General features: G+C 36.8%; 3 protein-coding genes and 1 non-coding gene across 5 annotated transcripts in view; 1 reads left to right on the top strand and 3 right to left on the bottom strand.

Annotated features, from left to right (window-relative positions):
• Positions 1-7,093: 7,093 nt before the first annotated feature.
• On the bottom strand, positions 7,094-7,165 carry TRNAQ-CUG (transfer RNA glutamine (anticodon CUG)). Its single transcript has one exon. It is a non-coding gene; the product is annotated as a tRNA-Gln (tRNA).
• Positions 7,166-19,491: 12,326 nt separating this feature from the next.
• Positions 19,492-31,742, top strand: LOC149830445 (uncharacterized). Of its 2 annotated transcripts, XM_090016522.1 has the most exons (6): positions 19,492-19,702; positions 19,790-19,864; positions 20,767-20,998; positions 21,296-21,393; positions 30,298-30,405; positions 31,471-31,742. In XM_090016522.1, exons 1-6 carry the CDS (start codon positions 19,640-19,642, stop codon positions 31,630-31,632), a joined length of 738 nt encoding a protein of 245 aa, XP_089872648.1. In that variant the 5' UTR covers positions 19,492-19,639; the 3' UTR covers positions 31,633-31,742. The 2 variants fall into 2 exon arrangements, with proteins under 2 accessions (XP_089872648.1, XP_089872649.1); XM_090016523.1 differs by lacking the exon at positions 30,298-30,405 and having other exon boundaries at positions 19,542-19,702.
• A 1,873-nt stretch (positions 31,743-33,615) lies between these two features.
• Positions 33,616-52,190, bottom strand: LOC149830444 (uncharacterized). The gene is made up of 9 exons (XM_090016521.1): positions 52,089-52,190; positions 51,855-51,966; positions 42,687-42,766; positions 36,693-36,795; positions 36,440-36,596; positions 35,835-35,963; positions 34,774-34,860; positions 34,154-34,198; positions 33,616-34,021 (listed from the first exon to the last, which is right to left on the bottom strand). The coding sequence occupies exons 1-9, from the start codon at positions 52,174-52,176 to the stop codon at positions 33,884-33,886; spliced, it is 939 nt and encodes a 312-aa protein (XP_089872647.1). The 5' UTR covers positions 52,177-52,190; the 3' UTR covers positions 33,616-33,883.
• A 10,573-nt stretch (positions 52,191-62,763) lies between these two features.
• The window catches only part of LOC149830443 (uncharacterized), a 12,850-nt gene continuing 3,524 nt past the window's right edge, over positions 62,764-72,089 (bottom strand). The window contains exons 3-6 of the mRNA XM_090016520.1: positions 65,539-65,727; positions 64,833-64,883; positions 63,296-63,360; positions 62,764-63,212 (exon numbers count right to left, since the gene is read on the bottom strand). Of these exons, the coding sequence (XP_089872646.1) occupies positions 63,105-63,212; positions 63,296-63,360; positions 64,833-64,883; positions 65,539-65,727 (413 nt within the window). The 3' untranslated portion in view covers positions 62,764-63,104. The remainder of the gene's footprint in view (positions 63,213-63,295; positions 63,361-64,832; positions 64,884-65,538; positions 65,728-72,089) is intronic.

Genomic DNA, 72,089 nt, shown 5'->3' with positions numbered 1-72,089 from the left:
CAATCTGGTCAGCCTAATGGCCAAAGATCGTGTACCAACACCTTTTCATGTTCTGAATCATTTTCATTAGCCCTACGCACCACCCCGTGCGCAGCTGCCTAGCGAAAACTGATCAAACGTATTTCCAAATAAGCTTGACATGTAGTCCATGCCGCTTAGTGCATAGTCGTCTCATACCAGCTATCACTTCCAAAAAGAACACAAACTTGCCTTAGCCTTACGTGCCATGAAACGTATTGTGACTCCATATGTGCACGACACATCAAAACCTTGCCACTAAAGGAACAAGACCTTGTGGTCCTCAGTCCGAAGACCAGTTGATGATTGAATACCATAGCGAAAGAGCACCACCAAGACTCATTCGTCGGTACCTAAGCATTCACTCGCCTAGCCTCGAGTCACCATACTCGGTTGGAACTACTTAAGGTGATCCTTTGGAGAATTAACTCTAACTTACACGCATCCTCGTGCATCCAACCGCTACGTGTGGAAAACCCTTGCAAGCTGAGAGGTCTTTAACCAAATCTCCAAAGGAAACATCCTCTGATCCATTGGCACTGCTTAACTAAACAATGTTCCACGTTTGTGCCACCATACAGTGATGCACTAACGATGATACTATTGTTTATCGTGTGTCATGCTACCACTGCACGCCATCAATCAAGCCAACGCACACCCCATGTTCCTACACTCAATGCATTTTTCACTCAATAGAGCTCTACACTGCAACTGTCACATTCTAAAAGATCGGTCTGGGACATTCTCCCTCATTCAAAACCATTATCGTCCTCGACAATGCCGATGAAGGTAAGAACACAGTCTTCACTGAAATACCAGTTTCCTTTTATACTCATCTTTGGTTTACTCTTTTTCTTCAACCTACTCAACTTGTTCTGGTTTCTTTTCACCACCGTCGCAACCTTTAACACGCCAAAGTCTCATTCCTTAACACGTCTTTGATTACTTAGACAGCAGTCTTTCGCTCCATCAATATCAAGCATCATTTGCTCATGAGACCCCAGTGTAGTCACATACACAAGTAGGTCATCCTCACCCGCATGACAAACTTATTGTCTTCATGCTCATGGTTGGGGTGCCTTCCAACCCCAGTAAGAACAATTCCAAGTCATTTGTTGTTCTCGCAGAGAAAGACAATCACTAATGCGTGTCTCAGAAATATCAACTCCCTTAAACACCACTTGCAGTTTTTCAATGGTCCAAACTAGTCCTCAAGTTGGGGGTACATCATCTTGCGTATCACCCTAAAATGGTCATTTAAAGTGTCTTCTTGAGCACTCGTCCTCACAAGGGCACCTTAGGCCTAATGTTGTAACTCTCTTCCTGGAGCCAGCACGTTGTAACTCTCTCTCAGAGTCAGCAAAACGTTTCTATAGAAACTGATGAGTCACGAACGATAACTTTTTTTCCACACACAATTTATAGAGGATCTGCCAACTCAAGAGACCAAAACAATAAGTATATTTGTTCAACATGGGTACTCTGTTAACCCACAATCTTGGAGAGAGAATCTAGAAGTTTAGTTGAGTTTTCCATACCCAAATGTGCAAATCCTCTCAGCTGAATCCAACGTACATCATCTACATGCCCAAGGCAAACATCATGCTCAATCTGCGAGCCTAACGCACAACTGGTAGAAATCTTTGGTTTATCTACGTTTTCTTAGCCAACTGAACAACAATTTTACACTTCTGCTTATCATCGAAAAGATGACCCATACCAATCTGCCAATATTTTGCTTTTGTGCTCGATCAACTACACTTCAATTATGCAAAATTATGTAGTCAAGATAAACTATCATTGTCATCTTCAGTGTCGCACACAATGAACAAAAAGGTCTCTCTGAATCTTTCTACTCTGATGTCAATTTATCACGAACTTACTTTTTTCAATAAATCAGCGCAGCGCGATGATCCTTCCTTACTGTTGCAAGTCTTTTCAATGATCTGTCATTAGCATAAAATGCTTTGCAAACCCGCAATGTGCCAAGCTGCCCAATCTAGCCAGCCTAACGACCAAAGGCCGCGTACCAATACCTTCCTATGTGTTGAATCATTTTCATTGGCCCTCTGCACCACCTCATGCACAGCTGCCTAGCAGAAGATGATCAAATGCACATTTCATGTAGTCCATGCCTCTTAATTATTGCATAGTTGTCTCATAACAGCTATCACTTTCAAAAGGGGCACAAACTTGCCTTAGCCTTACGTGCCGTGAAGCATATTGCAGTTCTATGCGCACGACATAGCAAAACCTCACCACAAAAGAAACAAAACCTTTCAGCCCCCAGTTCAAAGACCAGTTGATGATTGAACATCATAGCGAAGAGCACCACCCAGACTCATTCGTTGGTGCTTAGGCATTCACTCACCTAGCTCCGAGTCACCATATTTGGTTGGAACCACCTAAGGTAATTCCTACGAGAATTAGCTTTAACTCACACGTACTCTTGTGCATTCAACCGCTACACGTAAAAAACTCTTACAAACTGAGAGGTTATCAACCAAATCTCCAAAGGCAACATCCTCTGATTCGCTGGCACTGCTTAACCAATCAGCGTTCTACATCTGTGCCATCATATAGCAATGAACTAATAATGATATTGTTGCCTATCAGGTGTCATCCTACCACCATACGTCACCGATCAAGCCAACGCACATTGCATGTTCCTACACTCGATGCATTTTTCACTCAATAGAGCTCCGCACTGCAACTGCCTCATTCTGAAATATCGGTTCAGGACACTCACAATACAAGTTTTAAATGCATTGTGTGCGGTTGATTTTTTATGTTTCAAAAAATATGTCTATATGTCATAAAGTTTTCGTGTAAAGCATATTTCTTACTAAATAAATTATAAAGAATAAACATATGAAGTTGGATCGATGACATTCTCAAGCACTGAAGGAGAGCCATCTTATCATAGTTGGATGTGGATTTTATACTTTCATTCTATTGGACAGTTATATACGTGTGTGTTCTAGTCCGGTCCCCAAGTTAAGAGCCAATTTTAATACTGGCATTACATTCTAAGTGTTAATCAATCATATGTTGGTGGAGTTTTAGGGAAATTAGCCCTTAGCTGCTACCCATATAAGAGCAACCATTAATCTTATCTTGTTAATTAAGTTGGTTTTCTCATTAAAATTAAATGGGAAACTTTCTTTTTTTTTCTTTATGGTGTATTGGTTTAATGTAACCCACAAGCATTTAATTTCGTCATTAACAAAATTAATCTAAAACTTTAATTCTAAATATTTAGGTAATTTTACAAAATAGTAATGATAAGGGTGCTCCTGACGCACCTACTCCCACCTAGTAGAATCTTTGATTTTTTTTTAAATTCTTGAGCTTTGATCTTCAAACCTTATAGATATGATCTGCATGCATTTTTAAAAGTAGAAAAACAAATTTTGAATCGTGTGATTGTGATGTTTATGCAGCTTTTTTAAGACCTTCAAAAATCAACGAACCACAGTCTACCAAAATTTTATTATTTAAAAAAGATATTTTATGTTCAAAAAATATTATTGTTTTTTTTAAAGCATAATTCTTATTAAATAAACTATATAAACTATGTTGAACACATCTATGAAGCCTGATTGAGAAGATGCAATGAATTCTACTACGTGGGAGTTGGTACTCCCTGATAATCGTAGCATTACTCTTTTATAAATTGATTTGAATAATTGTACTTTAATTTGCCTATGAGATAAACGAGGAAGGGGTGCATTTTGGTGCTCACCAATGTCATTGCGGTGATTCAGAATTAGGGGTGTCAACGTGTCGGGTTTGGTTCGGACCCACCTAAAACCAGACTTGGACCCAGTTTTTAGGTATGGTATTGGATCTGGACCTAGGTCTTATCTGGTCTACTATACGAAAAATCATACTCAAACCTGATAAAAACTACATGAACCAAACCCGAACCATACCTGATAAAACCATATTTTTATAATTTTTACATTGAAAATTTGTGAGTCTTAATCGGAACTCGGGTTGGGTCTGGTGTAAAATTTTGCAAACTATACCTGGGTCCATATATTAATCGAACCTTTGGGTCGGGACTCGGGTTTTAATCAGGTCTTATTATTTATCACCGTACCTAGATCCTATAAAATTTGGTCAGGATCGGGTCTGGGTAAATTCGACCCGTTGACACCCTTAATCAGAAGTCTTAAGATTTTTTTCCAAAGGAAGAAGATAAGGTTTGGTTGGGGGACCTCTCAAACAATCAACAAGTTGACCAACTTTGCGTGTAACATTAGTCGTTGATGTTTTAATTATTGCACGTTTGGCATTTCTGGGGTTTTGTCATTTACATGTAATATGCTCTATCTACGTTCATATGAGAAAGAGAATAAGTCAATTTGATCAATATCATACTGACTGAGTCCCAACCTATTTGCCATTAATGATAGGGATGGCAGTGGACCGGGGTGGGACTTGGGGACAAGGTCTCCACCCCTGCTCCGTCTCAAAATCCTGATCTTCATTCCTGCCTTCATTCCTGCATGGGTTTTGATTTTGACTTTCATCCCCGCATCGGTCCAAACGGAACGAGGTTGGGCGGGGCCCTGTTTTCCCTCTGTCTACTGCCATCCTTAAAGAAAGATTGGGGACGAGGCAGAGTGGGGCAAGGCGGGGATCGGGATGAGGGCGGGATGGGGGGAAGAGTCCATCCCCGTGTAAGTTTTGATTTAAACCTCCATCTCTGCCTCCATCCCCGTTTCATGTCCTCAATCCTCGGTTCAAACGAGACGAGACAGGACAAGACCGTTTTTTCCTGTCCACTAATTGTAGTATGAAATTTGTGTGCAAACCAATGTCATCAGTTTTGTATGCAGAAAATCAATATGATTCACCCCCTTGAATAGGCTATTTTTTAATAAATATAAAGTATTAAAATTTAATTTTTTTAATTATTATTTTAATGTTTTTAACATGTGTTACCTTATGATTGACATGGAATATTTTTTGTTTTTTTACCGATTCAGCTGGCCGATACAACTGAATCGATGGCCAAACGAATCAGCACCGATACTGATACTGATATCGGAAGCTCCTGGACAATGTAAGAACAGTGATGAAAGTCCTAAAAGAACACTTTAGAGGGAGACTGAAAAACCAATTATCATGTGTCAGCAAATGATTAAGGAATGTCCAATAAAAATAAATAAATCCAACTGACATCTTGGTATTCCTTTCAGCATTGTTCTTGATGTGCTTGCTGATGATCATCTAATTGTCTCATTCACCAAAATCATAGACACACACGATTGGATGACCATCAACCAAGCATATTTTAGAACAATGATTGCCTTTGTCCGCATCTTGAGTTCAAAATATCTGCCTTGTTGCTTGCAAAAGGAATTTGAACACCCTCACTTATCTAAAATGCTTTACCCAGGTGAAACTAGACCTGGCCCCAATTTTCGGGTATAGTATCGAATCCAAACCCGAGTCTAATCGGACCCATCATAATAAAAACCATACCCAGATCTAATAAGAACTACATGAACCAGACCTGGATCATACTCGGTAAAACAATATTTTGTATCATTTTTACATTGAAAATTTGCAGGTCTTAATTGGAACTCGAGTCAGGCCCGGGTCTGGTATAAAATTTCACAAACTATACCCAAGTCTATGTATTAATCGAACCTTCAGATCCAGACCCGGGTATTAATTGGGTCTTCCTATTTATCACCATACCTGGACCCTATAGGGTTTGGTTCAGGTTGGGTCTGGGTAAACCCAACCCGTTGACACCCCTATTTATATGTAAGAGCCAGGAGACACTATCCCATGAAATATATCAAGGTATATTCCTAATAAAAAGGCATATAATGAAGAATCAACCATACAACAAGGTGAGATTAAAGTGAGGAGTTTTAGTATGCCCATGAACCGAATGATGTATTAGTGTGTGTGTGTGTGTGTGAGAGAGAGAGAGAGAGAAACCCTTATCTTACACACAAAGTGTTTGAAGATGGGTTGGAAGAACTTCGCCATTGATTGCGTGGGATCAAACGGCGATGGCTCAGCTTTTTTTTTTTGTTGTTAGCTTTGGGCGAAAAATGACCTTTACCGACGGTACAAAACCGCTGCTAAAAGTTGTTTTTTAAGCATGACACCCACACAATGACTTTTATATAGGTTCAATTTTTATAAACCTTCATGCTATGAAAGTTAGGATTCATCCATCCACTACAAGGATCGCTTACTGACATTCCAAAGCTTGAAATTATGGAACCCTAATGAAGATTAGAAGAACCAAGGATATTCAACAATTCATCATGTCTCATTTAGAATTTTAATAAAAGCGAAAGGAAATTCATCAATGTGTAAGGCTTTTTTTGGTTAAAAATTAGTGTTCACATTATATGTAGTGGCGCTGCATGATGCAGCACCTCTGACAGCCACCCATCTTAGCATTTCTCGAGATGGATGTGACCTCTGTTTCGAGAAATGTTGAGATGGGTGGCTGTGCATAAAAAAATGCCATCAGAATTATTTTGGTGTTACATGAAACTTGACCTTCACTCAACACCATTTGGACTACCAACGGGGCTCCGCGTGGTTGGTAGGAGCTGTCAGTGCAGGTCTCCATGTGGTGGGATGTTGCAGGTTCAAAACCTAGTGGTAGGTTGAATAACTGGTGAAGTCTGCCTAACCCCAACTTGCCTTTCTAAAAAAAAAAGATAAAACACCAGTAGACAGTCATTTGCAAATATTTTCACAAGGGGGGCTCAGCGTGGTTGGTAGGAGCTGTCAGTGCAGGTTTCCATGTGGTGGGTCGTTGCAGGTTCAAAACCCCAATGGTACGAATGAATAATAACTGATGGGGTCTGCCTAACCTCAGCTTGCCTTTCAAAAAAATACTATTTGAATATTTCCCCTAAAAGAACCCCAATTTGCTAATAAGCACCAACATCGTTTTTTTATTTTTTTAACTAAAATAATTCCATTTTAGTTTTATACAATTGGCAGGCTAAAGTGACGAAGACTTGCTGTTTCGGGCCACCATGTTTACTGCTCTTTTATTCAAAATATAAAAAAAATATGTTTAAAGAGGTCCCACCGAGATTTGAACTCGGGTTACTGGATTCAGAGTCCAATGTCCTAACCACTAGACCATGGGACCAATTACGAAGCTTATCTTCAACCCCATTAATGCTATACTAATAGTCATAGATGATATAATCAACGGATTTGAAACCTACTTTTGATAAAGCCGGGTGAGCAAAATCCAAATTAGGGTGGGCATAGGTGTGTAGTAGGGCGCAATGGACCGGCTGCCAGAGATAAAGAGAGAGAAAGGTGGGTTTTGGGGGGGCACATCATTTGGGTTAGGGTAGACTGGATTGTTTGGTGAGGGGGTGGGGGGCACATTGTTTGGGGATTTTCGAGCCAGGGCCACCCTTGGATAAAGCTAGGAGTGTCAACGGGTCGGGTTTGGTTTGGACCCAGGTGAAACCAGACTCATATCAGATTTGAGAAGATGGTACCGGGTCCGGACCAGTTCTAATCAGACCCACTATAAGAGAAACAATACCCGGATCCTATAAGGACTACATGAACCAGACCCAGACCATACCCGATAAGATAATATTTTTTATCATTTTTACATTGAAAAATCACAGATCTTAATAAGAACTCAGGTCGGGCCCGGGTCTGGTATAAAATTTCACAAACCATACCTGTCTCCATTAATCGGTCCTTTCGGGTCTGACCCAGATTCTAATTGAGTCTTCTTATTTATCACCAAACCCTAACCCTATAGGGTTTGGTACCGGTTGGGTCCGGGTCAAACCTGACCCGTTGACACCCCTAGATAAAACACTCTTGTCGGTCAGGTCTGGTTGGACATCTAATATAAGTCATAGTTCAAAACTGACCCACATGTTAAATTAGAAACAGGTCGACCCTAAATACTATTTCTATTGGCACTTTTTATGCTCTCGGATTATTGAGGTTTTGGCCAAATTGGATAATCAACCCAAACCCAAACCCAAACCCAAACCCAAACCGTTGACAGCTTTAAGGAAAGTATTGACTACCCCAAGAGATACTCAAAATAAGCAAAGTATTGGTCACCCTTCTTATGGGTTCTAAACCCCTTAGTTGAAACTCACGTTCATAAGACAAGACTGTCTTGACCAATGTTGTCAGTATAGGTGTGTGTATCGCCCTCTATCGGCATAAAATCGATTGGCTTCACTCCTGAATCAGCTATTTTTTAATAAATACAAAAAAATACTTAAAATTATATTTTAATATTATTTTGATTGCTTTAACACATGTCACGTAATATTTTTTAATTATTTTTTGGCCGATTCACCTGAATCGCTCACCAAAGGATATAGGGCTCATACCAATACTGACAACATTGGTCTTGACCAAACCTAACTCTATGGATGTGTTTAGCATGATTAAAATAGTATGAATCTATCTTTGGATCATATTTTTCCCAAGTAAAATTACAATCTTTTGTAAGTTGAAAATTAGGTATACCGTAAGCGGACAGTTTTTCATCCCGCGAAAAGGCTTGACGTACGCATCAGAAAACATAATCCAAAGGTCAATTTCTACTTAACCAACATGTAGATCATGTACCAACGGGGGGCTCCGCTTGTCTGGCAGGAGAGTAGTAGTTAGTGCAGATCACCTTGTGTTGGGATGTTGCAAGTTCGAACCCAAATAGTTGTTGTATAACTGGTAGGGGTCAGAATAACTCCAGGTGTATGTGTCAAAGAAAAAACATGTAGATCATGCATAAAGAGTCAGATGTGCAAAAAGGTGAATGTTTTCACTAAGGAGTTACCAACTCATGAGGATAGTGAATATTATCCCTTCAATATATGTATTCCTGATCTTCACATATGCCAGTAAGATCACTTGGGCGCCAAAGATACAATCTCTCTCTTTGTACCAAAACATATGAGGATTTTCCAAAACTTTATTCAGATGAACCGGTTGTACCACGTTCCCCATGTAGGCGAAGCTTTCTCGTGGACCAATCGGCGATCTAGACCATGCTTTCGTCTGCTAGACAGGGTGCTTGTTTCGTCAGATCTGCTGAGTTCTATTAATGACATTTCATGTTACCTACTTCCACCATTTGTCTCGGACCATAGTCAGATTGTTATCCGATGAGGACAAGGCTTCACCGGCGACAGATCCTTTAGATTTGAGCAATGGTGGCTTAAGGAGGCGGGTTTCGAGTCATTAGTCCAACAATCTTGGAGTAGACCTTGCTATGCGGTCCGAGCAGCTACTAGATGCATGGTTAAGCTTTTTCGCCTATCCCGCGATATCAAATCTTGGTTTATCTTCAATAAAATAAGAAAATTCTAAAATATGGAGGATTGAGAGCGTGAGTTGTCTTCTATCAATCAGTCTCTCTTAGATACGACCTATATGAATGCATCAGATATTGAAAGTCTCAATGTTAGATCGGCCGAGCTGACTCTTCTAGTGCAATCTTGGCGTCTAAATGCTGAGATTCGTTAGAAGCAGCGGCCAAGGGTGACTTGGCTTAAAGCGGGTGACGGGAATACAAGGTTCTTTCATTCTTTAGCGTCGCACAGGCATCGAAGACATGCAATTCATTCTATCTATATCAACGGTGTCTCCTTTTCGGGCGATCAGGTTATCAATGTTGTCACCAACTATTTCTCTAACCTGTATTCCTGCAACCAAGCTGCAGGTGGCAATATGGATACGACTTTATTTTTGTCCTTGGATCGAGCGCTCTCTAACTCGATTCAGGGGTTATTCACCGAACAAAAAATCGTCTCGACGGTGCAGGATTCGTCTGGGTGGAAAGCTCCAGGTTTTGATGGGTATCCAGTGGATTTCTTTCGCATATTCTGGCAATGTGTTAAGAGTGACATTCTTAGTGTCTTCGTTGAGTTTCATCGCAATGACAGATTGTCGGTTCATGCTCACCTAGCAATTGTGTCACTTATTCCTAAGGAGGAAGCCGCATCAGATATCTCGCGGTTTGGACCTATATCAGTGTTAGGGAGCTTATATCGCATTTTTACCAAGGTCTTGGCTAATAGGATGCGGTCAGTCACTCCTAGGATTTTTTTGGAGGCTCAGTTTGCCTTCATTCCTAATAGAAGGCTTCAACATTCCTTCATTTTGGCCACAGAAGTGTTGCACACTCTGAAGATCAGCGATGAGGCCTTCTTCACTCTTAAGCTTGACTTTCATAAAGCCTACGACTCGGTTCATTGGTCGTTCATCTTCAACATGTTGGCGAACCTGGGCTTCGGTAGGCGTTTCTCTAACTGGGTGCATGAGCTGGTAACCAATGCCCAGTCATAGTTTTAGATCAATGGGGTCAAGGGAAATCAGTTCAAACTTGGTCGTGGTCTTCGGCAAGGATGTCCTCTGTCTCCGTTACTATTTAACATCGTCTCTGAAGGCCTTGTGGTTTTGGTTAAGAGGGCAGTGGAGAATGGTCTAATTGAGTCTCTCGGTATACAGGAGTGTCGTAGTCAAATCCTGACCTACGCTGATGACATAATTATCTTCGGAAGGGCTTCCATCCAACAAATATTAAGATTTAAGCTTGTCCTTCTTTTTTTCCTATCGATGTCAGGGTTATCCATCAACTACGACAAGTGTTGTATATCCATGGTCAATGCTCCTCCGTCAATGTTGGACATGGGCCAGCGGATATTTGGGTGCTCGGTATCGGAAAACTCCTTTTCTTACCTGGGTCTGTCACTTCAAATCAGTCGTGTAACAACGGCAGCCTGGAGCGCTACTATTAAAAGGGTTCAGAACAAAATATCGGGTTGGCAAGCTTCCTACCTTTCAATCGCGGGTAGACTGACGTTCATCAAGCACGTTCTTTCTGCTATGCCAGAATTTTTTATGTCTATGTTCCTGATGCCTATGGGGGTTAGTAAGAAGCTAACTCGGGTAGTGGCGAACTTTCTGTGGTCGGAGCGAGGTACCAACAACAAACGCCACCTCATAGGGTGGGACACACTTCGACTTCCCCTATATAGGGGGGTGGGGGTGGGAATCAAGGATCCAAGGCTGAGGAGTATGATTCTCGTCGTGAAGCAGAACTGACTTGCACACCAACCGGGGTCCCCATGTGCAAGCATGCTTCTGGCTAAATACGGAGGTGTGGAATCCTTGGTGGGAGCCACTAGCGTGCGTCAGCGAACAATGTCAAAGCTTCGTCGATCATGGATCCAAGCTTGGTCGACGGTTCTGTTACATAATGGAAATGTTGACTCGCAGTCTCAGTTCGTTGGACGCATCTTTGCTCTGAACGGATCTTTCCGCTCAAAAGAAGGCTACCTCGCTCTCCTTCCGTCGGGGGTGGACCGGTTTCCGACAAGCCTGCTCTGGGGCAAGGGTCCAACTCCGAGATCATGTTTTCTGGCTTGGCTAATCTTACACGATCGGGTGCAGACTAACAATTTCCTCAAATCCATCAGATTCCATCTGCCAAGTAAATGTGTGTTGTGCGAGGCGGCCGAAGAATCTGCGTTTCACTTTTTTTGGGAGTGCTCTGTCTTTCAAAACATTTTCAAGGTGACTTGGAATAAGCCGGGGGTCCGCATGCGCCAGAAATCGTTCGCCAACGATTTGTTGTGGGGTCCTAAGCAAGTTCGTCATTACAACTATTGGTAGATTATTTGGCGAACCTGGCTTCTCTCGTCATGGTGGGCTGTATGGATGACTCGCAACAAAGCTATTTTTCGGCATATTCCGGCAGTGTTCAACAAAATGGTGAACCTTATATTGGCGGACGTGTATGCCATTCTACGCATCAACATCCCTGATCTACATCACAATCTGCCCACAAGGACCACTCATGATCCAGGGTGATGCTCGCCGACAAACTGGAGTTGTTTCATGTTTTTCTGTTTTCTTTTTTTTTCTTTTTTATTCATTTTTCATTTTTCATTTCTCTTTCTTCTTTTTTCCTTCGTTTTGGGGCTCCTTGGCATGTCTTGGGCCTGGTGGGTTATCTGGTAGGTTCAATGTTGGTTGAACCTGTTTCGTAATGTTGATGTTTATAGTTCATCTCTCTCTCTCTCTCTCTCAAGGCACATTTGTGATTAGGGGTGTCGAGTCGAGTTTGGTTTGAACCAGGTAGGACCAAACCCAGATCTGATTTGAGATGTTGGTATTGGATCTAAACTCAGATCCACTATAAGAGAAACTATACTCAGATCCTATATGGATTACATGAACCAGACCCGAACTATACCCAGTAAAATAATATTTGTTTATCTTTTTTTACATTGAAAAATCGCAGATCTTAGTTAAAACTGGGGTTGGGCCTAGGTCTTATATGAAATTTCACAAATTATACCTGGCTCTATATATTAATCTCACCCTTTGAATCTGACCTGGATTCTAACCGGACCTCCCTGCTTATCACCAAACCCTGGCCCTATAGGGTTTGGTATGGGTCGAGTCTGGGTCAAACCCGACCCATTGATGCCCTTATTCCTCACACACCCAAACTCTCTCACATGAAATCGCTTCTCCATGGGAGGAGTGCAACTCCATTTTCATACAAAAGACTTTCATATTAAACAAATGGACTCTATTTCAAGGATCCCAAAGGGGCATTCATGTATTTCTTATGAAAAGTGGCATATTTCTCACATTTTGTTGTGAACAAATGCACCTTAATGAGACGTCTGTATGTGGCTTGTCTGGATGCCCACATTCAAGACACTAGGGGTATGTTTTATGGCTTGTCCAGGGTTGAAAGAAATGAACAAAAAAGATGGAACAAAACAGTGGTTATGTTTGTTCCGTAAGAACTGTTCCAAGTCCAACGTTTGTTTTGACCGTACTTAGGTGCTATGTTTCAAATGTTCATTGTTGGATGACGATGTGCATACAACTTGGACAGTCATGGATAATTGGTCCAATTACTTAATTTTGGATCGTATGACTCGATCCATCCACCATTTTACATGTTTTAACAAGTTTAGTATGGTTTTTTGCTCGGATATATATGGATCCAATTATAACATTATGTCTAAAATCATGAAATTTTGCCCTGAATATGGATTTTGAATTGAATTTTTGTCACAAATATGGATTTTTGCCCCGAATATGGATCTCGAATTAGATTTTTGCCCGAACATAATTTTTTGCCCAGAATATAGAACTCGAATTGGATTTTTCTCCAAATGTGATTTTTTGCACCAAATATGGATCTCGAATTGGATATTTGTCCTAAATATAGATTTTTGCCTAGAATATGGATCTCAAATTGGATTTTTGCCCCAAATATAAATCTCAAATTGGATTTTTGCCCCGAATATGGATCCCTATTTGGATTTTGCCCGGAATATGGATTTTGCAGCAACTCCAAGCTTTTCACAAGCAAAAAACCATTTAGTGAGAGTCTTTTTGTCCTTGGCACTAACAAGAAACCATTCTCTTTTTTTTTATCTTGCATCAATAAGCCACACATTGTGGTGATCCTTGTGAATTCATATTCACCATCCTCTTATGTTATTGTTTTAATTCATCTATTGCAATTTGTTTATCATTCTGATTATTTTTATCTTTTATTGCAATTCATCCATTATAATTTGTTTCACTTCTAAAATGCATGTTAGGATTTAAGGAATAGAATAGCCATCAAGTGAAGTGCATTTCTTATCTTTTAGAAAGCAAAGATTTATTTTACTTGCATATGTGATTCTCTGAAATTGCAAGATTGAAATGTGAGTTTAAATTTTGCAGAGGAAATAATATGCATGAAGATATCACTAAAAGTTCAATTTTTATTGAGATTTCATTTATATGCGAATTTGGTAGCAATTGGAACTTCATATAGTTTTTATCAGATTTTTTTTCGGGTGGCTTTTTATACTGTGAAGGTTTTCAAGGTGGCTTTCCTTATGAAGATTTTGTGTAATTTGATTTTTATCAAAAATTGATGGTTATGATTCTGTTTAATACAGTTATCTCACATATAATTAAGAAAATGAATTTCATATAAATAATCAGCTTTTGCAGACAAATAATCAATTCACAAGTGTCATACACAAAAGATAGTTTGTTGCCTTCTAAACAAAGTACCAACTTCTCGCTTAATTCAATGTCTCTGAGTACATGGTGAACGATTTTGGTAGTAAGATTATCACTGGGGGTAGCATCCTCATCAGGTGCAATGAAAACTTGATCAGTAGCACCTTGTGACATTGTAGTAAAATGATTTTGTGGATTAAACCACAAAGATATCTCAGTAAGCCTTTGTCTTCGAATTGCAGCAACAACATCAGGATCTACACCTGGAATCTCATACAGGTGTTGGTTCTCCTGCAGCAGTTCTTTCTCTTAAAGTTTCACAATCCTTCAAAGAGGCCATGACCTTTTGTAAGTCTGCAGCACTGATCTTTGTTGCTACACTACCACAAATTTCACAGACAGTGGATCCATGGCTGATGAACCACCTAAGGGCGCAAGCATAATATGTAAGGGCAAGATCGTTCTTGCATGAACATCCAAGATTGATAAGTGCGTCTTGATAATGATATGCCCCTGCTTCTAAATTAGCACTACAAATAAAAACCTCACCTTCAGGGTTTACAAACTGGATAAAACCAGGCACTTTTCTCACAATTTAAGATCATCAACACTATCATGAGCATTCTTTAAGGCATCCTTGTCACCCAACCTATTCTCCTTACTACTTTGTGAATAAATATCTATTGGGAGAATGATGTCAAGGAAAACCAATGCAGCATCCCCCCTTCTATCAGGCTCAACACATTGACAAGCATGACAAATTTTTGACAGTGCTTCCTTGTCGGAATCATCATAAGATGTAGAGGTGGTCTGATCCTTTTCAACTTCAGAAACTGAAGGTGTTTTATCATCCTGAGCTCCATCGCTGCACATGGTCATCTTGCACTACCATTATGATGTGATTAACTTCACCTCTGAATTTATGTTATTTCAACTGTGAATTCTTCACCATAAACTGCTACATATGTTTTTAGTTCTTTTAATATATTAGAGTTTCTGTAGCATTCTACCAAGATGGGACAACGAATTCATAAAGAAGGAACAAATTTCTTGACCTAAAATACTAAGAGTGGGTACCTACAACAGAAAGACCTGATATACAATGCATCCAATATAGCAAAGAAACGGACTGCCCATCACTCGAAATTAGTCTGATGCAGGAGATAAACCATTGCTACATGGCAATCAGTATCTGCACTAGAATAAAGAGACACAGTATCTAGTAAAATGGATGGGGTTAAGATTTAGATTTTCACAAACTGCAACAAATAATTCTTTGCAACAATATTCAGTAAATACACTCCATGGTTCTTTGCTCGAAACTCAAATCCCATGAGTCATCTATTTAAAACAATTTTGCACGAAAACTAAGCAACAAGAGTCTTTAGAAACTGAATTTCACAAAATTGTTGGTTCAAATTCTGGCATAAACCCATTACACCCAAATAACTTAAGAAGAAAAGGACACAAGATTAAGACTTCTCTATACGACAAACATGAACAAAGCCACTGTAATCTTCACTATCATTCTAGTTGCCCATTTACACCAAACAAAACATGAAGAAAGTAAACATAGATTTTCTCTCACTATTGTAAAAAATAACCATGAACAAATAAAACCCACAATTTAAAACTTGTTGGTTCACATCCCAGAACCCAAATGGTGGCCACCAACATCTTCAAAAACCATTTTGGTTAAATACCCACATCAAAAAAAAGTAAAAAACTCAACGCTCTCACACGAATCTTTCTTGGACCGCAGCCGCTCCCCTCTACTCTGCTACGACCCCTGTTCCTCTTCCCATCAGACCATGGGGAACCCCCACATCTGTGTCACCATGCGTGATAGTGTCGCCATCCCCCCGTACAGCAGAAGCGGCGGTGGCCCAACCACCACCACCACAACAACTGGAGGAGCAGGGAAGGAGCACAGCTCGCCCCTCCTCCGGTCGCTTGCGAAGGTCGCCCGCTATTGAAACGAATTGGTAGGGAGAGAGACGCATCGACGGGTGTGGAGCTTCCGTCGATGCTTCTTTTTTTTTAATTGTTCTTTCAATTCCCGTTCTTTTTGTAATAGGGGGGAGGTGGATAAAAATTTACACGTTAATGAATGCAGCGGGCGCACGGAACGTCGTCCGCCGCATCCAATGTTTGTCAAAAATCATGTTCTCAACGTCTTTTTTGTCCCATACGGTGCACGAGATGAGCCATTAAACCATTAAACATACTCTAGAGTTGGAGCTCAGGGGCTTGCGTTACAGGAATTTGAGACAAAATTTGTATCAAAGATTAAACAAGCTGGTGAGGGAACCACTTTGTTCTTAGGTGGGTTTTGTCCTTCGTTTCAAACTCACCTTAAATGTTCACACAGGACACTGCTTTGTTTTCAGGTGGGTTTTGTCTTGTGTTTCAAATGCACCTTAAATGTTTAGACACAGGACACTGCTTTGTAGGAATGGCAGTGGATCGGGGGAAAGCGAGGCCCAGCCTCGCCCTGTTTGGACCAGAAATGAAGGGTATGAAACGGGGATGGAGGAGGGGACGAAGGTTAAAATCCATCCCCATTCGGGGATGGAGGCCGGGATGGACTTACACTTTTCCCCGCCCGCCCTATCCCCAATCCTTCTAAAGGATGGCAGTAGATTACTGGGAAACGGGGCCCGGGCCCGCCTCATCCCCATTTGAACCAGGGATGGAGGACATGAAACAGGGATGAAGGCGGGGGTGGAGGTTAAAATCCATCCCCGTCAGGGATGGAGGCGGAGATGGAGGTTCTAATCTTGAAACGGGGTGAGGGTGGAGACCCTGTCCCATGCCCCGGTCCATTGCCATCCCTACTGCTTTGTTTTCAGGTGGGCTTTGTCCTGTGTTTCAAACGTGCCCTAAAGTGTTGTTTGATCCCTGTTCCATGCCCATTTTCGGATTGTGCGATTGCTGGGAATGGGAGATGGGTCAAACTACGAGCATGAGTCATTTGTTATTCATTGATCCAATCGTTCCACCCCCATTACGTTGAGAACAGGATTAGGAAAATGACGTAAAAAAATGAGTAGAGGGGGTCTAACCTCGACCCTCTCTCTCTTTCTCTCCCTTGTGCATTGGTCTGGCAAGACCACCGACAAAGAAGACATTGGTGGCCAGAGATAACACCGACAGCCGGTGAGGCTGTGTGTGTGTGCATCTAGCCCTCCCATCCCTTACCCCTCTCTATCATGTACAGCGGCCGTACACCGAGAGTCTGATGACAAGTCAGGCAGCGAAATATTGTCTTCACCTTCTTCTTTGTTTCTCTCTCTCACTCTTTCTCCTTTCTTTCTTCCCCATCTTTGTTCCATTGTTTTTTCTTTTTATTATTATTATGTCTCTGAATCAAATATTTTCTTTAATTAGGGCTTTAATCAAATTTCTTTAATTAGAGATTCTTATATTTAATTTGATTATGACTTTTCTTGTATTTGATTTGTGCTTTTTTTAATTTCTTTGATTAGGCTTTGAATTTATGCTTTGTTTTTCTTGTAATTTAGGTTTTTTTTTGTTTATTTATCACTTTTATAGTTAATTTGATTAAGACTTTTCTTGTATTTGATTAGGTTTTTTTTTAATTTCTTTGATTAGGGCTTGAATTTATGCTTTGTTTTTCTTGTAATTTAAGGTTTTTTTGTTTATTTATCTCTTTTATAGTTAATTTGATTAAGACTTTTCTTGTATTTGATTAGGGATGTATTTCTTTTATTAAGGTTTGAATTAGGGTTTTTTATATTTTTATTATAGTTTATTTATGGTTTATTTGATGTTATGACTTATTTATAGTTTTTTTTTGTAGTTTAAGGTTTTGGGTTTATTTATGATTTTTTTTTGTATTTTAGGGTTTTATAATTTATTTATGGTTTTTGCATTTGTATATAAAAATTTATGAATTCTTATTTTTTCTCAAATTACCCAAAAAATTGAATATTTTTTTTGTACTTTGATCCGGTTTGAGATCCATGTTTGAAGCTAAAATTCATATTTTTTATAATCTTTCATAATTAGATCCAATATGAAACCGATTAAAGCATTTATATATCATTACTCAAATTTTAAACATTTTTTAGTTCTTAGATTAAATTTGAGATTCATATTCAGGGCTAAAATCAAAACATGGATAATGGTGAGGCCTGTCTCATCGTACAATCCAAAAGAGAAGTTATCTGACCCCATTATCCATGTATGTCTAAGTTGTCTGCACAACTTAAATCAAACAACCGACATAATAAACACAACTTCTGTATAGCTGTTACAAACATTGAATGGAGTATAGCTGTACGGACATAAAACATTGAATGGAGTATAGCTGTTACAAATCCGTTTTATTCGTTTGTTCCGTTCAGTAAGATTGAATGAAGCCAAAGAACAGAACAAACAGAACACATGTTCGAACACGGGACTAGATGCTAATGGTTTGAGTTTAGTAATGACTCCTGGCATCAGAGTAAACTGTTTAGTTGGAATGGGTATAACTATTGGAGGATGAACCCAGTTATGGTGGAGCATAAGTATGTCAATGGATCGGATTTGGGTTAGATATCTGATCAAGTCTTAATCTGTTTGGCCGGATTCCATAGAACATTTTACATCCAATTCATAATCAGATTCAGGTTAGACATCATTCTTACCTCTGAATCTGATTGACAATCCAAATCGAATTAGACATAGTGTATATATGATTAGCTAGTCAGATCCAAATTCGATACTACCTTTTCCCATGTGACTCTGGATCTGAATCTGAATCAGAGTAAGCAATATCCACTTAGATCTAATCCATTAATGCCTACATCTAAACTGATTCCAAACCGTTTACATATCTATTGGAGCAGGGCCTGAATTAAAGGCCTCAAGAAAGCCCCCAATAAAAAAAATGTGCCTCCGAATCCGAATCCAAATCCATATCCCATTAGACAATATAGGATAAGATCAACCATATCCTACATCAGTGTGGGTAGGGATGTCAATGGATTAGATTTTACCCAACATCTGACCGAATCTGAATCCGACTCTGTTTAGTATGATTTGGTAAGCTAAAACAATATCCACTTATAATAGGATGCGGATATGGCTTTTGATTTTTTGCAACCAAATCTGAAAAATACCTGGATTTGATCGATATCCGAATCTAATTACATGTAAAAAACCGGATACGCTATTAGCTTTTCACCATCCAAATCCGAATCTAAATTCGAATCCGTTTAGCCAACGTCCGATTAGTCGAATCTAGTACTGGTCACATCCGATCTGAATCCGAACCGTTTACATGCTTTAAACTCAAAATGCTAAAAGGACACGACACTAGAGGAAGGCTGGAGTATCCCTGTGACGTAGCTCTCAAGAATCCCCGACGCGAAACGCGCCTCATCGCGTTTATTACCGCGAAATTTTCCGATTCGCAAATTCTTTGTGAAGAAGAGGAGGAGCAGGAGCTGGTCTCCATTCTTTCGTCTTTCTCTCTTTCTTATACAGACCGTGAAAAATCAGAAAACGGATGCTGGGTACTCAGTTTTCCCACCTAAATCCAATCCCCAATTTCTGAAAATTTGAAGGGAAAATGGACGACCATCGCCCTAGAAGGACCCCTCTGAAAACCCACAAGCCCAGTTGGAAAGATAAGGCAAAAACTCTCTCTCTCTGTCTCTCTCTTTCTCTATTTTTCATTCAAGAAGCTCACCTGTTGAAGGATTTGGTTGGATGAGTGCAGCTTCGAGAGAACTGTTTAAAGAGGGTGCAGAATGATCGAGAAAAGTTGCTCTGGAAATTCCGGCAGAACGAAAAGGTAAGACATTGTTTCCTTAATCCTTCTGAACGAAAAATCCATAGAAAAGCATTCCCATCTTCACGTTTCATAAGAATGCTATTGGGTTTTCCCGAACAGAATAGGTAGCAGTTATCCAACTTCCATATATTCTGCTATTTGTATTTTCCACCTACAAGTGGAGAAATATTTTCTCTTTTGATATTATATGCTACTTGTTGAGTAAGGAAGTGTTTGGATGATTATCGGACAAAAAAAAGAAGTATTTGGATGTGTTTGCTTATCTGGAAATGTGGGATAAGATAGTAAAATATGGATTGTTTGGGAATAAATACTTCAATGTTACCCCACTTATCTGGTATAAATTGTGCACCTGAACACACTATAGGAGTTGAATGGGGGAATGGTTTCTGGTGATCTTAAACGAGTGTTCATTTTTTACAAGCAATTCAAACTGGGATGGAAAGAGCTAACAGTATGCCATCTCTTTTCAGTTTCGACGATTCCATTTAGAGAACAAGGGAGATATAGAAATTGTTTTCAGCATGTCGCATCACGCCCCGTTTTTGTTTGTTTGTTTGATTGAGAAGCATGGCATATAATGATCAATTACATAATTACTTAAAAAAGTAGGGGCTTGTTCATGTTTGGTGAGATGTTTTGCTCGAGTCAAGGCCAGGTTGTTGATATCTTTGAGCACGAAGGCTTTGCTAATTGTGCAACCATCGAATCTATGTATGTTTATAAAATCTGACAAAGACAGTGCTCTATTTCGTTATGGTTGTGATTATAAGCTGATGGTGACCTTAATTTACTTTAAGATCACTCACATCTTGTAATTTAATCAGCATTCATTGGGAATGAATCATTGTGGTTTTTTCTTGCAGATGTCCTAATAACTTGCATGCCATTATATTTGATAGGACATGGTCACATCGGCTTTTAGGGACATAGTCTGTGATGAATTCAGAAAACTCAATGAGTCACCTTTTCGCAATTGTGATGAAATTTTAGAGACTTATGCTGATGATCCGATTTGGGAATTTGATGGTGCGCGTGTGGCCTATGAGCCAAGTCAAAGTGAGTATATAGAATTGATGATCGAGATGGAAAGGCTTCTTCATGAAGACATCGCAGCTGAAACAATTAAAAGAGGTAAACTAAGTCGTTCTCAATGCTCATCTTGCATATTGTTTTCGTCTAGCAAAAACATGGTATCTTCAAATTATTTCAATAATTTTTACATATATGTTTGTCGCTGCGAAAATTGGATGTGTTAAACTTGCATGCAACAAATGCAAATTAAGAATTTGCATAAGTGCATGTTAAGATGTACATGTTATGAGATTCTTTATCTAATCACTCATTTAGATGCTTCTTTTATGTATGTGATGTGCTTTAGTTCAGTAATTTGTCATTGTAAACCTAATCTCTATAATCAGCACTTTGCAGATAGAGCATTACTAGAAGATTATGAGAGGATATTGGACCAAGAAGACAATTATCTAGCTCAATCTATTCTTGAGCATATGCAACTTAATGAAAATCAGGTATTTGGAGAAATTATTTGATCCGCTTTTTTTTTCCTTGGACTCTGTGGTTTTTTGAATTGGCAAGTGATGCACGTCATGAGCTACATGCTCGAGCTATACATCTGCTTAAGTATGGTTGTACTTTATCTGGATGGCCATCTGTACTTTTTGAATTGGCAAGTGATGCATGCCGTATCTTTTAAGTTTTGCATATTAGAGGATAAATCTAAATGGAGAGAGCACAAATGGATCTTCAGCAAGGTGTCTTACCAATCTGCCCTTATGCATAACCTGTTTGACTGCTGGATGTGTATTTTGTCGCTCTCCTTAGATCCTAAGATGCTTCAAAATGCCTCAATCTACCATTCCAACATTGTTACCTTTAAGTTCTCGTTCCGGCTGCTGGTGTATATACACAATATTATCACCAACCCTCAAAAGTACCAATATTGGGATTCGTACCTTGGGTGCATATGTTCACCAATACCATTCCTTTGATGATATGTACCAGGGCTTTTCTTGGAAGAAAAAGAAGAAGTGGTTTTTGTCGAGAAAACCAGTCTTTAAAAAATAAGAGTTAAAAATGAATAGTAAGTGCTTCTAAAATGAAGCTTTTGGAAAGATAAGATGATAATATTGCATGAGTTTATTATGATATTTTGCCTTTTTTGTTTGTGAAAAAGCCTATAAAAACGTTATAAATAATATATTGTACATACAATGTGTGTGCCTGTATGTGCTTTATGTGCTGCACTCCACAGCCCAAGTGTACCCTCCCTCCTCACCCTTCTTGTGGAACACGATAGTGTCGTAACATGTGTATCTATCATTAACTAGAACCCATGGCTATGTGAAATCAAATCTTAAATCTGTAAAGTATGAAGATATTAAAAACTTAATGATTTAAAGCTACATGGATTTTTGTGTGGGATCCCACCATAGATACCTGAGTTGTAGGTTTTGGTTTGCAGTTCGTTAGTTTCCCAAAGAACTGGGTATGTTTGGGTAAGATCATGTTACCTAAAAAAGATGATTTGGTATGATGGGTCTTCGGTTGTGATTCACAATAAATGGAAAACATGGTAACCATAGTCCACCTGTTTTGAGGAAAAGAATGAGGTAATTAGTGTTAAAATGTATCATTCAACAATTGTAATATTATATATATTTTATATATATAAAGGATAATACATATTCATATATGGTATATATGCATATGTATTATCCTAATTATATATATAAAATATATATTTATCTATTTATAGGCATAGGGGTAGTTTAGACATTTCACAGTTTTTACGCATATTCCATTTGGAATATGTTTGTAATTTTATTTTTAATTTTCTTTTTTATTTTTTCCCTTTTTTGTGGTTTGCGCCACCTAGGGAGACTCCCCAAAGAGTCGTTGGGGAGCCCCCAACGGTCACAAATGTGACCGTTGGGGGCTCCCAACGACTCTTTTGGGAGCCCCCTAGGTGGCTCCTCTCTTGTGTTATAAATAGGGGTCTCCCCCTTTGTATTACTCACTCCTTGGAGGAGCTTATGCTCCATTGTATAGGGTTTTTACCCTCTTCTTCCTATTTCTTCAATAATATTCAACTTATGACTTTAAGTCATATTTATCCCTTTTATGGGTTTATGTATTAGCACTTGATGTGCTTGTGTTGTTCCCTTAAGTGGGTATATTCGCACTTAATGTGCATGTGTATGGGTTCATTATCGAACCTAAAATATTCAAAGTCACTTTCTAACATGGTATCAAAGCAAGGTTGAGATCGAGTTGCTCTTTGGTGCATCGGGAAGCGTGGTATTCAAGAAAGTTTTAAAGAAAAATGGTGAAGTATTCATTTCTCTCTCTTTTCTAAAAGTTATTCGGTATGCATTCTATTTCTTTAAGTATTGTATGAAGAATTTAATATGTTCTTTTTTTATATGTACTCTTTGTCATTATGTCTTTTTATAAAAATTTGAGTTACTTGATACTCTATTGAATCTTTTTCATATACATACTTTTTTGTATGTTTTTCTTTAAAAAATTTTAAAATGATAACTTGTTTGGCGAAAAATTAGATATATGATTGCTCAAAACTTAATGGGTCGGTAAAGATTTGTGACCATTGGAGCCTTGAATTTATATTTTAAACCTATTTTTGTTTATAAGAATACCTTTTATATATGGTAAGTCTTTAAAGAAAGGTATGTTAAGATTAAAATGTTTGTGAGATGTAGTTTTTCGAAAAATGCTTGGCATATATGAAAAATTCCTTAATAAGCTTTGATTCACTTACCTAATGTGACCTTTTTATATGAGCAACATTTAATTAAGAAAGTTTTTTTATATATATAATTCCGGTTGAATTAAGTCATGTTTTTTGATAAAAACTTAAGAGCTTTTTGAATTTTTCCTCAATAAATGTTTAATTTTATAGATTTATGCCATAGTACAATCTTACTTTATCATAAGATTTTTTAACAAATCTATTATTCTTCTTTGTTGGGATTTCTCTCACTTTAGTGGAGTTTCCCCCTTCTTTGGGAATTTTTTGTGTTTTGAGCTCTCTTTAAGGAGCCTTTTGGTCCTTATAATCCTCTTGTGAGTATATGCTCTTTGATGAAGATTTCATGGTTGTTGTGAGAAGATTGTTTGTGAGTATCTTTTCCCTTGCATAATGTCCTTCAAAGATTCATTAATACTTGTAACCCTTTGTGGATCTTTTGAGATTGGATGTGAGCATCATTTTTTAAGTTACAATAGTGGATTTCATAAGATTTTCAAACTTCACCATCTTTATGAATGCCTATATTGGCCTAAGTTTTTTATTTGCTCATTCAAGATTATTGTCATTTAAAAATCTTGCATTGCATAAAAGTGCATCTATTATCATTTGGTATGCATTTAATTGCACTTTATATCTATCATAGTTGAGGCTTGTTTTTGACTTTTTCCAAATCGGTTCTTACGCATGATGTTGCTTAAATATTTCACAAATTGTGTTAGTTGCATAATAAGTCTTTTTTGTATAAATGACTTTTTTTGAAGATTAAGCATAATTCGGATTTATGCAAAATTGTTGTTATAAAGCATATTATTGTGATTGATTATATTGGACCTTTGATTCAATTTTTAATCGGTCCTCTTTTCTTTGAAAAATGATTCCTAAAGTGTTTATTGCCTTTTGTGGCATTTATATTTGTTCATCACATGTTATTTAATGCATCACTTATTTGGCCTTATTATTGTTTTATTAGAGATGTTTGTTGAGGTGAGTTATGGGCACCTCGTGTTATATCATTCTAGATTGTCCACTTGCCATATTATAGATGGTGATTGAGGTGAGTTATGGGCACCTTAGGACTCTAGAATGATTTGGTATATGATCTCTAATTATGAGTGTGTCACTCATTGTTATGTCATTTTAGTTTGTCCATTTACCATATTATAGATGGTGGTTGAGGTGAGTTATGGGCACCTTGGGACTCTAGAATGATTTGGTATATGAGTGTGTCACTAGTTTAATGTTGGCCATTGATCTTATGGATGCTCTTATTTATATATAAATCTGATGGATATATGATGTTTAAAACCTTACATGTTTTAAGGTATATTAAAATCAATTTTTTTGGATTATAGCCCAACCTTTTTAGTTGTTTATGAATCTTATGAGTGCATTTGCACATTTGTGATTCCGTGTGTTGTGCTTGTTGTGCACAAGTGTTCTTGGGTGTGTATGTTCACACATTTATTCTTAAGGTTATTGCGTTATCGACTAAAGTATCTTGTTGAAGATACTTTCACATGGTATATTCATACATTTTATTTCAAAATGATATTGTTATGGGTATTCTTTTTTTGAAGAATATTGTTTCAAGGTTTTATTTATATGTTTGTCATTACAAGTTTTATTGCCTCAAAAGTCTTCTTCTTTTATGCCCCTTATCTAAGTGTCATCATATGTAGACAAGAATTTTATTACACCTTCGTGTGTTGGTAGCCCTTTGTTGGCTTTTGCTCTCTTGGTCTAGTAGCTGAACACACTTGTCTTGAGTGTTATTTTATGTAGACAAGGCACGTTGATTCATACCATGGTGTGTGATTTTAGTCCATGTTGGCGTTTGTGTCCTTGTTCTAGTCGCTGAGATGTATGCCCATGGTTGGCTTATTTCACTCATTTCAAGTGCCATCTTATGTAGACAAGAGATGTATTGTGTTTTAGCCCATGGTTGACTTGTTACTCTTGTTCTAGTAGCTGAACATACTTGGTTTTGAGTGTATTTTTACGTAGACAAGAGATACTTTTGGTCCATGTTGGCGTGTATTCTCTTGTTCTTGTCGTAGATGCACTCATTTCAAGTATTATTATACGTAGACAAGAGGTTCTTTTGCACACCTTTGTGTGTGTCTTTGGCCTTTAATGACATTATATTTATATATTTGATCTAGTAGCTTATACACTTGATTTATGGGTTTTGGAGGACTAATGAGGTAGTGGTTTGTAATAGATGAACTATTGTTGAAATTTGCAAAATTTCATTCATGACTTGTGTTTTAAGATATTCAAGTGAATCATATTTTTGATATGCAAGTTGATTTTTTGGCATTTAATCTATATATTAAGTGCTTATGGTTTTTTTGGCCACTTTTGTATGCAAAATGTGTTTTTTGTCAATTGAGTGAGATTTTCCTAAATGGGTAAGATTCTCTACTCAAACAACATTCTTCGTTTTGCCTCGTAAATAGATTTAAAACCTTGTGAACTCTTGTGTTTATTTTGTCTAAAGTATGCTTGGAGACTTCGTTTCTCTTGTTTGGCACTTCATTACAGGTTTGAAGCATGTTCATTAATGATTCCTTTAAGTATTAATTCATTTCATGATAATATATGCATATGCTCTTTATGACCTTTTAGGATCTCATTCAATAAAGCATATGTAACTTATGCCTCTTCGTAGGCTTACTATGGTGTTCCTTAGGGGACCATTGTGTTATTCCCCATTATGGGGTTATGTTTGTCCAATGTTGGACCTTATGAATGCATTATGCATTCTTGCAATTCATTTCCGCATAATTTGCTTCCGCTCACCATTTAACATGATATATGATTTTGAAATCTTGATTTTTCTAAATTTTCCTCATGCTAAAGTAATTATTTTATCATGTGATCTTGCATAAATATAATTTTGCACCTTGTTAGGAATGTTCCATTTGAGTAAAGTGCAAAAATATTTTTTACTTGTTCTTTGTTGTTGTTCCACAGGATCTTGAAGATAAGTGGAAAAGGAAGTACCTTGGACAGATCATGGAAGGTGCTCATCATTAAAGACGTTGGAGGAAGACATTTGCATTTTCAATGGCATTCGGACTGAAGGCTCTTGAAGCCTTGAGATTCTTCCTCTTGCTTTCTTCAATCTTTTCGTTCCCCCACGCAAAGTTTGAGGGGGGGGGGGGGGTTAAAATGTATCATTCAACCTTTGTAATATTATATATATTTTATATATATAAAGGATAATACATATTCATATATTGTATATATGCATATGTATTATCCTAATTATATATATAAAATATATATTTCTCTATTTATAGGCATAGGGGTAGTTTAGACATTTCACAGTTTTACGCATATTCCATTCGGAATATGTTTGTAATTTAATTTAATTTTTTATTTTTTTTATTTTTTTCCTTTTTTTTGGGTTTGCGCCACCTAGGGAGGCTCCCCAAAGAGTCGTTGGGGAGCCCCCAACGACTCCTTTGGGAGCCCCCTTTGTGGCTCCTCTCTTGTGTTATAAATAGGGGTCTCCCCCTTGTATTTCCTTACTCCTTGGAGGAGCTTATGCTCCATTGTATAGGGTTTTTTACCCTCTTCTTCTTATTTCTTCAATAATATTCAACTTATGACTTTATGTCATATTTACCCCTTTTATGGGTTTATGTATTAGCACATGATGTGCTTGTGTTGTTCCCTTGAGTGGGTATATTCGCACTTAATGTGCATGTGTATGGATTCATTATCGAACCTAAAGTATTCAAAGTCACTTTCTAACAGTTTGAAACCTTAAAATGTTTTAAGGTATATTAAAATCAAGGTTTTAGGGATTATTGCCCAACCTTTTATTGTTTATGAAAATTATGAGTGCATTTGCACATTTGTGATTTCGTGCTTTTGTGCACAAGTGTTTCATATGTTCTTGGTGTGCGTATGTTCACACATTTATTTTCAAGAATATTGTTTTATCGGTTGTTGTATCTTGTTGAAGATACTTTTTACATAGTTTATTCCAAAATGTTATTTTTATGGGTATTCTTTTTGAAGAATATTGTTCTATTGATTCAAGGTCTGATTTATATATATGTTTGTCATTACAAGTTTTATTGCCTCAAAAGTCTTCTCCTTTTATGCCCCTTATCTAAGTGTCATCATATGTAGACAAGAATTTTATTACACCTTTGTGTGTTGATAGCCCTTTGTTGGCTTTTGCTCTCTTGGTCTAGTAGCTGAACACACTTGTCTTGAGTGTTATTATATGTAGACAAGGCACGTTGATTCACACCATGGTGTGTGATTTTAGCCTATGTTGGCATTTGTGTCGTTGTTCTAGTCGCTGAGATGTATACCCATGGTTGGCTTATTTCACTCATTTCAAATGTCATTTTATGTAGACAAGAGATATATTGTGTTTTAGCCCATGGTTGGCTTGTTAATCTTGTTCTAGTAGCTGAACATACTTGGTTTTGAATGTATTTTTACGTAGACAAGAGATGCTTTTGGTCCATGTTGGCGTGTATTCTCTTGTTCTTGTCGTAGATGCACTCATTTCAAGTATTATTATATGTAGACAAGAAGTTCTTTTGCACACCTTTGTGTGTGTTATTTGGCCTTTAATGGCATTATATTTATATTCTTGATCTAGTAGCTTATACACTTGATTTATGGGTTTTGGAGGACTAATGAGGTGGTTGCTTGTAGTGGATGAACTACTATTGAAAATTACAAAATTTCATTCATAACTTGGGTTTTTAGATAAAAGTGAATCATATCTATGATATGTTCTTAAATCAAATTGATTTTTTAGCATTTAATCTATATATTAAGTGCTTATAGTTTTTCAGTCACTTTTGTATTTGATATGTAAAATGTGTTTTTTGTCTCAAATAATATTCATTCTTGAATTTTGGGTGGATGTGTTAAATATACCTTTATAAAGTCTCTCTTATTGAAGATCATATTTGTCATGCCTTTGGACATTTGTATCTGTGTTCTTTTAAAACCTTTTGAGCTCTTGTGATTCATTTTGATTAAAGTATGTTTGGAGCATGTTCATTAATGATTTCTTTAAGTGTTAATTCATTTTTTTTTATAGTATATGCATATGCTCATTATGGTCTTTTAGGCCCTCATTTAATAAAGCATGTGTAGCTTATGCCTCTTCGTAGGCTTATTGTGGTGTCCCTTAGTGGACCTTTTTGTTATTCCACATTATGAGGTTGTGTTTGTCCAATGTTGGACCTTATGAATGCATTATACATTCTTGCAATTCGTTTCCGCTCACTCTTTAACATGATATTTGATTTTTGAAACTTTGGTTTTCTAAATTTTCTTTTTATGATAAAGTAATTATCCTATTATGCATAAATTTTGCACCTTGTTAGGAATGTTCTTTTTTGAAGTAAGTGCAAAGATATTTTTTACTTGTTCTTTGTTGTTGTTCCTCAGGATCTTGAAGATAAGAGGAAAAGAAGTACCTTGGATAGATCATGGAAGGTGTTCATCGTTAAAGACGTTGGAGGAAGACATTTACAATGGCATTCGTACTGAAGGCTCTTGAAGCCTTGAGATTCTTCCTCTTGCTTTCTTCAATCTTTTCGTTCCCCCACGCAAAGCTTGAGGGGGGGTGTTAAAATGTATCATTCAACAATTGTAATATTATATATATTTTATATATATAAAGGATAATACATATTCATATATGGTATATATGCATATGTATTATCCTAATTATATATATAAAATATATATTTATCTATTTATAGGCATAGGGGTAGTTTAGACATTTCACAGTTTTTACGCATATTCCATTTGGAATATGTTTGTAATTTTATTTTTAATTTTCTTTTTTCTTTTTTCCCTTTTTTGTGGTTTGCGCCACCTAGGGAGGCTCCCCAAAGAGTCGTTGGGGAGCCCCCAACGGTCACAAATGTGACCGTTGGGGGCTCCCAACGACTCCTTTGGGAGCCCCTTAGGTGGCTCCTCTCTTGTGTTATAAATAGGGGTCTCCCCTTTTGTATTACTCACTCCTTGGAGGAGCTTATGCTCCATTGTATAGGGTTTTTACCCTCTTCTTCCTATTTCTTCAATAATATTCAACTTATGACTTTAAGTCATATTTATCCCTTTTATGGGTTTATGTATTAGCACTTGATGTGCTTGTGTTGTTCCCTTAAGTGGGTATATTCGCACTTAATGTGCATGTGTATGGGTTCATTATCGAACCTAAAATATTCAAAGTCACTTTCTAACAATTAGATGTTCCGTATGGATTGGAGGTATCCTCCTTTCCGTTTGCTCAAACTGCTTTTTACTTTGTTTATCTTCCCGTGCAGTAACTTCTTTGTTATGACCTTTGCTATTGAATTTTTTTTGGTTTTGATTTTCTCATACTAAACATAGCTAGAATTGTCAGTGCCCACATATATTCGTTGTTTTCATATGTAGCCTAATTCTTTTATACTTCTTTCAAATTGTGTTTGTGTTTTGATACTCTTGTACTAAACATAGCTGCAATTGTCAGTGCCCCAAATATATTTGTTGCTTTCATGTAGCCTAATTCTTCTCGACTGGTTCTTTCAAATTCTGATGTTGATTGCAATAGAACCATTGACTGTTATCAGATGATTGTTGCTCACTTGGTTTCCATATCTGCAAGATTGACCGAGTTTGGTGCCCTGTCTGCACAAAAGGATACTTACAAGAGAACCAACATATAGTATATTGTCGATCATGTGAGCTTCAACTCGATCTTCAAAATGAGAAGGTATCTCAGATTCCAACTATTCATAATGGACACAGTTGCTTTGAGAATTGCTTTTAACCTGGACTGTTTGACTGCTTCCATCACCACCATCATCTTCATTACCATAATCATGGTTGTTGCTTATGCAACTATTATGAAGCTTATCATTACAGAGCTAGGAAAAAAATGGGGAAAGTATTCCACGTCAAAACTGTTTAAAGCTTATCTGTGTCTGTACATGGCGTGTATCATGTTGTTTCTATCATTCCAAAACAATCTTAGTAACAGAACCCCATCTCTCTGCAGAATACATTTTGAACTTTCAAGGTTCTTGCCAGAGGACATGTCCCCTTGTTGATCCATTGACGAGTTGTTGGAAACTCTTTCATTAAACTAGTTTTATTATATGGCTCAATTGTGCCTAGTCTGGAGAAGCTCAGATAGATTCTGTGAATTATTGGGTACTGTTTTGACTCATCAAATTGATAAGGGCTGTTAAAAATTCATAAGCTGACCGACTAGGATGGCTACTTCATTTAAGTCGTTTGATTTAATTCAGGCTCAATAGTTACCTATTCTATTGGAGCTCCAACCTTTTGGTTAGGCATTTCACCAAGTCAGTGGCCAACTCCACTATGATCTGACTTGGAATAACTCCTGCTCCCATGTCAGGATAGGTTTTGGCTGATCACAGGCTGCACTTGGACCAAGTAAAAAGCCATGCACGTGAGGCGGTTCTTTTATTCAAATCCTGGCTCATGATGGCCTGTCACTCAGCGACGCTTTGTCCATGGTCTCAGACATAAGCACATAGAGGAGTGTTGGTGCTGGGATTGGTGGGCTGGATGGCAGCCCAACATGAGAGCTGGTTTTGAATACCATCATGATGGTTTAGGTTTCACAAGTGGAACACTTACAAACACTACTTCAAAAAGAAATTATGACTATTGCTATAGAAATGCTTATCACTGTTATCTGTTTTGAATTCACTGATTTTGTGGCATTTTGACTTAAATCTGGTTTTATATAAAAAGCACTTTTATTGTTTCAGTCGGTAATCAAAACACAATTTGATTGTTATGACAGGTTAATTTGGATTTTGTGCGGGATAGGCTGGGTGAAGTCATAAATGAACACCTGGATAGAGGATGTAAAGCTAAAGCCGAGTTTTGCTTGGAGAACAAATTTGGATTTACAGCGTTGTACATAAAGTGTCACCAGTGTGCCACATTTGATATTGTAGTGTAGCTTATATTTGTTCCATTCTGCTGATGTTTATCTCTCCATTTTTTTTGGCACTCAGAATTCTGATGGCAGCTCAGGAAAGGGTCAATACGAATTTCAGATAAAACTAAGAAGACATGTAAATGTAATCAGCATTTCGATGTGTGGGTGTGTGTGCATGCACACATACATGAATGTATGCTCATGGCTATGCCCTGCTTTCTGCAATTGGCAGGGACATGCTTTGTCACCAATATTGGTATGAGCAAATATTTCAGCTATACAGTTTCTTGGGATATTATAGATTTTTTTTATAATTTTTAAGAAAATATTAGCATTTTTTAACAAAAAAATTAATAATTGCCTAAAACCCCTTAAAAGAGAAACACAAACAGAGGTAGCGGGAAGAGATATAAGGTTATGGTGATTAACACAATGTGGCATTTATAGACCAGGTTCATATTTGGTACTAATGAAGGTATGGAATTATTGAACTGGAAATCATGTGTTCAAGTTATATGCAATCAATTTGACTACATAAATGTTTTAAGCATGGTTTATTTGCCAAGGATCGAAACCTTTTCTGATATAAGATTATGAGTTTTGGTGGCGTAGAATTTGGGTACATTGTGGGGCCATTGATTTTTGAAGCCCTCAAAAAATCTCCTTAGATGTCACAATCACATGATCTATAACTCATTTCTATCAAACAAACCTTGTAGATCACATTCATAGGGTTCCATTTATATTAAAAGTATTAAAAATATGAAAAGAAGGTGCTCTAATCAATAGCGCTGTACCTTCATTATCCCCAAAATACTAACCTTTATAGAACATCCTCTCATTGCTTTGCATTTTGAAGCAAGGCTGTGTTTACCTGAGCCCATGCTCATGCGGTTTGGATGATTAATATCTAGCTTGTTTGTTCTCAAAGATTGCTTAATTGAGAATAATTGCATTCCTCAATGGATATTGCATCATCAAGTACTGCCCCACAGTATGTCCACCAATTCTCCAAGTATCTGGATGAGATTATGATGTTAGTGCAATTTTAACACCATTTAAACTTTTTTATGTTTTTTTAATTGATTAAGATATTAAAAATATCTATAGTGTATATTTGTGGCATTGGCCCAAGCTACACATTCTCTGTATTTAGGGGTGACCAAATTACACGCCATCTGATTATAAAAACGAACTAGCGCATGTGATAAGCTTGACCCCAAACAAGAAACTGTTCCACGTATTGTGGGAAATTCAATGGTATGTTTGCTATGCGTTCGTGTGAATATTTAATAGATCCAGTTGCATTTCTAAAGGACAAAGTTTTGTAGAAGTTGCAACTTTTATTGCCACTCAAGTTAACTGGATAACAAAATGTTTGATCTTACAAAATTGGCTATTGATTAATCAAAAAGATAAATTTAGCCTTCATTTTTTTTCATGGACTGGGAAACTACCCTCAGGATCATAAACCTAGACGGCCATTTTTCCAACGGTGTAAACTGTGCCCCCCCCCCCCCCCCCCCGGATAACAAAATGTTTGATCTTACAAATTTGGCTATTGATTAATCAAAAAGATAAATTTAGCCTTTATTTTTTTTCATGGACTGGGAAACTACCCTCAGGATCATAAACCTAGACGGTCATTTTTCCAACGGTGTAAACTTGTGCCCCCCACCTTGAATCACTCGCAAGAAGGCGAGGAAAGGATACGTACAAAGAAAAATAATTGCCTGCTATTATGATCCTTGTTTGGCTTTTATTAAATGATTCAAAATCGGAAAGAACCAAAATATGGAACTCTGATTTTTCATTGGAAAAAAAAAAATCACACCCACGTGCTCACTCATCTAGTAGGGGCGACTCCTTGGGGGCAAAGGGTAAGCCCATGGAGTTTTACGCTGCCAGGACAGTGACCGCTGGGAAAGCCAGGGCGGCTAGGTCTCTGATTTTGTGGGTGGTTTTTTTTCGTGTAAATATAAAAAAAATAACAATGATAGCACCTTGTGAAAATGCTACATAGGAAAATTTGTGTGTGGAATTTGCGCACAAAGCTAACACGACAAACCATGGCATAGAAAATACTGTGTTGGTCAGGCAATAATGAACAGATGAGCTGGTCTTTGAGACTTCTAAATTGAGAGAGCCGTGCAAAAGCAGCCTGAGACGGTTGGAACTACTGAAAGAATTGGTAGAAATTCCACACTGCCACATTGCTGTACATGAAGCTGCTCTTGCAAAATTCGCAGTGACTTGAATGAACAGACCTGGATCATCCTTCATGATGAGCTGTTCTATGGAAGTAGACCAGGAATTCTGTGTTTCCTTCGGCGCCTTTTATGGGAGACTCTATCCAACCTTGGCTGCTAAATCCAAATGCCTCCACACCCTTCACAATCTTATCAAGAACCTAGCAGACATTAAAAATCAATGGTAAACCTTTTTTCAAGCCCTGTGGACACAAGAGCCCATCAATCGACTATAGTTGGTGATGAATTGACATGAAATACGGCCACTAGAATGTTCATGATGAAGTTGATACCTCTTGATGGACGTTGGGATCTCTCACAATTCCACCACCACCGACCTGTACAAAGAAAATAAACCAAAGCTCAGAACATGCTGTCAAAATTGAACATGTTAAGTAAACCACAAACATCGCACCAGTCAGCCAAGTTTCAGGTGTGAACAAGTCAACACAATATTTATATCCCGTATATTTACTATGGCTATGATTCATTCCGGTGCTATTCATTGTAGCATGAAATCAAATGAAAACAATCAAAGTTGATAGAAAACCTGGGACGATGAGTTCCCAAGTCCCTGTTAAGTCTCTAAGCATATTCATGCAGTTGGGTGATCAGGTTGCCTTAACATCCACTAGACATGACACTGCATTGGAAGGTTTTGCACAATTGACACTCATCTCATCCATGCCAAAAATATTAAATGCCTAATGTATGTTAGAGCGCATTGATCAATCTATGAAGCTTATTGATGTTCACACACAATAAATTCTATTGGCCAGTTTCAATAACACTAAAAGGAATGCCAATATTAAAATGAATAACAAAAATGAAATTAAATAAAAGAGAGTAGAATGAAATGGAAAAGTTGCTAAACAAAAAAACCAGAATTCAAGCTCCAAATGAAACTACTAACCTGGGACCTACGGGCCTCAAATTGAGGTTTAACCAATGTAACCAAAGAAGAATCATGCTTCATAGCGTTGACAACTGCAGGCATGACCTGCATTTCAAGTTCAAAAGGACTAAGCTAATATCACACCTTCACAGATGTCCACCATATCATAAAATATGCATCAACATATTACTAGTATAAAATTTTCAGTATCTTTATCGTAATCTTAAAAACATAACAGGCCCCTACTTGTGACTTGGAGGTCTCTCCTATTAATAGACATACTCAGGTTTGTCAAAAAGGGGCAAAGAACGAAAAAACAAGCCGCTGACAAAATGATTTCTTGACCAACAGAATTGCTATCATGGCAAATAGTGGATCATAACTAGAGAAGGCCAGAAACAATAGCAGCAAGGTCAGTATACGTGAAGTAGGCTTCATTTGGCTCTGTGGCATTTAGGTTCCTCTGTGAACTACATCAAAGAAGCCACAAATTTCCATAATGTAACATGCAACACCAGAAAAATGTGATCCAAGGCCCTTGATAAGGCTACTGCCTGGTTTGGTCCATAAACCAAAGCCCTTATCCCTTGGCAAATCCTTGTGGGACTTTCACAGCTTGGTCAGAGGTTGAGACAAACTCGACTGCTGAATCATGTTGACAGATCACCAACTTTGCCGATCACCTAATTGGGAAATAATGTCATATTGCAGAAATGTCCATAAGGAACCAGATGATGTGACATGACTTTAACAATCATTCGAGATGTAATAGGTTGAAGCTTTGTGCAGCACAGTCTCAGAATGCGCGGTCCTGATTTGAGCATAACCTACAAAAATGGCATGTGGTTCCTTGTATGGAAGTGACATAATGACAAGTTATGAATAGGGAGGGAGACATTGACTCCATGTTACATATCACAAGAAAGATCATTATTTCCACTTGATGAAATTAATCCTCCCAATCAGTGAAGTTTAATATTTTCTCAAGACAACGAAACTTGGCATAGTTTGTTATTCTAACGCAGAAAATACACTGACTTGATACAATCCAACGAAAAAAGAAAACCCAAAAGCATTACCAGAAGTATAGAAATGAATGAAAGGTCAAGCGTGACAAGGTCCACTTTTTGAGGCAGCCCAGGAAGATATCTTAAATTTGTCCGTTCTATGACACACACACGATCGTCTCGACGAATTTTATCAGCCACCTAAAGAAACATTAAATAAATATCAACCTTTTAAAAAAATTCAAAACTAATTTAAATGCAAATACATGATACAAGAAAAGTAACTTTATAATAGGCAAGAGCCTTTCATTTCCCCCAGAACATCCAGAAGCAATTGGCATTTCAGAATTCAAGTCATACAATGGAGCAGGATTTGCAAGGCAACTCAAGGTAGGTCTTTCATCACTTGTAGCGTTGAACTCTTGGTTTTACAGTTTTACTATTCAGCAAGAAGTTTACAAAGACAAAAATACTATATCAATGGAATATGACAAATGTCAGGAGGACAAGGATATTGAATAAGCTTCCATTCGGTATACATGTCAAATCAAAACCGACATAAAGGCAAACACTATTTACAAATAGCTCACATCTATGAATAAAATTAAATATGCTTTAGAAAAAAACACTGAAAGACTAAATTTCAATTTTACAAAGAGATCACTGAAAGAACTCACCTGGCCATAGCCCACATCAACTCCATAAACAAAGGATGCATCATGTTGAAGCAAACAATCTGTAAAGCCACCAGTGGAGAGGCCAGAATCAAGAGCAACCTTTCCACTGACATCAAAGTTCAGCTGCTCAATGGCAGCCTCCAACTTGTATCCTGCTCTGCATGAGACAACAAACAAAAGAACAAAGATATGCTTGAATGACACTTGCCAACATTGTAGAATAAAAAACTTAGATGATCCATGTTGTTATCACCTACACACATATTTGGGAACTTCTGCAATTATTTCCACAACTGCTTTACTAGAAGTAGGTGTGCCGGCCTTGCTTACTACCTTACCATCAACTAATACCTTGCCTGGAACAGAGTTCATGGACAAAAATAAATTCATATATAATGGAAACTGAAAAAAAGAGTGGCTGATTAAACATTACAAAATCAAAGGGTAAATATTGGAATTAAAAAAATGCATAAGAGCAATGCTGATGTTTGTGTAATGTGATGTCTCAACGCATTTAAATACACATCTAGGTGTGCCGACCTTGCTTACTACCTTACCATCAACTAATATCTTGCCTGGAACAGAGATCATGGACAAAAATAAATCATATATAATGGAAACTGAAAAAAAAAAGTGGCTGATTAAACATGACGAAACCAAAGAGTAAATATTGGAATTAAGAAAATGCATAAGAGCAATGCAGCTGTTTGTGTAATGTGATGTCTCAATGCATTTAAATAGACATCTAGAGGAATTTTGCAAGCACAACCAATTCAGATTGCACCTGTTACAGTTCATGTTTTGTACTTATCATTTCCATTAAAGTTTGTGAAATCACTACATAGCATATCTTATGAAATCTTTAAAGCTACTTGTCTGCATCTTAAACACAAGAAAGTGGTTACTATAGTTGTACAGTACATGGTTCGAAAATCAAGTGCCTCGGGAATCAACTCACTTGGGATTCGGGCAAGCCAACCTAATGATTTGGCCAAGATTTGTTAACTCAGAAGGTTCCATTAGTCAAGCCAACATGTGAACTACAGTTCCAGCTTGGGATGGCAGCTGGCTATTTCACCAATAGAAAAAACCTCTTGTCCAAAAGAAATAAAGATATTTTTATTAGGCTCATGAGTAGAGCTAAGTTGAAAACAGTATCTTTTGTTCTCATTTGGGCTCACAGCCAGAAGCAAGTTCCTAAGTAATAGACAAAGCTGTTGGTGTTCAGAGGAACTGTCTGTGCATGAGGCCACCAAAACGCAATATCAACTATGCAGGAAACTATGATGATGCCCCAAAATTTTGTACTTGACTTTGACATTCGATGTTTTTTTGGTCCTTAAGAAAAAAGAAAGGCAATATCAACTATGCAGGAAACTATGATGATGCCCCAAAATTTTGTACTTGCCTTTGACATTCGATGTTTTTTTGGTCCTTAAGAAAAAAGAAAGGCAATTTCAAACTTGGTAGTTTTCTTTCTTGTCAGCCACCTTGTGACCTTGTCTTGCCCAAGCCTTGTTTTGTTCTTAGGTCTGGTAGGCGTAGGTTAGCTAATTCAATAGCCCGCAGCTCAATTGTTAAGACATTTTGGTCAATCGGGGTTAAACGACACTTCATTTATTTAAAGGCGAGCAAAGAATGATGAAATAGTGGTAAAGAATGTTGGAAATTTGCACAATCCAGATGACGACCTTGATGAAGACAAGATCCAATATAGCCAGGAGGGGCACAACAATGGCGCTCTCTTAAAAGTGTCAGTTTCCCCTACAGGTAAGAACCTGAGTGCTAAAGGGTGAACCAAAACTTCGCTTCTGGGATACAACCAAACCCGCACCTATGTGTGCTCTGCCGACCATCTTTCACACTAAGATGATCGTCTACCATGACACGGATATCTGTGCAGCTTCGAAGAGAGAAAAGCCAAAAAAGCAAAGGAAGCAAAGGGAATAATGTCATAATTAGTGTATCGGAATCCGTATCACATGAGCTTGAGATACGGGTGTATTGTATCGTATAATATCATAAGATACTGGAAAAACTTTAATCAAAAATCATAAAAAAATGAAAATTACAAGAAAACAGAAAATCTCCAAAAAATAAAAAAAAATATAGAATGCAATAAAAAAAGAACATGAATATATCCATTATGAGTAATTAAACATGAACATGCACTAATAAAATATTGGATACAATACTGATAACACTCTTAACAAACATTTAACAAAAGTCACAACTCACAAGCATGAATTTTGATATCAAAGTTATATATTACATAACAAAACAAAAGAAGAAGCATCTTAATCTATCAATCATAACAAAAACGATATTCAAATAATGGATCATTTTCTTTTCCTTCATCCACATTCATCTCTGGGCCAACATAATCATTGTCATCATCCACTAGAGCCTCTAGTGACTAATTCTCATCATCATCCAAGACACCAGGCTCTTCTTGTACCCACTCATCTAATATATCGAGGTTGTCACTACTGATGGGACTGTAGTTGCTCCTCTAGCATCTTCTCGGTTCTTTTTGTATTTGTCTACGACATTCACATATATATAAGAATACAAGTTGTATTAAAGTAGATCCACTAACATATATCTTAATGTTACCTTTGCTTCAATCTAATGTTATAGGCGACAAATACAATAACATTTAATCGAGAGTGCTCCAATCTATTCTTTTTCTGTGTGGATACGCTAAAAAAACTCTATTTTTTCTTGTATCCACTGGCGCTACATTCCTTACTCAATATACACTCTGCAAACATAGATAAGGAAGGAGTATCTCACCCAAACCTACTCCACCATTGATTTGAACCAACAAAAGAAAAACATATCATGAGAAAATCCTTCCAACACAAAAATACATAATTAAATATAATAACATTGAATTTCAAATGCATACCTGGTCGCAATGAACTACACAATTGGATTGTGTTCCTTTGTCCAAAGTCCCCCTCGTTTTGTTCATATTTGGTTAACTCCACATAAATTTATCTCTGGAGACTGTGATCTACATTAAGTTTCTCAATGGAGTTCAAAATGCCGGCTTGTACTTCCCTATCATATATGAATGTGGGAGAGAATTTGATGGCAAGATCGAGGTAAGAGGCAGTAGCATGAATGTCTTGATGTAGTTGGTGAGTCATCTCTTATCAATCACCCTCAAATTGGCATATAATATTTTTTTTTTGCTATTGAAATTTTATCTAATTTTCTCTTTTGCCCTATCCATATCATCATACAAGTAGGGCATAGCTGGAGCCTCATCACTATCCACTCTCCTCAACACTTTCACGAGTGGTACCGTCAACCTCCAAAACATATTGCACCTCTTTCAAAATTCCATATAGAAGACTATCTCCACCCCAACAGGTTTTTGTGATCTTCATTGCAAACCATTCATCTAAAGCAAACATTTGCTTTAATTCATTCTGATGAATGATAAGGCTCTATATAGTCAAAACATTCATAGCAAACCTTGTCAATGCATGGTGTATCAACTCAACTCCCTTGGTAAACCTCTACATCAAGTTTAGAATGGTTGAATGATTATAAATAAATTTTGTTACTTTTTCACATTTTAATGCACTCAAAATTGTCCTCCATCTCACCAATATCTTCATACATGAGATCAATGCAATGCGCTGCACATGGACACCAAACAAAGCATTTTTCATTAATTCAGCAACTTTAAGTTTGTTGCATTATCAGTGTTAAGTTGTACATATATAAAAATATATATTCATATATATATATATATATATAATTTAATGATGTATATATTTTTTATGTTCTTGTGTTTCTCTTTTTAATTTTTTTTTGTCTTGTATGCACTTAGTGCATGTGCAGTGCCTTTGTGCTCTTAGATTGCCCCTTAGTTGGACTTGTGTATGCGCATGTAGACTTTGTGTTTATGATCTTATAAGCGCTTAGAGGCTCTTGTTTTGTATTTTCACATATTTCATTAGAGTCGTCATCATAGATAAGGATATAAAATAGATTTCCAAGGCTAACTGGTTTATATATTTGATGTTATGTTGTTGAATAAGTTTTGGCACCTACTCTATCTCGTGGGGGTAATGACTGATTTGTTAATGAATTTTAATGCTTGCCATGTTTGAAATCGATCATCAAATTTAATTTAATGTTTAAATTTTGGTCTAAGACTCTAAATCATACAAAAAAGACATTTTTGAAAAACAAATTATGAGTTGTGAAAAACCTTAAGTAGAATTTTTCATTTATTTTACAATCTTTGAAGAGAGATTTTAACCTTTCGTTATCAACCCTATCCATATAGTGATGAATTTGAGCTTGGTTACAATAAAGTAGTTTTATGTCATTTTTAGAAATGAGTTTTGAACAAACTCAAAAGATAATGAGTTTTATGATCTTATACATGAAATCTTTCAATTTTCAAAGGTCTTGTATTTGGGAAATACATCTTGATAAAGATATACTTTGCACATATGTGAGTGATATGTTGGTCATGATCAGAATCAATGATGGTTGCAAAATCTCTTTTCATCAAAGTTGATATATGAAAAATGTGAGACAGACTGTTTTAATATGTGGTGTTGATTATGTGGATGGATCACATTACTTTTATGTTGAAATGATTTTGGTGAAATCTGATATTTTTATTATTGTATGTCAATGTTGCATGATAAGAAGAAATCTGCACATGTATGCATGATTATCACTGACACTCTTATCTTTGCTATGATTTGGAACAAGGCTATCCCAATAATAAGTGAAACGAGCTAATGAATTGATAATCCAGGGCAAGAATATAAGTGTTTCATACAGTGTTGTGAAAAGCGTTGAGGCGTAGCGAGGCGCTCCACCAAAAACTGAGGCGAGGCGTAAGCCTCGAGGCGTAAAGCGTAAGCCTCAAATTTTTTTTTGAAAACTTTAAAAAATTATAAAAAATATCTAAAAATACAAATAAATAAAAAAATGCTTTATTGATGAAATAACAACCAATAAGAAATAGAAAATCTCAAATAAGTACTAAAAATATGAGATTAACATATTAAACTAACTAACTAAAAACTGATTATATAATTGGAAAATATATGAGATTAACCAAAAAAAGTTAAAATATACTAAGAAACTTATTACATTACTGAAATAACTGGGAAATATATGAGATTAACCTACAAAAGTTAAAATATATGAGATTATTCTAAAAAATATGAGATTAACATATAAAAGTAACTAAAAAACTGATTACATAACTGAAAAATATATGAGATTAACCAATAAAAGAAAAAATATACTAAGAAACTGTTTACATAACTGGAAAATATATGAGATTAACCAACAAAAGTTAAAATATATGAGATTATTCTAAAAAATATGAAATTAACCTATAAAAGTAACTAAAAACTGATTACATAACTGGAAAATATATGAGATTAACCAACAAAAGTTAAAATATACTAAGAAACTGATTACATAACTAAAATAACTGGAAAATATATGAGATTAACCTACAAAAGTTAAAATATATGAGATTATTCTAAAAAATATGAGATTAACATATAAAAGTAACTTAAAAACTATGTCACATGGGTGCGGGTGCGGCGCAATTTCAAAAATTTTGGACACGGGGACACGGGGACTCGGCTATATATATATATATATAATTCTAGTAAACAATTAAAATTAAGTAGCCAAAACTATATAAGATAAAAGGATATTATCATTGTACAGATATAATTTAAATTGACTTGTAATAGTAAACTTCAAGTCTGCAGTAAATTAAGTAGCCAAAACTATGACCTTAATTTTTTAGAAAGTTTCAATTTGGCACTCCCATTTCTTTATGGTAGTTCTTAAGCTAGCTTTTCTAATACTTGTGAAACTAGTATTTTTTTAAACTGGAAAAGCATTTATTTAGCTACCTCAAATGGTTGGGTTACCTTTTATCGTGTTTTATACATATTTTTACATAAGTTGTGAAAGTCACACAGACTGTGCACACAGTCTGTGCAATGCGGTCTGTGACTGTGCAGACTGTGCACAGTCACACAGACCTCCATGATGTCAATGGAAATGATAATGCACCTGATATAAAAGAAAGGAATGATTGGGAAGACATGGATTAAACAGTTCAGCCATTATCAAACTCAAGAAGAAGCATGTGACAAAAGAACATACTTTCTGCTATTTCTCAAATAGTCAAATATCATTTCTAGATAAGAGTGCAACACGAGTGTTGAATTACGCATACCTTGAAGAATCCATGACTGTATCAGTGTCCGACTATATTGTTCAAATCTTTCAACACAAACTTCATCTAGCCTCTTCTTTCTGAGAAATACAATACAAAGAAGATATTAATAGCATAATGTTATTAATCAATGTAATTGGTTCATTAATCAAAGTAAATAGCAGAATGTGTAGAAAACTCATCAAAAGTCCTATTACGATCTCCCTCCTTAGGGTAATTCTAAAGTGAACATTACACCAGAAAGGCCCGAAGGAACTGTCTAAAGCAAAGAAACGCTGTTGTATGCAGAATGTCATATGTCTATTGAGAAAGAGGACTTGTTCTTGGCTCTAGCATCATCAAAACCAATTCCCCATCAAGAACTGAAATCCAGTATGCGCCTCAAATCCAACCAAAATGTGCAGTTCAGAGTATATAGACTGAATACTTAAATGACAGACTAATTCAGATATACCAAAAAGCAACTCAACATGCAACGCACACAACATTGAGGAGGCAAAAGGGGAACAGCCAAAAATGAGAGAAGAGTATTCGGCAGAAAAGACATTGGTCATAAAAAGATTAACTGAATTTAGGAAACGAAAAACAGAATGTTGTTTATAGCATAGTTACCAGGAAACAAAATGGATACGAGAAGCGATGCGTGAAGAGGAAGCAAGAAGCGAGAGTTAAAAAGTAGCATGGAGTGGGAAGCGGGATACAGTTATGAAGAGATTATGCAAGTGCATGAAAAATGAAAAAAAAACACATAGAAAACCAAAGCAGGTTATATGTTCCCCCCCCCCGAACAGGGCAGTTAGCTACATCTCATGCTCGGGGGTCCCAAAGAGCACCACGTATGTAAGCATGTGTGTCTCGTATCCCCATGTTTGTCAGCATTAATTAGCGTTGGAGTTTGATGCGATTGCAAAGACTTAAGTACCCTCTCCTCCATTGGTGCCAAAAAAAATGACGATTCTTGAAAAGGAGTGGTTGTAAAGACTTAAATGCCCCGAAGATGATTATTTAAGACCCAGTCTCTGCACTGCAGGATTATCTGAGAAAAAAATCTCCCCTGGAGGAGGCCATGAACATCAACCCTCTCACACTCTCTCTCCCTTCTCTCTCTACTTCTGTGCACATCCAACAAACGATCCAACATTTCTCTATCAAACACCGACTGACCTGCACACTAACTGTAGCATCGTTCAACTTGATGAGTTGTGGAGCCTGATTTAGAGTTTTTGCCCTTACAGGAGGGGGGTTTGGGGGCTCCTCCCAGCGTGGGTAGCATCATTCAACTTGAAGAGTTGTGGAGTCTGATTCAAAGTTTTTACCCATTCATATTTTAAGGAATTAGATCTCATGTTTGAACATCCACGCATGTGCAGTTTGCTTTCATCATGTTCAGTTGTTTTCTAGATTATACTTTGAATTCTGGTGCATTTTAGATCTATCGATTTATATGTAACCAGAGCTCATTTTAATCTGAATTTTTTACTGCAACTTCATGCATATGTCTTCATGCTCTCCACCAAAAATCAGATCATTCTGAGTTTGTTTGACCCACTTTAAAAATCAAGATTCAAAACCTCTTATTTTGCACCGTCAGGATTTTAGCAGAATCAGGACCAACTTGCGGGAGTGATTTCTCCCTAACCAGAGATGATCTTTCCGATCCGTAAAAAGGGTTGTTTTCTAAATTGAATCTAGTTTGTTCATACCAAATTTCAGCGATTTCTATGGTGTTTTCATACCAGTTTTGGTGTCACCTTGTGTCATTTTAACGGCTCAGATTTTGATCCATTTTGTTTGAATTTTATTTCCCTAATGGGAGATCATTTTTCAATTCTGTAAAACGGGTTATCTTTGTTTATGTGTCTAGTTCATCCCTGTAAATTTTCAGAATTTTTCATGGTCAATTACTATTTTATTTTGATTAAATACCAGAACCTTGTATCCAGATTTTATAAATGTTCTGATTTTGGCCCCCATATCATGACTGTTGTAGCACTTCTTCAACAAATCGTTATTTGATTGACAATATTATTCAGCAAATTATTCTTCATGCTCTCCACAACAAATCAAGTTGAACGATGCTATCCACATTGGGAGGAGCCCCCAAACCTGTTAAAATGTAAAATTGTATATATATGTATATATAATAATATTATATATTATATATATATAAATACATTTTTCATTTCTTTCATTTCTGTAATTTTTTTCCTTTATTTTTATTTTTTGTCTTTATGTCATCTAGTTCAGTTTAAACTAGAATGACTGTTGCTAGTCAAGTCCTGTCCAGACTTGACTAGCAATAGAGTTGTTGGACTGACACATTCCAACAGCTCTAAATAGAGCTGTTGGACTGTGCCCAACAGCTCTATTGAGTCCTCTTTCAGCTGTGTATATAAAGGGGTGCAACCCCTCTTGTATTTTACTCCAATGCTTCTTAAGCAATTGGTTTTTCATATCAATAAAGAATACATTTTTATTTTTATTTTGTTTTCAGTTATACCCTTTTTAATGGTTATGCTTTAGTGTCATTCTTGACACTTGCTCTTGTTAATCTAAGCTCGTGTTTCGAAGATCCCCATTTAATTTCATGGTATCAGAGCCGCGGAAGTACTAAATCTTGAAGAAAAGCTGCCTTGGTTTCCGTGCCCATTTGCAAAAGTGTTCGCCACTTGAAGAGAAGTGTTTTATCACTTCATTGGAGAAGATTTCACATCTTGTTGTATTGTTTTTTTTTTTCTTTCTTTTTCATTTTCCTTCTTGTTTCTCTTCTATCCCTATTCTTTCTCTCATTGTAATCGATGGATGACAATGATAAAGTCACCATCATGCCTATGAAACTAAGCGATACGAACTATGTAACATGGGCTTCAATCATGAAGCACCATATATGGGGAAAAGGCTTATGGGGGATTGTGGATGGTTCCGATTCGGAACTTAAGCTATCTCTTACTAAAAAGGAGGGAGATAAAGAGGTCCCTCTATCGGAAGAAGAGAAAATCAAGGCTATTGCCTCATACGAGAAGAAATGGAAAGAATGGAGAATATCTCATGCGAAGATAATGTCATGGCTTATCAATAGCGTTGACATTAAAAAATGCTCAAGTCTTGCCAAATTTGATCATGCTGATAAGGCATGGGAATACCTTAAGAATATGTATTCCCTTAAAGATATTGCACACGTGTGCAACCTCCAAGAAAAAGTTCGAATGATGACACAAGGAGACAAAACTATTCGTGAATATTACAATGGGTTGTTCGAACTTTGGGAAGAACTTTCCCTTTTAGAACCAAAGTGGCATTGTGCTGAAGACATCGAGCTTCGTCAGAAACAACTCGATGCTGAACATTTTTACCAGTTTATCACTGGATTAAGGCCGGAATTTGAAACCACTAAATCGGCCCTACTTCACCGGGGAAAAATTCTTTCTATTGTTGAAACTATTGAAGAGTTAACAATGGAAGAAAATCGTCTCCGAAAAGGTTCTTTAAAAATTGAAGATGATTCCGTTTTAGCCGTCTCTAAACCATGGAATCATGGTCGATCATATAGGCCTCCTCACTTTAACCGACAAAATGGTGACTATGATAAGAAGAAAGTTATTTGTCATCACTGTCATGAACCGGGACACTACAGGCCACAATGTCCCAAACTTAAGGAGCTGAAAGAAAAAAGAGCTGCAATTGCTGGATCGAAGCCTAAAGATCAGGATGCACCAGTTTCCCTGGCCCAACTAATGGAGATTCTTCAGCCTCTCATCAAAGGTGCCTCTTCCTCATCTGAAGCTTCAACCGGCGCAGCAGCCTCATCTTTTTCTGATCTAGGTAAAATTTCTTGGCTTCTTGACTCTGGTGCATCTTTTCATATGACCCCAAATAATCAAAGTCTATCCAAATGTGTTAAAAATAAAACAAGTGTGTCAAAGGTCTTTACTGCTTATGGGACTTCTCTTGAAATAGAAGGAATAGGAAATTTTGAAAAAATTATAAAACAAAAAAAAAAATTTATTCCAGAAATTAGACATGTTCCCAAATTAAATTTAAATCTTTTATCTGTATCTCAAATTTCTGATTATGGGTGTAATATTTTTTTTTCTTCTCATTGTTGTTGGGTACAGGATCGCCAATCAGGCAAGCTGATTGGGGAAGGCCATAGAGAAGGAGGACTCTATTACATGGATTTTTTGGTCATGCCGAAGAAAGCTTTTTGTTATAATATTCAAAAAATAGAGTTGGAACTGTGGCATAAGAGACTTGGTCACCCACATATAGCCAAAATCCAACATTTTCCAAATCTAGGGAAATTTTGTAACTCTTAATCATTTGATTGTAAAGATTGTATTCTCGGCAAAATGAAAAGATTACCATTTCAGAACAGAACCTTTTTCTCTTCAAGACCACTTGAATTAATACACTCGGATGTTTGGGGTCCTGCACCAGTAATTTCTAAAGGAGGATTTGTTTACTATGTTATTTTTGTCGATGATTTCTCCCGACATACGTGGATGTACTTTCTCAAACATAAGTCTGAAGTACTTTCAAACTTTTCATAATATGGTTAAAAACAAGTTTCAAAATGATATTACTATTTTTCGCACAGATTCAGGGGGAGAGTTTTTATCCACAGATTTTCAAAATTATCTTAAATTGCATGGCATCACACATCAAAGATCTTGTCCTTATACACCTCAACAAAATGGACTGGCAGAACGAAAACATCGCCATATTATAGAAACTACTAGGACTTTATTAATAGCAAATCAAGTCCCGAAAGACTTTTGGGCAGAAGCTGCCTTAACTGCCACCTATCTCATTAATAGGATGCCATCTTCTTCGTTACAAAATATCACTCTCATTGAAAAACTTATGAACATTTCTCCAGACTACTCTAGACTAAGAATATTTGGGTGCAAATGTTTCATATTTACTGACAAAAATGATAAACTTTCCCCTCGTGCGATTCCCTGTGCCTTTTTAGGATATGCTGAAAACCAGAAAGTTTATAGATGTTTTGACTTCAAAAATAATAAACTATATGTGTCTAGAAATGTTTCCTTTCTTGAAAAGGAGAGCTTCTTTGATTTTAGAAAATTAAAAGACGTCACTGAGTACTCCTTTTTGCTAGATCTAACATCAACATATGATGAATATGACCTTGATTGTAACTTTGATGATGATCAAAGAATTATTGATCTTAATGTTGAAAATGAAGAAGTTCATAGAGATACTAGTATTCAATATTCCAGGCGACAAGAGTCTAATCCTCCATGTGCACTTGAGAAATATTCTAACATTCCAACTAGACAATCAACCCGAATCTCGAGGCCTCCAGGAAAGTTTGTATCATACGAGTCTTTCTCACCCACATATAGGGCAGTTATTGCATTAATTCACTCATATGAAGAACCATCCACATATTTTCAAGCAAAAAATGATATCAAATGGATAGAAGCCATGAAAGCTGAATTAGATGCACTTGAAAAGGCTTCTACATGGAATATTCAAGATCTTCCTCCAGGAAAGAAAACTATAGGATGTCGATGGGTTTATAAAATTAAAACCAAGAGTGATGGTATTCTTGAAAGATATAAAGCCCGTTTAGTAGCCAAAGGTTATGCCCAAGAATATGGGATTGATTATGAAGAAACCTTTGCTCCGGTGGCTCGTATGACTACTGTCCGAACCTTAATTGCCTTAGCTTCTATCAAAAAATGGTCTATTTTTCAAATGGATGTCAAAAATGCTTTTTTAAATGAAAAGCTAGTTGAAGAAGTATATATGGAACCCCCTCCTGGTCTAAGTATTCCTAAGGGTAAAGTCCTTCGCTTAGAAAAAGCTCTTTATGGACTTAAACAAGCACCAAAAGCTTGGTATGATAGGCTTAGTCGTGTTATGATTGATATTGGTTTTCAATTCTGTTTAACTGACACTGCTTTGTTTATTAAGAATTCTGATGCAGGGATCATTGTGCTTCTTCTCTATGTGGATGATATGATCATCACCGAAAGCGATAAACAGGGAGTTGAAACAATCAAAACACTTCTTAAATCTCATTTTGAAATGACTGATTTGGGCTTGTTGAGATATTTTTTAGGCATTGAAGTTGCTTATTCTCCTAGAGGATATTTATTATCTCAGACTAAATTTGCTTTTGATATTGTTTTCAGGTCTGGTATTACTGATGATAAGAAAGTCGACACTCCAGAAGTTGTTAATGTTAAAATGAAGATTGATGATGGAGAACTTCTTGCAGACCCTACTCCTTACAGACAGCTTGTCGGGGCACTTTCCTATCTATCCATTACCAGACCAGATATAGCACATGTTGTTCATACAGCAAGTCAATTTCAACATGCTTCTACTTCTGTTCATATGGGAGCAGTCATGCGTATTATCAGATACATCAAGTCCTCTCTTTCACGAGGACTTTTCTTATCTTCCTCCTCTTCTCTTGATTTAATTGCATATACTGATGCTGATTGGGGAGGTGATCCCAATAACAGACACTCAACCACTGGCTTTTGTGTCTTTTTAGGGGAATCATTAATCTCATGGAGGTGTAAAAAGCAGCAGAAGGTATCTCTCTCATCCACCGAAGCTGAATACAGAGTCATGGCAACCACGACCATGGAAGTAGTTTGGCTCCGACGACTGCTTGCTGACATGAGAGTTGAAGCAACAAAGGCTTCACAAATGTGTTGTGACAACAAAAGTGCGATCTACATTGCCAGTAACAGAACATTCCACGAACGCACCAAACACATCGAAATGGATTGTCAATACGTCAGAGAGGAATATCTACACGGGATAATTGATCTGCCATATGTCACTTCAGAATATCAGTTAGCAGACTTCTTTACAAAGCCTCTCGCTGCTCCCCGATTTCACTTTCTCTTAGACAAACTTTCGCTCATTGTACCGTAAGTTTGAGGGGGAGTGTTAAAATGTAAAATTGTACATATATGTATATATAATAATATTATATTATTATATATATATATATATAAATACATTTTTCATTTCTTTCATTTCTGTAATTTTTTTCCTTTATTTTTATTTTGTCTTTATGTCATCTAGTTCAGTTTGAACTAGAATGACTGTTGCTAGTCAAGTCCTGTCCAGACTTGACTAGCAATAGAGCTGTTGGACTGACACATTCCAACAGCTCTAAATAGAGCTGTTGGACTGTGCCCAACAGCTCTATTGAGTCCTCTTTCAGTTGTGTATATAAAGGGGTGCAGCCCCTCTTGTATTTTACTCCAATGCTTCTTAAGCAATTGGTTTTTCATATCAATAAAGAATACATTTTTATTTTTAATTTGTTTTCAGTTATACCCTTTTTAAGGGTTATGCTTTAGTGTCATTCTTGACACTTGCTCTTGTTAATCTAAGCTCGTGTTTCGAAGATCCCCATTTCATTTCATCTCATCCTATAAGGGTAAAAACTGTGAATCAGACTCCACAACTCATCAAGTTGAATGATGCTACCCACGCTGGGAGAAGGGTTATAATTAACTTTCATCCACTAACTGTATTCTTCATGCTCTCCACAACAAATCAAGTTGAATGATGCTACTCACGCTGGGAGGAGCCCCCAAACCCCCCTAATGTAAGGGCAAAAACTCTAAATCAGGCTCCACAACTCATCAAGTTGAACGATGCTACAGTTAGTGTGCAGGTCAGTCGGTGTTTGATGGAGAAATGTTGGATCGTTTGTTGGATGTGCACAGAAGTAGAGAGAGAAGGGAGAGAGAGTGAGATGAGGTTTTACCCCTCTCTTGTAAGGGTAAAAACTCTGAATCAGTATCTACAACTCATTTTGTTGAATGATGATACCCACGCTGGGAGGAGCCCCCAAACCCTCCTCCTGTAAGGGTAAAAACTCTGAATCAGGCTCCACAAGAGTCAATGTGCAGGTCAGTCGGTGCTTGATGGAGCAATGTAGGATCTTCTGCTGGATGTGCACAGAAGCAGAAAGAGAAGGGAGTCAGAGGGTTGATGTTCATGGCCTCCTCCAGGGGAGATTTCTTTCTCGGATAATCCTGCAGTGCAAAGAATGGGTCTTAAATAATCATCTTTGGGGCACTTAAGTCTTTTCAAGGATCCTCCCTTGATTTCTTCTCTAGAGAGAGAGGGTTTTACAGTGTTTTACGGAGAAAGAAGAAGAAGCTTTGAAGAGTCAACATCATCTTCGACTTTTTGGATAAAGGACATGTTTGTCTTTTTTTTGAACTGTTTGTTTTTTCTTTTTTGAATGAAAGGCATTTTTGTCATTTTCTCAAACCATCACTTTATGAGAATAATAGCAAGAAAGGGTACTTAAGTCTTTGCAACAACACCAGAGTCCGATGCAAAGTTATGTCAACATACACGGGAATACGAGCCCCATGTGCTTGTATACGTGGTGCTCATTCAAAGCCCCGAACACAGACGTGGGATTCAGTGAATCATCGGGGGGGGGGGAACATACACCACCCTCTCATAGAAAACAATATGAAGCACGGGCTGAAGCAAATAAGAAATGACTAAAACACAAATAAAAAATGATATAAAGCCAACATGTAAGCTTGTTACAAAAAAATTTAATTTTCTAATATAAAAAATGTAGGAAGTGAGGAGGAAGCGAGTGGAAAGTGACGAGAAGCGACAGGGAAACTTTAAAGAAGCACAAGGGAATCTATTCGTGAAACGAAGAGGAAGCAGGCTTCCACTAAAGGGAATCGAGTTTTCCATATTTCGAAGGAGGGTTTCCCAAAGCTACCCTCCTTTCAGAAAGCGAAGAGTTTCCTGCTTCTGAAGCTAGCTAGCAAGAAGCTTCTGGTAATTTTGGTTTATAATACCACTATGCCATTTAATGTCACGAACGATAAAAGGATAAAGAGATAACACCATCAATATGCTCATGAGTGGAACCATCACATCCAGAAACAAATACGGTTCGTTTACACAAACATGACTACTATGCAAGCTCAATGACCCAAAAAATCATTTCCTCAGAACTCCTTTTGATGATAGGACTGGAACAGTACAAGTAAAAGTGCCACGCAAATGAATTCCTTAAGGTGATCAAACTGATCAATTTGGTAGCGGTGGAAAAGCCTTATAGTACAATGAAAAATATGGAAGAATTTTATATGGGTAAGAATAAAATCAAACGAATAGACGAATTACTTTTTCTGAACTTGGATTTGCACCGATTTCCCGGAAGCATAAGCTCTCCAATGCTTCAAACGAAATGGGTATTCCGTTTTCGCAACAGAAACTTCAGGAAACAGACGCTTTCCTGTAAATCAAATGAAAAACTCAAGCTTTATTGGAGTTTTGTGGGTTGGGGGATTGATTCGATTGAAGGAAATGTGAAGGAACGAAACAACGATGGTAACCAGTAGAAAAATTGGAACATACGAGACATGGCGAGGGCATAAGGAAAGATGGGTATGGTCGCCTTGGAAAGCAATGAACATCTTGCCAAAGAGAACGAGAGAGCTTCCATCCTCTCTCTCTCTCTCTCTCTCTCTCGTCCTTTTGTAAAAGAAGCTACTTCGAGGAATCGCTGTCAATGGGTCCGGTTTGTATCGGGGTCGGTGACCCGAACCCGACTCGAGCAATATGCTGGCCGGTTTGGGTCATGACTTTTTATATATTTAATAAAAATAAATTTTTAAAATTATGCGGGTCCAGGTTTAAGATCTATTTTCATGACCCAACAAAACTCGGAACCCAGTTATTAGTTATATGGGTGGGTCCGAGTCAACCTTGACCCGACCCGTTGACAGCCCTAATTGCCAGTCTTCTTCTTTTTATCATATAAACTGAAACACAGAGAGAGAGAGAGATGTTCAAATTCCAATGGAATTGGAATTCCTAGGCTGATGGATTCTTAGGTTGGATATTTTGGGGAAAAAAAATAGTTCACGTTTGTTTCATCTTGAGAGGCGCATTTAGGATGTAAAGGTTTGGTTTTGTTTCCCAACACAAGCATATTTTGTTCAGCTTGGGAGTCTTGATCCTCCAATGCTCTTATATTCTCTTTGTTTGGGAGCAGTAAAACACTGGATTCGAAGTGAAGATGTCAGCCCCATCGCTACATTTCAACACCATTTAGAAGAGGATGTTTTCCACAACTCCATCATCAAGATCACATTTTGGCAAAATAATATTTTGACAACACATTGTTTCCATCTTCTCCCAACCAGAGACTAAGGCTATGTTTGCTGTTGTTGGGAGGGGTCGCCGGTGCGGCCAGCATGTTGCATGGAATTAATCAACAATAGTCTTCTTCACCTCTATCTCCTATATCTTCAAGGGAAACCATTCGTCCATCCATTCCATTGGATTTGCTAGTGCAACACCTCACTCAAGCCTGGAAAACCAGACGAGGCTTGAGTGGGGCTTCATATTACATTTTCATTTCAATTATCTAATCAACCTATCAACTTTGAAGTGAGCAAAAAGCCTTAAACCAAATTAGGTAATAAGGAACTTTGGGCCATCTTGCTGCCTAAACCTTCAGTTGCACCATTCTCAATTTGATGAGTCCCCAAATAAAATTATTAAATAAAAAAAAAAAGAAAAGACCAACATATCCTAGAATGCATCACTCACTTTAACCTTCGCGAAATCAGTGATATCAGTGTCAATGTCACAAAGAACATAGTTACAAATATTGTCGATATTTTGAAAATATCACCGGTTCTAAAATAAATAAATAAATAGTGCGATAGAGAACACTTTTTTTTGACAGTTTTAAATTATTCATATTTTTATTATTATATGTTACACATATTGGCAAAATTGTCAAGATAATTACTCTGCCTCTTTGCTGATCCATGGCCTCTCACAAGAGCACTATATAGCTTGGTTTCACTAATGCCAAATGCTAAACACATCATATCCAATATAAGTAGTTCGGTATACAAGGTTGGATTAAGGACTGGGAAACTTGCCATAAGCCCATCTGAGCAACATGAGTTTTGTAAAACCAAGGTGTGTGTGTGGGGTGAGGTTTATCCTTATCCCCCTCACCCTCTAGGGAGAGGGACGTGAGAAAAAAAAAGAGAGAGAAAATGAGGAGCAAAAAGGAGGAGGAAGACTTACTGAAAATCCAGCCAACGACGGGGTAAGATTCTTCTCCTTCTTGCTTTTTTCGATCGAAAAGAGGGTCGGCAACCATGGCTACTGGCGGGTTACAGTTGCAGAAAAAAAAAAACTTTGCGACAGAGAGAAAAAGAGAGAGAGGGCCGGTGGTCAGCCCCTCTCTCACAAGGAGGAAAGAGAGAGAGGGTCGACTCAGGGAAAAGACGGAAGAGGCAGAGCCCCTTCCACGTGTTATTTTAAAAAGGGACAGACAGACTTGGTTTGGGTGCGACCCAGAGCGAACATGTCGGTCTTGGTGTAACCCAAACTGAACCAGGTGAGTTTTAAAAAAAAAATGGGTTGAATTGGTTCAGCTCGAATTGACTTAGAATCGAACCAGTCAGGACTAAACTGGTCTGGGTATGAACTAGACTAAGTTGGGTCTGACTGGCTCTCGATTCTCGGTTTGAATCTGGTCTGATCTGGATAAGACCGATTTAGGATTGAGACAGTCTAGACCGATCCAATTAGAACTGGATCCAAAGAGATCTAGGTTTGAATCCTGTCTGATAGTTCTGGATTCATAATAGAACTGGATCTGGTTCGGATCAGTACTAGATCCAGATCAAAACTAAATCTAGATCCAATTGAATGGATTAGTTCTGAATCCATATCACAAATAGGTCTCGATCCAATCTGACAGTTATAGATCTATATACAACTCATTACTGAATGGACCAGTTCTGGATCAAGATAAAAAATGGGTTTGGATCTAGTCAGACAATTTTAGATCTAGATCAAAAATGGATCGGGATCTAGTTTGTGATTAAATTTTGAATTTTGAGAATAATTATCAAAATGACCAGAGTATCTATGTGTGTACCTAAGATCCGTTTTGGTAAAATGGGCATAACTTTGCACTCCAAACTTAAAATTAAGGTCTGATGTGTTAGACTCATATCATAGAGGAGAATCTTTGTAACCTCTAGTTTTGGTCAAAACAGAGGCACAAAAATCAAAGTCCGACGAGTCAACTCGGGAGGAGTATTTTGATAATTTTATTAAAATATAAGATATTATATGTATTAATACGAATATGCTTGTGTAATGATCAAATCCTACTGTTAGAGCATCTTGAAACTCGATTTGGATCGGAGACCAGTATTTGTATTCGAGGTAAAGGATATTATGAGTAATCTTAGTTGTGAATAAATCATACTGTGTTGCATGTTATTATAATGATATAAATTAGCATGATTAGAAAGATAGCTCCTGAGTGTAAACATTATATACATAAAATGATCATGGATGAAATTATGAGATAATTACGTACACATGTTAGCCGTGATATGTCATGCATATTAGAAAAGGATTATTTTGTGATAGCATATATGTGTGATAAATTACAAATAACATGCAACATAATGAGATCGTGATTAGACTTGAGTTCTTTTATTTTATTCATGTCATGTGAATGGATATATTGAGATTAGCATGCATAACTCCTTAAATCTCAGAAATGGCGACATGTGTTAAGGGCTACCTAGTTTATGGTCAAAGTACAACCACTATAAAAAGTAGGTCATCGGTGATTTAACGATATGGAGACTCTACATCATTGTGTGCTTAGTATGAGATAAGTGTGAACCCTAATGTCATTCTGAGATTGAAGTATGAGATCTGTTGTGATCAATTCACGATATCACTCATGAAAGAACGAGTAAAATACAAGCTTGAGAATGTGATTCAGTGTGATTAACTTAATTTATGACTTAGGGTTATACTCATACAGTGTTTGAGACTCTAGACGACCATGGATGGTTGAAAATTATCATAGTTAAGATGCATCATGAATTATGCCAAGATTAAGATTGGGTCTGACCTCCCAGCTAGCTACCGATGGAGTCGCTTCTTTGTTTCACTTCAGTGCCTGGTGGTCTGTGGATCTCTTTGAGTGTATGGCTCATTGTCTAGCTAACATGTAGAATTTGAGTGTTCTACACGGGTTGCTACGCTCATAGACGACTATGACCAGTATAGTCGATCTAGTGTTAGTTTGGTGTGACAGAATGTTTGAGAGAGTTAAAGGGGGATAATTAAAACATACAAACCTTGTGTGGTGTGTCGAAAATTAAACTCAAACTAGGGGCTTAAAGCCCACTACATTTGTAAGTCAAAGTCTTTATTTACTTATAAACATTTCTTACAAGGTTGTAGAGTCACCCCCCTTTATAATTACAATTGTAGGTTTCATGCACACTAGCATAGGCAAGACGTGATCGGCTACTTCTTCTTCGGTAGAGCACTTGATAGTTTTTATTTTTCTTGTCATTGAACATTTATGTACTTGTTATTTTCGCATGTTATAAATGATGAACATTATGAAAGAAAGTGAGTTATTGGAAAAGAATGAAAAAAATTAGCCATATTTTCTTTGTGTGAACTCTATATGTTTTCTCTGTAGGAAGTAATACCAACCGAACTCGAACTCTCGAGATCCCACATCGGGGTGTTATAACTTTGCTTGACTTTTGCTACCCAAGTGGCACAAAAGGCCTGAGTTGGTTGTATCTGCGAGTTATGTTGAATCTAAAGGGCCCATTTGTTTCATGGAAAATGATTGTATTGTATGGGTAATTTCATACAATTTTTTAAAAATCCTACAATTTTTTAAAAATCCTACAATTTTTATATTCTTTCAATGTTTAAAATTGTAAATATTTGATGTCGTTAAGACACTTTTATCTTTTGCAATTGCAAATTTAGGTATTTTTGTGATAAAATTATACCTCCCATCAAATATATCCAACACCTACTTAAATCCAAAATCGCAGTTTTTTTATGCGTATTTAGACCTCATGAACTCGCATAAATTTATTTACGAAATCTCGATAAAACGGAAACCATCAAAATCATAAATATCATACTCTTTTACATATATTTCATGAAATCGCAAAAATAAATGTGTGAAACTTCACTTACCACTTACCCCTAAATTTACAAATATCATACTTTTTTCATATACTTTCCTAAATTGCATAAATTTATCTGTGAAATTGCACTTACTACTTACCACTTACCATCAAATTCGCAAATATCTTACTTATTCGCATATATGATGTGATATCGCATAAATTTATAATATTGTTCTATTTTGCGAAACCCCACTAAATTCACAAATATCTTACTTATTTGCATATACTATATGTTCTCTCATAACGTAATTTGTGAATCGCTTAATATCACAAATATCATACTTAATTACTTGTGAAAGCATGACACATGTGATACTGTTTATTTGTTGCAAAATATTTTCTCAAAGCATATATAAACCCGTTGTGGTCCCCAACTTGATTATTTTCGCATAATCTAAGGGTTTTTTTTTTGTCTTTTGTCTCCAACCAATGGTCCTCAACCTGCTTCCCTTCCAGAAATTATTTTCATCAAATATTTTTGGCAACTATTTATTAGAGGAATTTCATCATTGTTAAACCATCGATGATGTGTTTTTTCGGTAAGCACAATGTGTCCTTTTGTTTAACGGTTGAATTAAACGTTGATCCATTTTGTTTAACGGCTGAATGAAATAGTATTAACTTTTGTTTTGTTTTGTTTTGTTTTTAAATGCTTTTTGAAATGCCATTATGTTGTTTGTTTTTTGCAATGCATGTTCAATATTTCCTATATTATTACTGTAAAAAAATGAAATTTGTTTATTAATACAATATGGCTAATAAAAAAAAGGAGACCACACCCACATTATCTAAAATTTCTCAAGTACAACAACAAAAGGAAACAAAAAACTATAAACTAGGTCATCATAGTAATTTGGAAGCACGGCTTAGTATATGCATAAGTGGGTAGAGAGGGAGCCACATCCATTACCAAAAATGTGGGTGTTCAACGTTTTTCACAAAAAAATGTGTCATTGATAATCATATATAACAGCATTCAAGCAGTGAGCTAAGAAAAAAATCTAAATTGTCATACTGTGAATAGCTACAAATTCCAAAGTGGCCTGCATCTAAAGTAGAATGTAGAGAAAAAGTTAAGCAACTTGTAGGCAAAATCTTCTCTCCCATCACAAAAGCATCTAAGGAGGGAGAGGGTGACCCATTGACTACTTATGAGGTTGTTGCTACCCTCAATGCTCGAATAAATAAAGTTGGAGATGCATCCACCTGTAGTGGCAATGGTGAAATGGTGGAGGAAGTACTTGACCAAGGGGTTGAGGTTAATGTGGACCCTCCTCAGAAAGTAGATGTAAGTGAGGGTTATGTGGTTGGGTCGGATGCGAACACTGCTCAGGAGTCTGATGCCGCTCTCTATGCACATAAGAAAATGCATGCTCCGATGAAGAGGTTGCAGTGAGAAAGAAGGTATGGTGCCTGTGGACAGGTAAAAATTCATTGCAATTGGTTGATTTTATTAATTAAATTGATATATATATAGATATATACATATATATATATACATATTGCTACTATACATTAATGTAATTGTTTATTTGTCATATATGTGTGCAAACTGTAGAAATTCATTGTAATTGATTAATTTCATTTATTAAATTGATATATATATATATATATTGCTAATATACATGAATGCAATTAATTAGTTTGTCATGTATTTATGCAAAATATAGAAATTCATTGTAATTAACTAATTTCATTGATTAAATTGATATATATATATATATATATATATATTGCTACTATACATGAATGCAATTGATTAGTTTGTCATGTATGTGTGCAAAATGTAGAAATTTATTGTAATTGACTGATTTTATTGATTAATTTGAGATATATATTGCAACTATATATGAATTCATTAAAATTAACTTATTTGAATAAAATTAATTTAGATTGCAGGATTCTCAACCAATTGATTTAGAAAAGCCAACATCTTACATGCACCGGTTCTACTGGAACCAAGCACACCAATGGTTTTTAACACTAACAGAAGAAGCAAAGTTGTTAAATGAAATGCATTTTTGTAAATTATTAGATATCGCACCATGGAATATCAATCACTCTCTCTTAGAGGTCATTGTGCAGTTTTGAAATTCGACAACCAACACATTCTAATTTAGAAATCTTGAGATGACCATCACGTTGGAAGACGTGGCATGAATAACCAGACTGAAGTGCCATGGAGAGTCAGTTAGTGGACAGTGGTAGAGAAATTTCATGACCCTCGTAAGGCGAGGAGGATGAAGGCAAAACTATCGTGTATTGGAAGGAAGGGCAATAGTAGGGTGGACAAAACAGTGACAACATTTTTGCTATACTTTTTTGGCTCGTGCTTATTCATCGACACCAATGAAAAGTCGATCCATGCATCATACATCGAACTGTTGGAAGACCTGGATCGCGTCAATCAATATTCATGGAGAACAGTCATACTTGTATACTTGTATGCAAGTTTGAGTAGCACAAGGAACGAAAGAAAAAATCTTATCGGGATGTTGGTGTTGGAGGTATTTATTCCTTTATTATACCTAAACTTTTGATTTATAGTTATTCCTATACTTACATATTGTGTTTTGATACATTCTGTGTATTAATCTTTGTTAATCATTATTATGTAGGTTTTGATATAAGAGTACATTTATTGAAAGGCCCCAGATGTGTGTCGTTGCCCATGAATTTTTATTTGCCGTAATGTGAAGTCAGTTATGCAACAAAGAGGGTTATGATCGAAGATTGATGGGTCCTTGCATGTCACGTGCCAATTGCGCTACATCGCTTTGCAGGCTGATTAGGGCAAACATAAGTATTGTTGTTGATATTTTGTATGTTTTTTTAATAAATACATGTTTGTAGGCCTAATCATAAATGAAAGGTAGGTAAATCGATGTTATTGAAAAGACGCGGTGGAGAAGGAGAAAATACTGATGTAGTTGTAGGGGCGAAGGACATCGCCAGGAAGGACATTTGGATGCACAACATGAATGAAGTTGAATGTCAAATGGCCAGCCAAGTCATTCGATAGTTTGGGTTTGTTCAACAACCAATCAGTCACCCTCATGTAGTTAACAAATTTCTATCACATGTCATGAAGGATTACCCCATGTTATTCCTCTTTGAACTTCAAGACTCGTGTGAAAGCGGCGAAGACATTGGCTTGTTGTCCATGGAACATGCCACCAATGATGATTTTGTATCTACCTAGCAGGTTGCATGTTTTTCAATGGCAAAAAGGGTATTTTAAAGGGAGAAGAAAGTTGGAGAGAAGCATGGAAAGACTGCAAGTGGATCAGAGAGAGAGTTGGTTCTTGCACTTGAAAAAATCTACATGTTGAAGAATATGGTATGTACTCAAGAGGATATGGTATATACTCAAGCTGGCCTTCTGGAGAATGCAAATAAGGTCATCGAGGAGTTATGATCCTGACAATCACAACATCTTCAATAGTAAAATTTATTTGATTATTTTTTATTTTATTTTTATATATTCAAAGGTCAACATTGTAACTCATTGATTATTCATTGATTTGTATACAATGTCAGTTCAAAGTTACTATGAATGAATTTTATATAAAGTCGTTTGTTTGTCATTTATCTGCATATAATGTTATTGATTGAATGTTTAAATGATTTGAATGTAAAACTGAAACCAATGCTCAATGTTTAAATTGAAATCACTCTCTTGCACTTTAAATGATTTGAATGTTCAAACTGAAAGCATTATTAAATGATTTGTATATAACATTATTGTTATATGTTTTCAAATCATTTAAATGTTTATTTGCTTACATTCACTTTTATTTGGGTTTTATATGCGAAAACCCATAATGAGTTTATATATGATTCGAGAAATTCATAAAAATATTTTTTTTGTATATTTGTCATAATTTCATAAATATTTAAATACGATATTTGTGATATCTATAAATTTGTAAATAACTTCATGCGAGGGTGTTCAATATATGCAAAAAAGTAAGATATTTGTGAAATTAGTGGTAAGTGTTTCACAAATACATTTATGCGAAATATTAACGTATATGAGAAAGAGTAGGATATTTGTCATTTTGATAGTTTCAGTTTCACCAAGATTTCACAAATAAATTTATGCAAGTTTGGGAGGTCTAAATTCGTATAAAAACATGCGATTTTAGAGTTGGATATATTCGATGGGCGCTACAACTTTATCACAAAAATGCCTAAATTCATTGTTTCAAAAGATAAAAGTGTCCTAATGATGTCGGATATTTGTGATTTTGGACATCAAGAGAATATAAAAAATTATAGAGTTTTTAGGAAATCACATCAAATCACCCTTAAAGTAACATCATTTTCCATTTGTTTCATCACCATGAAAGGGAAGAGTCTGGCAAAGGAAGGTGCATGGGTTTCTAAAAACTCTCCCAGTTTAGCCTTCTTATGAAAGTTCTTTCATATAGAGACAAGTACAAAAGTATTTACATATGAAAAGAGAAAGGTGGTGGGAAAAAATGAGACTCACTTGGGCCAGCATGATACTTCTCAGTGATTAAGTTTAGGGATGACAGTGGACCGGGGGAAAGCGGGGCCCCACCCCGCCTCGCTCCATTTGGACTGGGGATGAAGGGTATGAAACGGGGATGGAGGCGGGGACGAAGGTTAAAATCCATCCCCGTTCGGGGATGGAGGCAGGGGTGAATGTACCCTTTTCCTCCCCACGATCCCTGCCCCGCCCGCCTCATCGTCGTTTGAACCGGGGATGGAGGACATGAAACGGGGATGAAGGCGGGGTGGAGGTTAAAATCCATCCACGCCGGGGATGGAGGTTCTAATCTTGAGGCGGGGCGGGGGTGGAGACCTTGTCCCCCGCCCCGCCCCACCCCACTGCCACCCCTAATTAAGTTTGAATGTTTGTTCCACTAAAGACTCATTTTTCTTTTACAACTTTCATGGAAGAGTGCTGAGCTGACAATTTCTTTTCCTTTTCTACCATGAATGAAACAAACATCCAATCACCATGATGGAAAAGTGGCATACCAACCTTAAGTACATCGTTGGATATGCCTTGAATCTAGGTTTGGATCCCTGACCACATCACCGCTCTCCCCACCATATAAGAGGCTCTCATATGCACCCTTATATTAAGGGTGGCAATCGGGTCGGCTGGTCGGGTTGGTGGGTCAGAATACCTCAACACGAACACGACCCGTTTATTAAACGGGTTAGATGTAGCAAACACAAACATGACCCATTTATTAAACAGGTAACCCGATACGACACGGTTAACCCGTTTAATAAACGAGTCGGGTTGACACGATTACACGACACAGCGACCTATTTATTAAACGGGTCGACCCGATAACCGCACAGGCGCACACCACCACTGGAGAGGAGAGGTCTCGGGTTGCAGGTTGCAGGCTGACAAGTTCATGTAAACGGGTTGACCTGCCCACCTAACCCGTTTATTAAACGGGTCAAACAGGTTGGCGGGTTGGCATACCCCTAGCACGAACACGACCCGTTTAATAAACGGGTTAGGCGGGTCGACCCGTTTACGACACGAACCCGTTTAAGCCAAACCCTAACCCGGCTAAGAAGCGGGTTGGCGGGTCGGGTCAGATTTTTCCATCCCTGCCTTATATTCTCCACACAGACAATCAAACTGCTAGTTTAAGATAGAATGATAACCGCCCCTAGTTAAGGCAGCCTACACAGCTATACTTCACCCCAAAATGTCTCTCGTGCCCTCAATCCAAGATGTAGCATGTGTATGCGAGCACACATAAATTCAATCTAACATGTAGCATGCACGGGGCACACACACACAGGTTCAACCTTAAACTATCATGGATAAAGATAGCGAACGCACTTAAAGACACTCCTGAACTGACTGAGACCCAACTGATCAGGAATCTGTTGGAAACATAAAGAAACTTCAATGCCAAATTATGATACCCAATTAAGTTCAACATCTTGTGAAATGCCTAAACATGGTTATCTACAAAATCATAATATAACAAGAATTAACAGAGTACAAGAAATTCACGTGGATGGTGTTTCAGATTTTTAAGCGCAGTGGCGATTAATTACTGTCATCTGTTAAATGATGTGACTGATATGTGGCAAACCAAGAAAACATACAACATTTTTATGGTGCCACAACATTTGGTTCTGTTCTATCCATAGATATTGGCATCTTTGCTGGCTCAGAAATCTATATGAGCAGGCTCTAGTCTCAAAAGATTTTAGATAAACAAACAGAATTATCCTCTTGACAGTATTACATAATGCTCGGCCACATGAATGATTTATCAAAGAGAATTGGGCATCAAATCTAATCCTCGAGGATCTCCTTTTCTTGTGACTTCCATATCATAATGAATTCACTCTCAAGAGATCAACTTAGCCCCAAGTGTGAAACTTTGGGCTTCGAGAATTCAATAGCATTGGCAGTTGGGGCATTTGCAGTTTGGATTGCATGTCGAAGTTCAGTTAAAAAGTCCATCTGTAGATAGAAACATAATCATGGTTGGCATATACAAAGCACCCAAATAAATAAACGAGAGAGAGCTGATGAAAGGGACAGACCTGATGAGGAAGCTTTACAGATCCCCATGCTGATCCACTAGAACCCGAGTATACAACTGGTTTTTCTGGAACAAAATGATGACCAAAATCAGCATACAGCTGGAAATGCTAGAAAGAGTACAAAGAGGAGCTATGGTTTGTGTATATACTGATATAGAACCATAAATCACATACTGGAATAACTTTCCCCTTGGGATAAAGCAGGGTTACTGCTTTGCATGCTCTTGTTTTCTTTAATGATTGAAAATTTTGATTAACTGGAACATCACCACTACATGTAATTGAGAGGTTGAAACTGCCTATAAATTGTCTACGAATCACATGTATTAGGGCTGCTAGAAACACAGCAAGTGAATATTATTAACTGGTTGAAATGTCAGTGATAGAGTTATTAATGTTGGAATGTTGTTACACAAAAAGTAACTTGAATGTCACGAGGTCCTAAGAAATCAAGTAAACCAAATTTAGTTATACTAAAAAAAATTAAAGAAATGCTATGCGAACATTGGTTTTGGGAAAGAAATAAGGTGGACTGAATTTATTCTACCCTTTGCAGCAGCCTTTGAACTTTCAACAACCGATACATATCAAAAAGAGGGAAAAGGAACATCTTGTACTGTTCAACATGTATCATATCCTTTACAAAGTGACTTGCAAATGGAATGTGCAGCTGAACGTTTTGTTCACCCAGAAACCCATCCACACAGCATCAGCTAGTAACTTTATGCACTTTCATCAATAGATAGATAACTGAAAGGACATCCCAAGGGTGTTCAAGCATCAAAATTTGTGGAAGAGAGGGAGAAATAACACCTAAAGGAAGCCTATCAAAAGGAGAATAGATATGTGATAGATCCTAATGAGCAACAGATGCAGCAATATCAATTTATCAATCAGGTAGCAAAGCAGTCAGTTGACAATTCCAAAGGATCCCACTACGAGAGGAGAACATACTGGTGAAGGATGTTACAAGAGCCGCATGCTAGCAAGAGTCCTTAATAAAGATGAAAGAGCACTGGGAAGTTTGTTGACTTCCAACAAGAGATATCCTCAGAAGAGAGAGAGAGAAAATTTGAAGAGGAGCGAGATCAACAATGCACATTTGATGCTTCTGTTTAATTCTTTTAGAGAGTAAAAGATTTTTAACAATAGTTGCAAATACCTTGCACACTAGCTCATTGTTTGGGACCAAGATATTATGGAACAAGGCAGCTAATTCACATCCTTCTCCACATCACTGAAATTGATTAGATCCTTTATTAAATAGGCTAGTGCATGCACACTAAGTCTATGAATATCAACTTTGGCCAAGTTGCCTCAATCAGAAGGTTATTTAAGTTTCCTGGTTAGAAGGACCTGAAACATCTATAAATTGACAGCAGCGATATCCGGCACTTTCAGATGTTTCAAAAAGTAAATCTCACACACATCAAGGCACAAGCTCCTAAAATTCCTCTTCCTGAAAACCTACAATATACTCCATAACAAATTAGGACTAATGTAAGCTTTCAATAAAAAGCATAGAAAGAACACATACCAGCTATTCCTATTGATGGATCATTGCAAGAGTCCATGGCTGCAGCCCAACCTGCATCCAGGAAACATTAAAAGAAGAAGACAGGTTAAGATGTCTTAACAGATAATATGTGAGATATACAAAACACTCAACGTGGATGTTAAATGGATTGGTTCTTAGTTTTGCAAATAGCCAAGCCTCTTTTCAAAATTCCCTTGCTTTCTACCAGCTCAAACCCTTGACAGAGTCACTAACCACTAATGCAAAGGCCAGCTGGTACCCTCAAGGTTTTTTTTTCCTTTTTTGGGATAACAAGCTGGTATCCTTGACTTTCAAACCATAAATATATTTCCAAGATGTTGAAAATCTGCAATCAAATGAGGATTAAGAAACATATTCCAAGGAGACCACTTATCAAGATAAACATATTTCCAAGATGTTGAAAATCTGCAGTCAAATGAGAGTGAGACAACATATTTCAGGGGGGCACTTATCATATACTATTTTCTATTTTTTGTACCAAGCAATTCAATTAGTTGACAAATGTGGATGCACATAGTAACCTTCTTCCACATTTACAAAGCAAGTCATGAAAGTTGGTAGACGAAAGTAATTCACTTGCACATCTGAAATCTTTATGATATCAATGAAAAGCCCTGTTCTCCTAGGATATAGACTTTCCAATTAATAACAAAACAATCTTAAATAAATGAACACAAGCACGTACGCTCAATCATTAGTTGTACAGCCTCACTGCTGCTACATCCATCAATGACAATTAACCCTGAATTTGAACTCTCGCTTTGATGATTGCTGCTACCAGCATCTCCATGATTGGCAGCAGAGATGTTTCTTAAAGTAGATGGACCTTTTTCTCCATCATTGCCCTGGGAGCTGTTCATTCTATCCAATCGATCTGTCAACATTGGAAAAGAAAAGAAATCCAATGGGGTTAGAAGACAATCATGAGAAAACATGCAAGTGCAATTCCAAGCCATCAGCAGGAAAATTCTGCACAAGGATAGTTGGTATGCAAGTTGTAAAGGAATAAGAGCCTTCAAGCACGAACAAAATGTCCACCAAAAAGCCAAAATTGACAAGCACAAAGGGGCCACTATGGGCACACTCATAAAAGCCAAAAAGGGCACACACAAAGGAAGGCATAAATATAAAAGTAATTATTTTATTAATTCACACAAGTATGCAAAAAGCATACTTACAAAGAGGGGGTTCTCCCCTATATATATACAAGACAAGAGAGGGATCACATAGCCGTTGGAGCTAGTCCAATGGCTAGATTTCTAGCTGTTGGACTAGCTCCAGTCAACCATGTGTTGACCAAGACAAAAAAAAAACAAAAAATAAATAAATAAAAATTATAACAAAAAAAAGTATAGACAATACATATAATATATATATATATACATTATATATGTATAATTTAACACTCCCAACTTACGGTATAATGAGCAAAAGTTTGCTAAAGAAGTGGAATTTAGGAGCTAAAAGAGGGGTTTAGTAAACAAGTCTGCCAATTGGCATTTCGATGTGACATAGGGCAAATTAATGTTGCCTTGAAGATATTTCTTTTGTACATAGTGACAATTCATTTCAATGTGCTTTGTTCTCTCGTGAAACGTATGATTGTTGACGATGTAGATAGCACTCTTATTATCACAACACATCTTTAAAGCTCCTTTTATTTGAATTCCCATGTCAGCCAACCGTCTTCTTAGCTAGACCACCTCCATTGTAGTAGTGGTCATAGCCCAGTATTCAGCATCTGTTGATGAAAGGGAGACCTGCTGCTTTTTTAACCTCCACGAAAACAAAGATTCACCTAGAAAAATACAGAAACTCGTGGTTGAGTGTCTATCATTGAGATCATCTCTCCAGTCTACATCAGTATAAGCATTTAAATCTAATGCAGACAAAGAAGACATAAAAAGGCTTCTACAAATAGAAGTTTTAAAATATTTAATGATTTGCAAAACTGCTCTATGTGAACAAATGTATGAGCATGTTGAAATTGACTAGTTGTATGGACAATGTGAGCTATGTTTGGTCTAGTAATTGACAGATAAAAGAGTGCTCAAATCATCTATTGATAGGATGTTGGATCTTCAAGGAGCTCTCTATCATCAATTTTCATTTTGACATTAGTAACCATGGGAGTATCAACTCTCTTATCATTTGTAATTCCATATAGGTACCCCCTAGGGAATAAGCAACCTTAATCCCTCGAAAGTATCTTAAAAAAACTACATCAGTCATTAAAAAATAATTTTAAGAATCTTTTTAATATTTTCAACTCTTTGTTTGTCTCCCCCGGTGATAATCTTATTGTCCACACATAAGAGTAAAATGACAATATCAAACATAACTTCAGTAAATCCATCGTACCAAGCCTAGTGCTTGTTTCAAGTCATAAACTGTCTTACTTAAGCGAGGAGCCTTACCTTCAGGGATGCTCATACCAAGTGGAGACTCCATGTACACTACTTCAACAAGATCCCCATTAAGAAAAATGTTTTTAACGTTCATTTGGTATATGGGCAGTTCCTAATAGATGCAATTGTTATAAGGATCCTAACACTAACAGTGGTCATTCGGACAACATGAGCAAATGTTTCTTCATAATATATCTCATATTCTTGTAAGTATCCTTTGGATTTTACCTTGCATACCCACCCACATCCTAATGTTTCTTTCCCTGTGAAAGGTTTTGAAGAGTCCAAGTTTTGGCTTTTTCTAATGCCTCTAATTCTACTTCCATGAATTAACGCAATGCATGCCTGATATTTAGATAAAAAGGAATTGTAGGATATAATTTGTTTTGGGGGCTTTGATATTATATAGGATCTCCTAGATTGCATATCATCTTCATCTCCAACCATTGAATAATTTTCAAGTGCACATGGAGGTTTTTGAACCCTACGTCTACATTATTGCAAGTAGGTTCTATCACCATGGGGTTGCTCTTCAAAAGGCACTTCATCTCTTGATTCATCAATGTTCTCAAGACTAAACTCACAATCACAATCATCAAAATCATGCTTTGAAACAAAATAAAGTAGAAAAGAATACTCAGTTACTTAGATTTTTCACAATCAAAGATTTTTTTTTCCAAAAAGGACATATTTCTTGTAACATAAATTTTCATTTTTAGAATCATAACACCTATAACCTTTTTTATTATCAGCATATCCAAATAAAACACAAGAAATAGTTTTAGGAGAAAGTTTGTCATTTTTGTTGGTTAAGATAAAACACTTGCATTTAAAAACACTTAATCTGGAATAATCATGAGTGAGTTTGAAAAGTTTTCAATATGAGAAATATTTTGTAATGATGAAGATGGCATTTTATTTATAAGGTGCACAACGTTTAAAGTGGTTTCGGCCCAAAAAAACCTTAAAAACATGAGTTGCAATAAGTAAACTTTTTGTGGTTTCTACAATGTGCCTACGTTTTCTTTCAGCTAAGCCATTTTTTTGTAGTGTATGGGCATGATCTTTGATGTGTAATGCCATGTAAATTGAGGTAATCTTTAAAATATTATGACAAAAGATGTCCCCCTAAATCAGTGTGAAAGATAGAAATGTTATTATTAAACCTATTTTTGACTAAGTTATGAAAGTTTTGAAAATGCAAGAAAACTTTGAACATATGTCTAAGTAGATCCAAGTATATCTAGAAAAGTCATCAACAAATATCACATAATATGCATATCCACCTTTTGACATGATTGGTGCCAGACCCCAAACATCTGAATGAACTAACTCAAGTGGTCTAGTAAAAATAAAAGTTATTTCATGAAATGATAATTTCTTCATTTTGCTAAGAATACAATTATTACAAGTAAAATTATCAATATTACAAATGTTTTCTAAGCTTAGAAAATATAAAATTTTGGATACATTAGGATGTCCTAATCTTTTATGCTATAAATCTAAATCTAATTTTGGACATTACAACACAATGTATTCTTTAGTATCTCAAAAAAATTTATGTAGTAGAGGCATATTGTTTTATGGCCTTCTCCAATCAGCTTCCTTCACTGGTGATCATGCACCCAACAACCATTTGATGATAAGGAGACATTACAACCATGGTATGATATTTGAGAGACATATAAGAGGTTTAAATTCAATTCGAGAATATATCTAATTTTTGGAATTGAATTTTTTCTCTGGTGGACAATGATGAAGAAAGGTGTTTCTCTCAAGTACATTAGTATAATTAAAGATATGTATGAAGGAGTAATAACCAATGTCCGCACTTGTGGAGGGGTGACAACCAATTTTCCGATAACGGTTGGGTTACATCAAGGATCTGCTTTAAGCCCTTTCCTATTTGCGATAGTGATGGATGAGCTTACGAGATCAATTCAAGAAAATGTACCGTGGTGTATGTTGTTTGCTGATTATATTGTTTTGATTGATGAGTCTAGAGCTAGGGTTAATGCTAAGTTAGAATTATGGAGACAGACATTGGAAGCTAGAGGTTTTAAGTTGAGTAAGAGTAAGACTGAATACATGGAATGTCGGTTTAGTAAGCAACGAAGTAGTGATGGGAGTGTAGTGAAGCTTTGTGAGCAAGAAATACTGGTGAATGATTATTTCAAATATTTGGGATCCATCATTCAAAAGTATGGAGAAATTGATGGAGATGTAAATTATAGGATAAAGGTTGGGTGGATGAAATGGAAAAGTGCAACTGGAGTGTTGTGCGATCGTAGAATGCCATTGCGGTTGAAGGGAAAGTTTTATAGGACGACTATTAGACCCGTTTTACTATATGGTACGGAATGTTGGGCTGCCAAGAGACATCATATTCAAAAAATGAGTGTAGCTGAGATGCGGATGCTTAGATGGATGTGTGGAAATACAATAAAAGATAAGATTCGGAACGAGGAAATACGTAAGAAGGTAGGTGTTGCACCCATTGAAAATAAGATGCAAGAGAATCGTTTACGGTGGTTTGGACATATTCGGCGAAGGCCTAATGATGCTCCAGTTAAAAGGTTGGAGAAATGGGAAAATATATTAGTTAAAAGTGGTCGGGGTAGGCCTAGGAAGACTTGGATGAAGATGATAGAAAATGATATGAATGCTCTGAACCTCACCGAGGACATGGCATTGGATAGAAATGATTGGAGGAAAAGGATTCATGTGGAAGACCCAAAATGAATTTCTTTTTTGGTTCATATCGTTGACCCCAATTTGTTTTGGGATGAAGGCGTAGTTGTTGTTGTTGTTTGTTGTTGTTGAATTTTTTTACAATTTTGAAAGGTTTTTTCAAAATTATGTATTCATTTGATTTCAAGACATGTACCATCAACAGTGAAAACATTAGGCACACTTGAGTTGGTACAACAATCTGATAGAATATCAAAATTGGGGATCATATCAAACGATGCACCGAAATCAAGAAGCCAAGGAGACTTACCAAGATTAGAGTAAGATGAGATCACGACTCCGGTTGAAAGAGATGATCCTCTAACAAGAGGTTGAAGCGCTTCCACCAATTGTCATGAGGACATAGCTCCAACGGATGTATCTTAAGAGTTGTTCGCGTCCTTAGTTTCTTGAGGTGGACCAACTGAAGCCACCTTATTTTCTTCTCTTTTCCTTAACTTAGGACACAAGGTTTTAATGTGTCCCGGTTCATGGCAATAGTGACAAATGATTTTCCTTTTGTTATCATACTCATTGCCTTGTCTCTCAAAGTGAGGTGGTTTGTATGTACGAGTATAGGTTTTCGGCCTACATATGGCCAAGACGAATTCATCATCATTCATTACAACATCATCATCATGACTTGAGCTACACACACACACATATATCACGAGCAAGCAAAAAAGGAGTTTTTAGCCTCCCCTTAAGCCATGGAAAGTCTAGCGGTCGTTGATGAGCCCAAACAAGAGACCCAAGAACACCTATATTGATCATGGTGGTGGTCGTAACCGCCACTAAAGGCTTTTTTTTGTCGTGCCATGCATGGCCTCACGTCTGAGCATCGTCCAACGATACTCCCATATATATATATATATATATATATATATATATATATATATATATATATATATATATATATATATATATATATATATATATATATATATATATATATATATAGCAGGTGCACCTACTTCCTGATCAAGTCTGTTGGATCTGATTTTACTCAACAGCTGTGATAATTCAGAAAAAAAGAGAGTATTTCATGTCACATTTGTTGGATCAAATAAGACCCGATGGACTTGATTAGGGAGTAGGTGAGTTCAATGCACCATATATACATACATACATATGTATATGTATATGTGTGTGTGTGTGTGTGTGTGTGTGTGTGTCAGGCAAACTGAGGTCTAACAGCCAAGCCCCAGGCTAGACATGACTCATATACGGCCCTACTTCATCGTGTCACGGTATTTTCTAAAACTACTTCAGAAAGCCTTGTTTACTAAGCAAACCTAAAAATGTAGACACTGTTAGATAGTAGGATGAGACTAGGGCAGAAGAAAACGAGATAAAAGTTATAGGTGATAAAAGGAGCCGCCTTTACCTGCAATCTACAATTAGAATACATCCATAGGAAGTCTTCTACTTCAGCCACAATAAGAACAGTTTTGTAACCTAATCATATCTAGAAAATTCGGTAGACCCAACAAAAAAATGCACCACTGCCATTCAATTTGCTCCAGCCATCAAAGTTTTCCTTTTCCTATGGTTCTTGTCAGGGAAAGAAATGCCTAAGATCACCTGTTTTTGATGAAAAAGGTGTTAACCCTGTCTTTCACCAAAGGTTCCATGGCTAAGTAAACAATAGAAAGTGCAATCTAGTTGTCACAAGTTTTCAAGGAAACAACATCACATATTAAAATCACATGTAGATGCTGGAATGCTCAAATAATCAGAAAGGCAACCTACAAGTTAGAACATGGGAATTGAATTACTGCATATCAACAAAAGCCACGGCAAGAGAAAATTAAATGTGAAGCTAAATTGAAATAAAAACTAAATCAACAAGAATAGACTTCTCTTTAAATAAAACAAAAGAGCAGATTTTCAAGAAAACTATGTGATGGAATTTTCAAATGGCAAGAAAGGGAAAGAGAGAAAGAAAGAAGGTATGTGAATTTTATTGAAAATTGAAAGAGAGAAAATAATGAAGTGATAAAGGAACAAATAAAGTATCTCAGAATTGGTTTGGAATAGAAAAAATAAGAAGAACTACAAACAAATGAAGGGACAAGGTGGAAGCAGATAATAAGGC

Source organism: Nuphar pumila, chromosome 8 (assembly GCF_984573655.1).
Source record: "Nuphar pumila chromosome 8, dmNupPumi1.hap1.1, whole genome shotgun sequence".
NCBI lineage: Eukaryota > Viridiplantae > Streptophyta > Magnoliopsida > Nymphaeales > Nymphaeaceae > Nuphar > Nuphar pumila.
The sequence above is the reverse complement of the archived record's forward strand: the minus strand, read 5'-3'. Positions and strand labels throughout refer to the sequence as shown.

Coding starts and splice junctions, on each gene's coding strand:
- LOC149830445 (XM_090016522.1), top strand. CDS start 19,640: ATGGACGACCATCGCCCTAGAAGGACCCCTCTGAAAACCCACAAGCCC. Junction 19,703..19,789: donor AGCCCAGTTGGAAAGATAAG/GCAAAAACTCTC, acceptor GGATGAGTGCAG/CTTCGAGAGAACTGTTTAAA. Junction 20,999..21,295: donor AGCTGAAACAATTAAAAGAG/GTAAACTAAGTC, acceptor AGCACTTTGCAG/ATAGAGCATTACTAGAAGAT.
- LOC149830444 (XM_090016521.1), bottom strand. CDS start 52,176: ATGGAAGCTCTCTCGTTCTCTTTGGCAAGATGTTCATTGCTTTCCAAG. Junction 36,796..42,686: donor ACAGTCATGGATTCTTCAAG/GTATGCGTAATT, acceptor ACTCTGTTCCAG/GCAAGGTATTAGTTGATGGT. Junction 34,199..34,773: donor TTGAGGCCCGTAGGTCCCAG/GTTAGTAGTTTC, acceptor TTCTTTGTACAG/GTCGGTGGTGGTGGAATTGT.